This window comes from Dasypus novemcinctus, chromosome 19 (genome assembly GCF_030445035.2).
Source record: "Dasypus novemcinctus isolate mDasNov1 chromosome 19, mDasNov1.1.hap2, whole genome shotgun sequence".
NCBI classification, from domain to species: domain Eukaryota; kingdom Metazoa; phylum Chordata; class Mammalia; order Cingulata; family Dasypodidae; genus Dasypus; species Dasypus novemcinctus.
This window is the reverse complement of record NC_080691.1, coordinates 66048932-66121020: the sequence shown is the minus strand read 5'-3', so window position 1 is coordinate 66121020 and position 72089 is coordinate 66048932. Positions and strand designations below refer to the sequence as shown.

Sequence of the window (72089 nt, the reverse complement as noted above, 5' to 3'; positions counted from 1 at the left end):
TTTGGGAATTGGTCCTGTCTTGTGAATATGCTTGAAAATGTGAACAAAAGTTACGTTTACCATCCCTGTGAAGTTATTTTCCTCAGTGTATCTCAAATTTCTGAAAATTCCCAGCAAAGTAAACCTCATCCTCCATCATGTTGAATCCCAAGTCCCCAGCTGGAAGGAGAAGGAACTGGAAAGCATGGTGTTCTCTAGGAGAAGCACCTGAGTACTTTACTTTGCTCTTTCCTTCTAATGTGGTTTCAAAGACCAGTTCCCGCTTTCATATTAAGTCCCTTAGAGATTATGATTCTATTTCATAAAATGCCATCTTTGTGTCATTCATATAGCTTTTCAATATATAATAGATATGTAAGATAAAAAGAATAGGTACACAATGCATCATTTTTTAATCCAAATAGCATTTCTGATACCTTTATTTTTAATTTAAAGCCTTTCTTTTTAATATTTTCATGCCTGTACCAATCATTAATTACATATTCTTTGCCTTAACATCATCAAATGTTCTCTATAAATATAATATTAATCTCCCTCTAAAAATTTTCTATGAAGCAGGTAGGGTCATCAGAAAGAACTTGTGACACTCCCATACATCCACAGGCTTTCGAAGGTAGAGTTTAGCTGAGAATCCTGACAGGGAGGCCAGACCTAATCAGTCTTGTACTCACCTTCATGCTCCAGCACATCGTGGGAAGCAGAGCATGCCTGCAAGTGCTCCCCCCACCCCCACTCTACATCTCTTTGTGTGAAACAGTTTTTCATCACTCTGATTTGTGTAAAAGAAAGTTTCTGTGACCAGTTGGGCAGGCATAAGTATGCCTATAGGACCAAGGGCAGGGGCAGGGACAGGCTCTTTCAGAACATGACAATCTCCTGAAGCAAACCTGCTACTTGCCTGTTGTAAACACTGAATACAAGATGCTAGGTGAGAGGCTGGAAGATAAGCAGGATAGACAGTGATGGGAATATCATCAAGGTACCCTTGTCCCTCCTTATGAGGTAACCCTAGGGATGTCTTGTATTACAGCCCCTCCCTGGGATAGAGTGTGCATTTTCACAAATATTTCTGAGTAAGATGTATTGGTCTTAGCTGTCTGTTTGAGAAAACTTCATCTGCAGGTTAAGGCTTTTATTCCACAGTGAAGGGGAGAGGGTTCTGGACACATTTTCCATGATGAACTCTGTCTCCTTCCACATTTTAGTGCACCCCACCTGTGCCCACAGGATATTGATTTCATTTGCTTTTCCAACACAGAATAATTTTTTTTACACTGAAACTAAGGAGGTGATTGGGAAGGCATTTCTACAGTAGTTGCTGTCCCTCTGCCAAAACACCACTGGGGAATAAACTGGTTTTATTTTTATTTTTTGTCTTTGTTTTGTTCTAAGTAGCTTTTTTATATACTTCCCTAATTTTGGAGAAAAAGCCTACAAAACAGTATGGATATGGGCCCTGTGTGATTTACTCTAAAAACTTTATCACACTCAGGCTTTAGAAACTGAACAGTTACTAATTTTATCTTCTTACTAACTTATGTATGATCTGATAATAATGGCCCCAAATAGATTTTAGTTTGAGTCTTCTTTCTTTTTATTAGTACCACTTTGTCTCAAGATTTTAAGACTTTTCTTAGCTCTATGACATCAATTTTTGAACATATTGAGAACATTTTGATAATTTGCAGTTTTCCGACAGAAGACTGTTTTTTTTTTTTTTTCCTCTCCACATTCAGGTTAATCTTTGCTCTGTAGTGAAGCTAGGGAGGTTACTGTGGTTGTATTTCTACCATGGGTACTCTTGGTCTTCCCAAGCACCACTTGGGGAGAGGAATGTTGTGTATTTTGCAAGGTTTTTGTTATTTGTTGGGGGTGTTCTCCCTAATTCTAGAGGAAAAGCATCCAGTACAGTATTAATCTGTCCCCTGGGAGGTTCACTTTAGCAAATTTGAAAATAGTTAAATTTGCCTTTATCAAAATTAATAAGTAGTAATTTAAAGGAATAAACATTAAGAGCATAAAGTTAGAATTGATAGAATGGGAGAAAACATTTATAAATCATACATCTGTTAATGGACTTGTATCTAGTATATATTAATTACTTCTGTTTCAACAAAAAATCACACAAAGGTGTACAAATTGTTAATAAGTAACATAAAATAGTGTTGTATGATTTGACATCATAGAAATATAAATCAAATCTTCAAATACCATTTTACACCTACAAGAAAGAGTAGAATCAAAAATTAGGAGAGCAACAAGTATTTGAGATGATATGGAGAAATAGCATCCTATTACAATGCTGGTGAAAATGTTAAATTATCAAGACTCTTTGAAAAACAGACCTGAAGGTGCTCAAATTATTAAAGAAAAACATGTATGACGTGAACCTACAATTCCACTTGTAGATATCAACTCCAAAATATCAAAAACAGGGATTCAAATACATATTTGTACAGCAAAGTTCATAGCAGTATCATTTCCAAAAGCTAAAAGTTTGAGGCATGAAAGAGGTTGTTGATGTGGGAGGAGTGGGGTGACGGGCCTGAGGGGTATATGGGGACCTCATATCTTTTGAATGTAACATTTAAAAGAAAATAAAGAAGAAAAAACCCATTACTACCAACTATTAAAAAAAAGTCCTTGGCAATCCAAATTTCCAATAATGGATGAGTGGATAAACAAATGGATACACACAATGGAATATCAGTCACTTACACACAAAGGGAAGACACATGCTACAACATGGATGAAAATTGAAATGTACGTTTGAATTAAATAGGTCAAATACAAAGTGAAAAGTATTGTATGATTTCACTTATGTGGAATGGCTAGAAAGTGAAAATTCATAGGTAGAAGCAGTAGATTAGAAATTACCAGATTTAGGATCAAATGGAGAGAGAATTCTTTTTTTTTTTTTTGAATTTTTTGTTACTTTTCTTTATTATCTTTTTTAAAGATACATAAATCACGCAAAACGTTAAATAGAGATGAGATGTGGGGGCACCCTCGGGACCTGGAGCTGTACTAAATGACATTGCAGGGACAGAGGCTGGACATTATACATCCTGCCACAACCCACTGAATGTAATGGGGGAGAGCATAAACGACAAGGTAAACTATAATCCATGCAGTGCAGCAGTGCTCCAAAATGCACTCACCAAATGCAACAAACGTGCCACAATGAAGAGGTTGTGGATGTGGGAGGAGTAGGGGCTGGGGGTTGGGTATGTGCAAACCTCTTGTATTTTTTTTTTTTTTATTTTTATTTTTTTATTGACTTTGTAATAATATTACATTAAAAATATATATGTGAGGTCCCATTCAACCCCATCCCCCCACCCCCCCTCTCCCCCCCCAACAACACTCGTTCCCATCATCATGACACATCCACTGGACCTGGTAAGCACATCTCTGGGCACCTCTGCACCTCATATACATTGGTTCACATCATAGCCCATACTCTCCTCCATTCCATCCAGTGGGCCCTGTGAGGACCTACAATGTCCGGTGATTGCCTCTGAAGCACCATCCAGGGCAGCTCCACGTCCCAAAGACGCCCCCACCTCTCATCTCTTCCTGCCTTTCCCCATACCCTTCGTCCACTATGTCCACTTTTCCCATTCCAATGCCACCTCTTCTATGTGGACATTGGATTGGTTGTGTCCATTGCACCTCTATGTCAAGAGGAGGGTCAGATTCCACCTGGATGCTGGATGCAATCCTCCCATTTTCAGTTGTAATCACTCTAGGCTCCATGGTGTGGTGGTTGTCCTTCTTCAACTCCATCTTAGCTGAGTGTGGTAAGTCCAATAAATCAGATTGTAGGTGCTGGAGTCTGTTGAGGCTCAGGATCTGGCTATCACATTGTCAGTCCAGAGATTCAAATCCCCTAAATATATCTTAAACCCCAACATTAACTGCACCTCCAGCACATTGGCATGAAAGTCTTATGAGGGGAGATCCCATCTGAGTCCAGATTCATCACACATAAACACCATTTCCAAAGAGGGGCCATCTGCCCTGGTAGTTAACCCCATCGGCCATGACCATAACTCCCATGGGTCTCTTTAGCCCTCAAAGGAACCAATATCTGGGGGTTGTATCTGCTTTATCTGTCTCTCTGACTCTGCTCAGTTCTGCATGAGGGCAAACCTTCTGTCAGCCTCCAGACTCTTTTTTAGAAACTCGTAGCCATATAAACTCATTTCTCCTTTCCATTTCCCCCTTACTTTAGGTCAAACAGCATTTTAAAGTCATGGTATTTTATGTAGACCTGGATATTCTGCTGATCCACATTGAACCTTCTGTATAAGGTCATTTTCCAGTTGCATCATCAGTTGGTAGTTGATAGTGGTCCCTCGTTGCCAGGGAGGCTCATCCCCGGGTGTCATGTCCCACGCTGGGGGGAAGGCATTGCATTTACATGCTGAGTTTGGCTTCGAGACTGGCCACATTTGAGTAACATGAAGGCTGACAGGAGGAAATTCCCAGGCACAAAGTTGCTCTAGGCCTTGTTCTTATTTTGGGTTTATCAGCTCACAAGCATAGTCATTAGCATCAGGGGCTCACTGTTGAACCCTCACTCCCTCCCGGTCCCCGCCACTGTACCTGGGAGACTGTCGCTGCTCCCCTAGGGACCACGACAGAGCACCACTGGCCAGGAACCCAGTACCCCCCCTACTGTGGTTTTTAATTGTTGCCACTATGAGTATATCCAAACATTACCATGCACCCTGGACATATGTTCTGTACAGCTCCCTGTCAGCCATATATCACCTGTCATTGGTACCCCATACCAGTATCCCTCCATTGCCATTGTTGAAATACTCTGTGATCCAGAACTCCCCGAAATTTGAAGCCCAATATAATTTCATGGTCCCTTACTAGGGAATGGCATATAGCGATGAGTTTAAAGGATAGATAAAGAACTTGGATAAAGTTAGATAAAGAACTTAGATAAAGAATGTTGACTTGAAAAAATTCCACATCCTATCTTTCCCCCCCCCCCCCCTAATTATTCAGCTTTTCTTCACAGGAGTCCTAGACCACAGCAATGTATATATATAATATACAGCACTCCCACACATCCACCAGAAAATCTTTTCCCTTCCACAGTGATACTCTTACGCACTATTCATATCATATTTACTTAAAGTGATGTACAGAGTCTGAGACATTAGCTTTCTAACAAGGTGACATCTGTGCTTACATTGTGGTGCATACTTTAGGATACACAGTTCTTTACATTTTTAGTTATCCTATGTTTTACATTATGGTTTACATTATCAGTCTGTCATCTCCTATATGTTATAGTGTAATATTACATGTTTTATATCCATCCTTGTGTACTCTCAAGAAACTCCTCTCTTACCCCCCATTTACTTTGGTTCCACACATTTAACGTCCATTTTCCCTTCCACCTTGGTGCCCTCAGTGATAGCCAACCTCCGTTTCCTGAGGAGCCACTTCCAGAGATAGATGGAATAGTGTTCAGGTCCTAACTTACTCAACTGCCCCAATGCCCTGGGAGCCACCCTTTCTCTCGAGGGATACAGTTCCCTCTATTTGATGGCATTAGTCCTCCCCAGGATGTGGGTCCACCCCCACTCTCACTACTTGGGTTTCTACCCCATGGTGTCACCCACTCTGGCAGAATGAGCATTTAGACATTCCCCAGGAGCCCATCCTGCATCAGACCCTCCCCTCAGAGCATTCTAAACAGGTAACCCTCTTTATTATATTTTGATATGATTTTCTTGGCATTTTACTCTCCACCAACACCTGACCCTCTCCTGGTTCGTATGCTACCCCTCCCTCCCCCCACTTTTGGGCAACGTTACCCATCGTCCCTCCCCAGCCACCCTCAAACCCGCAAAGCCCCAAGCAAAGGCAACCCCTTGCCCCCCTTTTATCTCTTCTTTGTGTTCATACTTACCACCATCTCGTCTTAAATTCGACCCCTGCAGACATCGGCTCATATCCTTCCTCCACCCTCCGATTTCCTGTAAGCCTATCGTTCAGTCTCTTGCTATCTAGGGCAGCTTGTTTATTTCATATCATTGAGGTCATGTAGTATTTGTCCTTCAATGTCTGGGTTGCTTCACTCAACATAAGGTTCTCAAGATTCATCCATGTTATCACATGTGTTTGTAGTGTGTTTGTTCTTACAGCCGAGTAGTATTCCATTGTGTGTATATACCACATTTTATTGATCCACTCATCTGTTGATGGGCATTTGGGTTGATTCCAACTTTTGGCAATAGTGAACAATGCTGCTATGAACATTGGTGTACATATATCGGTTTGTGTTCTTGTTTTCAGTTCTGCTGGGTATATACCCAGCAGTGGTATTGCTGGGTCATATGGCAAATCTATGGCTAGTTTTTTGAGAAACCGCCATACTGTCCTCCAGAATGGTTGGATCCTTCTGCATTCCCACCAGCAGTGGATGAGTGTTCCCCTTCCTTCACATCCTCTCCAGCACTTGTATTCTTCTGTTTTTTTCATAGCTGCCAATCTTATGGGTGTAAGATGGTATCTCATTGTAGTTTTGATTTGCATTTCCCTGATAGCTAGAGATTTGGAACATTTTTTCATGTGCTTTCTTGCCATTTGTATTTCTTCTTCGGAGAAGTGTCTGTTTAAGTCTTTTTCCCATTTTTTAAATGGGTTGTTTATCTTTTTATTTTCAAGATATAGGAGTTCTTTATATATGCAAGTTATAAGTTTCTTATCAGATATATGGTTGCCAAATATTTTCTCCCACTGTGTGGGCTCCCTTTTTACTTTCTTGACAAACTTCTTTGAGGTGCAGAAGGCTTTAATTTTGAGGAAGTCCCATTTATCTATTAGTTCTTTTGCTGCTCGTGCTTTTGGTGAGATATTCATAAATCCATTTCCTATTACAAGGTCCTGTAGATGTTTCCCTACACTGCTTTCTAAGGTTTTTATGGTCTTGGCTCTTATATTTAGGTCTTTGATCCATCTTGAGTTGATCTTTGTATAAGGTGTGAGATGGTAATCCTCTTTCATTCTTCTACATATGGCTATCCAGTTCTCCAGACACCATTTGTTGAATAGGCCACTCTCTCCCAGTTGAGAGGGTTTGGTGGCTTTATCGAATATTATGTGGTTGTATATGTGAGGTTCTATATTAGAGCTTTCAATTCGATTCCATTGGTCTATGTGTCTCTCCTTATGCCAATACCATGCTGTTTTCACCACCGTGGCTTTATAGTATGTTTTGAAGTCAGGTAGTGTGATTCCTCCAATTTCGTTTTTCTTTTTCAGTATGTCTTTGGCTATTCGGGGTCTCTTTCCTTTCCAAATAAATTTCATAGTTAGTTTTTCTAGTTCCTTAAAGAAGGCTGCATTGATTTTTATTGGGATTGAATGTGTAGATCAGTTTTGGTAGGATAGACATCTTAATAATATTCAGTCTTCCTATCCATGAACAAGGAATAGTCTTCCATTTATTTAGGTCTTCTTTGATTTCCTTGAACAATCTTGTATAGTTCTCGGTGTATAAGTTCTTTACCTCTTTAGTTAAATTTATTCCTAAGTATTTGATTTTTTTATTTACTATTGTGAATGGTATTTGTTTCTTGATTTCCTCCTGATCTTGCTCATTATTGGTGTACAGAAATGCTACTGATTTTTGCGCATTGATCTTATAACCTGCGACTTTACTAAACTCATTTATGAGTTCTAGAATCTTCGTTGTAGATCTCTCAGGGTTTTCCATGAATAGGATCATGTCATCTGCAAATAATGAAATTTTGACTTCTTCCTTTCCAATTTGAATGCCTTTTATTTCTGGTTCTTGCCTCAGTGCTCGAGCAAGTACTTCTAAGACAATGTTAAATAGGAGCGGAGACAGTGGGCATCCTTGTCTTGTTCCTGAGTTTAGAGGGAAGGAGTCTAGGATTTCTCCATTGTAAACAATATTGGCTTTAGGTTTTTCATATATACTCTTTATCATGTTCAAAAAATTCCCTTGTATTCCAAACTTTTGGAGTGTTTTTATCAAGAAAGGGTGCTGTATTTTGTCAAATGCTTTTTCTGCATCTATAGATACAATCATGTGATTTTTTTCCTTCAATCTGTTTATATGGTGTATTACGTTGATTGATTTTCTTATGTTGAACCATCCTTGCATACCTGGGATGAATCCCACTTGGTCATGGTGTATAATTCGTTTAATGTGTTGTTGAATACGATTAGCAAGTATTTTGTTAAGTATTTTTGCGTCTAGGTTCATTAGAGAAATTGGTCTGTAATTTTCCTTTCTTGTGATGTCTTTGTTTGGCTTTGGTACTAGGGTAATGTTGGCATCATAGAAGGAGTTGGGTAACGTTCTTTCTGTTTCGATGTTTTGGAATAGTTTCAGCAGGATTGGTGTCAGTTCTTTCCGGAATGTTTTGTAGAATTCACCTGTGAAGCCATCTGGCCCTGGGCTCTTCTTAGTTGGGAGATTTTTAATAACTGATTCTATCTCTCTGCTTGTGATTGGTTTGTTAAGATCATCAATTTCTTCTTTGTCAATATGGGCTGTTTATGTGTTTCTAGGAATTTGTCCATTTCCTCTAGATTGTCATTTTTGTTGGAATATAGTTTTTCAAAATATCCTCTTATGATAGTCTTTATTTCTGTGGGGTCAGTGGTGATATCACCTTTCTCATTTCTTATTTTGTGTATTTGCATCTTCTCTCTTTTTTTCTTTGTTAGTGTTGTTAAAGGTTTGTCAATTTTGTTAATCTTCTCAAAAAACCAGCTCTTGGTCTTGTTTATCTGTTCAAGTGCTTTCTTATTTTCTATTTCATTTAGTTCTGCTCTTATCTTTGTTATTTCCTTCCTTCTTCTTCCTGTTGGGTTGCTTTGTTGTTGTTTTTCTAATTCCTTCAAATGTGCAGTTAGTTCTTCAATTTTTGCTCTTTCTTCTTTTTTTTTTTTTTAATTTTTTTATTTTTTATTGACTTTGTAATAATATTACATCAAAAATATATATGTGAGGTCCCATTCAACCCCACCCCCCCACCCCCCCCTCTCCCCCCCCCCCCAACAACACTCGTTCCCATCATCATGACACATCCATTGGATTTGGTAAGTACATCTTTGGGCACCTCTGCACCTCATATACATTGGTTCACATCATGGCCCATACTCTCCTCTATTCCATCATGTAGGCCCTGTGAGGATTTACAATGTCCGGTGATTACCTCTGAAGCACCATCCAGGGCAGCTCCATGTCCCGAAGACGCCTCCACCTCTCATCTCTTCCTGCCTTTCCCCATACCCTTTGTCCATTATGTCCACTTTTCCCAATCCAATGCCACCTCTTCTATGTGGACACTGGAATGGTTGTGTCCATTGCACCTTTATGTCAAGAGGAGGCTCAGATTCCACCTGGATGCTGGATGCAATCCTCCCATTTTCAGTTGTAATCACTCTAGGCTCCATGGTGTGGTGGTTGTCCTTCACCTCCATCTTAGCTGAGTGTGGTAAGTCCAATAAATCAGATTGTAGGTGCTGGAGTCTGTTGAGGCTCAGGATCTGGCTATCACATTGTCAGTCCAGAGATTCAAATCCCCTAAATATATCTTAAACCCCAACATTAACTGCACCTCCAGCACATTAGCATGAAAGTCTTATGAAGGGAGATCCCATCTGAGTCCAGATTCATCACACATAAACACCATTTCCAAAGAGGGGCCATCTGCCCTGGTAGTTAACCCCATCGGCCATGACCATAACTCCCATGGGTCTCTTTAGCCCTCAAAGGAACCAATATCTGGGGGTTGTATCTGCTTTATCTGTCTCTCTGACTCTGCTCAGTTGTGCATGAGGGCAAACCTTCTGCCAGCCTCCAGACTCTTTTTTAGAAACTCGTAGCCATATAAACTCATTTCTCCTTTCCATTTCCCCCTTACTTTAGGTCAAACAGCATTTTAAAGTCATGGTATTTTATGTAGACATGGATATTCTGCTGATCCGCATTGAACCTTCCGTATAAGGTCATTTTCCAGTTGCATCATCAGTTGGTAGTTGATAGTGGTCCCTCGTTGCCAGGGAGGCTCATCCCCGGGTGTCATGTCCCACGCTGGGGGGAAGGCATTGCATTTACATGCTGAGTTTGGCTTCGAGACTGGCCACATTTGAGTAACATGAAGGCTGACAGAAGGAAATTCCCAGGCACAAAGTTGCTCTAGGCCTTGTTATTATTTTGGGTTTATCAGCTCACAAGCATAGTCATTAGTATCAGGGGCTCACTGTTGAACCCTCACTCCCTCCCGGTCCCCACCACTGTACCTGGGAGACTGTCGCTGCTCCCCTAGGGACCACGACAGAGCACCACTGGCCGGGAACCCAGTACCCCCCCTACTGTGGTTTTTAATTGTTGCCACTATGAGTATATCCAAACATTACCATGCACCCTGGACATATGTTCTGTACAGCTCCCTGTCAGTCATATATCATCTGTCATTGGTATCCCATACCAGTATCCCTCCATTGCCATTGTTGAAACACTCTGTGATCCAGAACTCCCCGAAATTTGAAGCCCAATATAATGTCATGGTCCCTTACTAGGGAATGGCATATAGCGATGAGTTTAAAGGATAGATAAAGAACTTGGATAAAGTTAGATAAAGAACTTAGATAAAGAATGTTGACTTGAAAAAATTCCACATCCTATTTTTTTTTTTCCCCCCCCCCCCCTCTAATTATTCAACTTTTCTTCACAGGAGTCCTAGACCACAGCAATGTATATATATAATATACAGCACTCCCACACATCCACCAGAAAACCTTTTCCCTTCCACAGTGATACTCTTACGCCCTATTCATATCATATTTACTTAAAGTGATGTACAGAGTCTGAGACATTAGCTTTCTAACAAGGTGACATCTGTATTTACATTATGGTGCATACTTTAGGATACACAGTTCTTTACATTTTTAGTTATCCTATGTTTTACATTATGGTTTACATTATCAGTCTGTCATCTCCTATATGTTATGGTGTAATATTACATGTTTTATATCCATCCTTGTGTACTCTCAAGAAACTCCTCTCTTACCCCCCATTTACTTTGGTTCCACACATTTAACGTCCATTTTCCCTTCCACCTTAGTGCCCTCAGTGATAGCCAACCTCCGTTTCCTGAGGAGCCACTTCCAGAGATAGATGGAATAGTGTTCAGGGCCTAACTTGCTCAACTGCCCCAATGCCCTGGGAGCCACCCTTTCTCTCGAGGGATACAGTTCCCTCTATTGGATGGCATTAGTCCTCCCCAGGATGTGGGTCCACCCCCACTCTCACTACTTGGGTTTCTACCCCATGGTGTCACCCACTCTGGCAGAATGAGCATTTAGACATTCCCCAGGAGCCCGTCCTGCATCAGACCCTCCCCTCCGAGCATTCTAAACAGGTAACCCTCTTTATTATATTTTGATATGATTTGCTCGGCATTTTACTCTCCACCAACACCTGACCCTCTCCTGGTTCGTATGCTACCCCTCCCTCCCCCCACTTTTGGGCAACGTTACCCACCCGTCCCTCCCCAGCCACCCTCAAACCCGCAAAGCCCCAAGCAAAGGCAACCCCTTGCCCCCCTTTTATCTCTTCTTTGTGTTCATACTTACCACCATCTCGTCTTAAATTCCACCCCTGCAGACATCGGCTCATATCCTTCCTCCACCCTCTGATTTCCTGCAAGCCTATCGTTCAGTCTCTTGCTATCTAGGGCAGCTTGTTTATTTCATATCATTGAGGTCATGTAGTATTTGTCCTTCAATGTCTGGGTTGCTTCACTCAACATAAGGTTCTCAAGATTCATCCATGTTATCACATGTGTTTGTAGTGTGTTTGTTCTTACAGCCGAGTAGTATTCCATTGTGTGTATATACCACATTTTATTGATCCACTCGTCTGTTGATGGGCATTTGGGTTGATTCCAACTTTTGGCAATAGTGAACAATGCTGCTATGAACATTGGTGTACATATATTGGTTTGTGTTCTTGTTTTCAGTTCTGCTGGGTATATTCCCAGCAGTGGTATTGCTGGGTCATATGGCAAATCTATGGCTAGTTTTTTGAGAAACCGCCATACTGTTCTCCAGAATGGTTGGATCCTTCTGCATTCCCACCAGCAGTGGATGAGTGTTCCCCTTCCTTCACATCCTCTCCAGCACTTGTATTCTTCTGTTTTTTTCATAGCTGCCAATCTTATGGGTGTAAGATGGTATCTCATTGTGGTTTTGATTTGCATTTCCCTGATAGCTAGAGATTTGGAACATTTTTTCATGTGCTTTCTTGCCATTTGTATTTCTTCTTCGGAGAAGTGTCTGTTTAAGTCTTTTTCCCATTTTTTAAATGGATTGTTTATCTTTTTATTTTCAAGATGTAGGAGTTCTTTATATATGCAAGTTATAAGTTTCTTATCAGATATATGATTGCCAAATATTTTCTCCCACTGTGTGGGCTCCCTTTTTACTTTCTTGACAAACTCCTTTGAGGTGCAGAAGGCTTTAATTTTGAGGAAGTCCCATTTATCTATTAGTTCTTTTGCTGCTCGTGCTTTTGGTGAGATATTCATAAATCCATTACCCATTACAAGGTCCTGTAGATGTTTCCCTACACTGCTTTCTAAGGTTTTTATGGTCTTGGCTTTTATATTTAGGTCTTTGATCCATCTTGAGTTGATCTTTGTATAAGGTGTGAGATGGTAATCCTCTTTCATTCTTCTACATATGGCTATCCAGTTCTCCAGACACCATTTGTTGAATAGGCCACTCTCTCCCAGTTGAGAGGGTTTGGTGGCTTTATCGAATATTATGTGGTTGTATATGTGAGGTTCTATATCAGAGCTTTCAATTCGATTCCATTGGTCTATATGTCTCTCCTTATGCCAATACCATGCTGTTTTCACCACCGTAGCTTTATAGTATGTTTTTAAGTCAGGTAGTGTGATTCCTCCAATTTCGTTTTTCTTTTTCAGTATGTCTTTGGCTATTCGGGGTCTCTTTCCTTTCCAAATAAATTTCATAGTTAGTTTTTCTAATTCCTTAAAGAAGGCTGCATTGATTTTTATTGGGATTGCATTGAATGTGTAGATCAATTTTGGTAGGATAGACATCTTAATAATGTTCAGTCTTCCTATCCATGAACAAGGAATAGTCTTCCATTTATTTAGGTCTTCTTTGATTTCCTTGAACAATCTTGTATAGTTCTCAGTGTATAAGTTCTTTACCTCTTTAGTTAAATTTATTCCTAAGTATTTGATTTTTTTATTTACTATTGTGAATGGTATTTGTTTCTTGATTTCCTCCTGATCTTGCTCATTATTGGTGTACAGAAATGCTACTGATTTTTGCGCATTGATCTTATAACCTGCGACTTTACTAAACTCATTTATGAGTTCTAGAATCTTCGTTGTAGATCTCTCAGGGTTTTCTATGTATAGGATCATGTCATCTGCAAATAATGAAATTTTGACTTCTTCCTTTCCAATTTGAATGCCTTTTATTTCTGGTTCTTGCCTCAGTGCTCGAGCAAGTACTTCTAAGACAATGTTAAATAGGAGCGGCGACAGTGGGCATCCTTGTCTTGTTCCTGAGTTTAGAGGGAAGGAGTCTAGGATTTCTCCATTGTAAACAATATTGGCTTTAGGTTTTTCATATATACTCTTTATCATGTTCAAAAAATTTCCTTGTATTCCAATCATTTGGAGTGTTTTTATCAAGAAAGGGTGCTGTATTTTGTCAAATGCTTTTTCTGCATCTATAGATATAATCATGTGATTTTTTTCCTTCAATCTGTTTATATGGTGTATTACGTTGATTGATTTTCTTATGTTGAACCATCCTTGCATACCTGGGATGAATCCCACTTGGTCGTGGTGTATAATTCGTTTAATGTGTTGTTGAATACGATTAGCAAGTATTTTGTTAAGTATTTTTGCGTCTAGGTTCATTAGAGAAATTGGTCTGTAATTTTCCTTTCTTGTGATGTCTTTGTTTGGCTTTGGTACTAGGGTAATGTTGGCATCATAGAAGGAGTTGGGTAACGTTCTTTCTGTTTCGATGTTTTGGAATAGTTTCAGCAGGATTGGTGTCAGTTCTTTCCGGAATGTTTTGTAGAATTCACCTGTGAAGCCATCTGGCCCTGGGCTCTTCTTAGTTGGGAGATTTTTAATAACTGATTCTATCTCTCTGCTTGTGATTGGTTTGTTAAGATCATCAATTTCTTCTTTTGTCAATATGGGCTGTTTATGTGTTTCTAGGAATTTGTCCATTTCCTCTAGATTGTCATTTTTGTTGGAATATAGTTTTTCAAAATATCCTCTTATGATAGTCTTTATTTCTGTGGGGTCAGTGGTGATATCACCTTTCTCATTTCTTATTTTGTGTATTTGCATCTTCTCTCTTTTTTTCTTTGTTAGTGTTGTTAAAGGTTTGTCAATTTTGTTAATCTTCTCAAAAAACCAGCTCTTGGTCTTGTTTATCTGTTCAAGTGCTTTCTTATTTTCTATTTCATTTAGTTTTGCTCTTATCTTTGTTATTTCCTTCCTTCTTCTTCCTGTTGGGTTGCTTTGTTGTTGTTTTTCTAATTCCTTCAAATGTGCAGTTAGTTCTTCAATTTTTGCTCTTTCTTCTTTTTTGATATATGAATTTATGGCTATAAACTTCCCTCTCAGTACTGCTTTTGCTGCATCCCATAAATTTTGGTATGTTGTGTTATCATTATCATTTGTTTCAAGGTAGTCATTGATTTCTTTTGAGATTTCCTCTTTGACCCACTGTTTTTCTAAGAGTGTGCTGTTTAATTTCCAAATCATGGTGTGAAATCTGGGCTTCTGTCCCTTGCAAATCTCCAGCTTGACTCCACTGTGGTCAGAGATAATGTTTTGTATGATTTCAATCTTTCTGAATTCGTTCAGCCTTTCTTTGTGGCCTAGGATATGATCTATCTTGGAGAATGATCCATGTGCGCTTGAGAAAAATGTATATCCTGCTGTGTTTGGGTGTAGCGATCTATATATGTCTATTAGATCGAGCTCCTCTAATATACTATTCAGATGTTTTGTTTCTTTGGTGATTCTCTTTTGAGATGTTCTGTCCAGAGTTGATAGTGGTGTATTAAAATCCCCCACTATAATTGTAGATGTATCTATTCTTTCACTTAGTTTTTCCAGCGTTTGCCTGACGTATTTAGAGGCACCCTTGTTAGGGGCATAGATATTTAAGATTGTTCGATCTTCTTGACAGATTTTCCCTTGGACTAAAATGTAGTATCCTTCTTTGTCTCTCACAATTGTTTCACATTTAAAGTCTATTTTGTCTGATATTAATATAGCTACTCCTGCCTTTTTTTGGTTATTGTTAGCTTGTATGATTGTTTTCCAACCTTTCACTTTCAATCTCCATGCGTCTCTGGGTCTAAGATGTGTCTCTTGTAGACAGCATATGGATGGGTCATATTTCCTTATCCAATGTCCCAGTCTGAATCTTTTGATAGGTGAGTTTAATCCGTTGACACTCAGTGTTATTACTATCAAGGAATTATTTGTGTTAGCCATACTTTGATTGGATTTGTGTTTGTCATATTTTGTTTGTATATTTTTTTTGTCTTTGTTGTTGTTGTTGTTGGTCTTATACTCTCCTCCAACTTTGCCTTTCCTGTTTTTTCCTTTCTTCCTGCAGCACTCCCTTTAGAATTTCTTGAAGGGGAGGTTTCTTGTTGGTATACTCTTTCAGTTTCTGTTTGTCTGCGAATATTTTGAACTCTCCATCATATTTGAATGCTAGTTTAGCTGGATAAAGTATTCTTGGTTGGAAATTTCTTTCCTTTAGTGCCTTGACTATATCATACCACTGTCTTCTTGCCTCCATGGTTTCAGAAGAGAAATCAGCACTTAATCTAATTGAGCTTCCCTTGTATGTGATGGTTTTCTTTTCTCTTGCTGCTTTTAGGATTTTCTCTTTGTCTTGAGCATTGGATAATTTGACAAGTATATGTCTTGGGATGGGCCTGTTGGGGTTTATGACTTGTGGAGTGCGCTGTGCTTCTTGGATATGTACTTCTGTCTCTTTCAGTATATTTGGGAAGTTTTCAGCCATTATTTCCTGCAACACTCTTTCTGACCCCTTTCCCTTCTCTTCACCTTCTGGAATGCCTATAATACGTATGTTTGAGCGTTTTGCATTGTCATTCAGGTCCCTAAATCCTAATTGGATTTTTTCTATCTTCTTATTGACCCCTTCTACTATCTGTTTGATTTCTGATGTACTGTCTTCCACATCACTAATTCTCTGCTCTGTCTCTTCTAGTCTGCTGATATTTGCTGCAAGTGTATTTTTGATTTCTTGAACTGTGGTGTTCATTCCCATCATATCTGTTATGTTTTTGCGTATGTCTGCAATTTCCCCTCCAAGTGATGTCTTCATGTTGTTAACCTCTTTCATTACTGCATCAAATTTGTCGGTGATAAATGTTCTGAGATCTTTCATTGCTTGTGCCAAGTTTTGCTCCCCTTCGCGATTATTGGTTTGTTGATTGGATTCAGCCATGTTTTCCTGATTATTGGTTTGGTTTGTAGATTTTTGTTGCTTTCTGGTCATCTCTTTATTTTGACGAATTTAATCAGTTCCTTAGCTTCTTTGTCTGCTCTTGGAGGTTAATTAGTTGTTATTTTTGCATAGGTGTTATATCTTCTCTTTGTCAGATTTTTCTTCTTATTCTAGTTACTTGTTGTTGGTTAAGTTCACTTTAGAGGAAAGTATTAGTGTTGGGGAAAGGCAATTGTGTAAGCAAGGGAAAAGTGTAAAGTTGTATTGGTGATGTATGTTAACAAAGCAAGAATATGAGATCTGGAAGGATGGAGGTTAGATTCATGTAGATTGTATAGAGTTATAGCTGTAGGTAGAGGACCTTTTATGAAGTAGATGACTGAATTTGGGAGGAATATGGTATGAACTATAAAGCTATTGTTTTCATGAGAGAGGGAGAAAGAAAGGAGAGGTAATAGTTTCAAGAGTGGATAATAGACAGAAAACAGAACAAAGGTATTAGAAATTAAGAGTTAGACACTTTGTGGATCAAAGAACGGGAGGTGGGGGGTGGAATATAGGAGAGACAGCAGATGATAGTGGATATCAAGATGCAGGGGAAGGGGGATAGTGTAGGTAGCCTAAATCAGTTCACACAGAAATGAAGCAGTGGAGGATCAGAAAACCCAGCAAATGTGAGGTGTTCCCTGTAGCACCTATTGTATACTTGAATTAAAATAAAAATAAGCGGAAGATGAGGGACAAGAGGGAAAGAGAAAACCAAAAAAAAAAAACTAATTATAATAAAGAAAAAAGAAAGACAAGAAGAAAGGAAGAAAGAAAAAGAGGATGGGCAAACGGTGGGGAACGGATAGGGAGAAGAGAGATACAGGTATACACGTGTCACAATTGCAACACTATCTAAAACAACAACTTCCCCCCGCTTTGCCCTAAAACCCCCCGTCTGTCTGCCCAAATGGGTCTGCAAGCACCTCCCTTCCCACAAACCCCCAATTGGCCGCCCAGGGCCCACGAACTCCCCAGTACTGCAGATGCTCCAAAAAAATAAAATAAAATAAAATAAAGTAAAATAAATTAAAAAAAAAAAAAAAAAAAAAAGAACAGAAACCCCTCCGCAGGCCCGGCTCCGCCCGCCGTGGAGGCTTGGGCCGGCTCTGCCCGGCTCCTTACGCCGCCTCGGCCTGGCCTGGCTCCGCCCGGCTCCGCTCGCTACAGCGGCCCAGCCGGCTCCCGCGTCCACCTCCCACCACCGCGGCCTGGACCGGCCCCGCCCGGCTCCGTACCCGCCGCGGCCTGACCCGGCTTCGCCTGGCTCCGCTCGCTACAGCGGCCCGGCCCAGCTCCGGCGTCCGCCTCTCGCCACCGCGGCCTGCACCGGCCCCGCCCGGCTCCGTATGCCGCCGCGGCCTGGCCTGCACACCACCGCGGCCCGGCTCGGCCCTGCTCGGCCCCGCCCGGCCCCGCCCGGTCCTGCTCGCCGCCGGCGCAGCCCGGCCTGGCTCCGGCGTCCGCCGCTGCGGCCCGACCTGGCTCAGCCCCACCGAGCGGGGCTAGATGCCTCGATTCCGCCTACCCAAGGAGGGAATCCTCTACAGGTAGCTGGGATCTCCGTGTATCTTTCACAGACGAATCCTCTCTGTTACCTTCCCACCAAATCGATGTCCAGACACCTCCGGACCAGCAAAAATCCCGAAACAATCCGGTCCCAAAGAGTCTCCAACGCCGCCCAGCCGATTCCCTGCAGAAGACCCAAACACCGCGAGCTCTTCAAGTTGCCTTGGCCTCCACGAGGACTGGGAGGGACTTGAGAGAGAATTCTTAATGGGTACAGATACTCTTTTTGATGCATTGAAAAATTTGGTAATGTTTTTCGGTGATTCTAGCATAAAATTGTGAATTCAATGAACAGCCTTCAATTGTACACATGGAAGTGGTTAGAATGTTATATTGTATGAATATCACATGAGTAATTAATTTTGTTATAAAATAGAAATGAGGTATTGATGCTTCCTTACCACATGGATGAAAGTTGAAAATGATATGATACCTGAAAGAAGCCCATCATGAATGATAATATTATTTATTTCCTTTCAATTATAAGAATAAATATAGAGATATAAAGTAGATCTATTGCTTTTTGGAGCTAAATGGGAGGTAGAAGTATAAAAGGATGGTAAGTAGCTTGTATGATTTTTCTTTATGAGTTAATGAAAATATTCTTATATAGACCCTGGTGTTGGTAACACATATTTCTGCATAAAAATAACAATTCATTTGTATGTTTTAAATAGATGAAATTTAAGGTATATGGTTTACATTTTAATAAAACTTTCTTTATCAAAAAAAAAGAAGACAAATTGTTCCTTTGAAATAAGGAAATTGGTGGGAGGCAGAAATTATAGAATAATGAGTGAAAACTTTTGGGCGTTCACTAGCAATGTGATGATGATGGATACACATATGTGAATATATGTGATGACTTACTAAATATTATACTTAAATATGTGATGATTATCATATATCCATTATCCTTCAATAGTGCTGATACAAATATACAAATGAAGAGATGAATAGGATTGAGAAATAGACAAAACATGACTTGTGAAATGCCAAACAGACCTTTAAATGTATCTCATTCTCCCTACATTTTTAATGTAGAGTCAAAGTATGCAACAACATCATGCAAGATTCTGATAACATAAAGAGGGATTTACATATCTATCTAGGCATGCCACACTTTGACCTCTAGTAGGTTCAGAGGAGCCACCAAGTCTAGTGGTGGGGAACACAGGCCTGACACTGGGGCTCACTATCAATACACATAGACTTTGTACATTGATCAACCATCCTAACACTCTGTTTGAACTTTTACATATGCACATATATAAATGAAGATCATGGTTTCAAAGTGTTTATTACAGAACTATCAAATAATAATATTGCCCAAATGCTGTCATTGCCACTGAACTACTCTAGGATACTCATACCTGCTCTGGGGTAATTCCCTTTTCCAAGGCTCTACCCCGAGAGCAAGCAGTATAGTAGGAGGACCTGTGAACAGTTTCCCTCCAGTTGCTGATATAAACCAGCCCATCTCTGATCCTGCAGCTCTGGGAGATGAGCCTCAGCCCAGGGATACCCAGGAGTGACAATTGTTGAGCAAGAATGAATACAGATGATATAAGGGGAGCAAGAGACATTGAGTATGTGAATTGATATGTGTGGTCATTTTCCTGACCAGAATGTCTGCACTTGTAGGTATTCTGCTGGTGGACTATGGGTGAGAATTTATACAGCACTGGGTGTGTCTGTCAATCTCCTTGGTAGCTTCTAGATGAAACTCCAGTAGCTACAACAGAAACTGAGTCCTGCAGGCTTCATGGGTGGCCTCCAGTGTGTCTTAGACATTAGTAATTCTGACATTTACGCACACATTCAGAACTCTGAGGGCCAATTCAACATCCCCAGATGGTTTGCTGTGAACACTCTGTGTCTGCAGATGGACAGTCAAAGCTGAGGATAAAGCCATGTATTACTGAGGCAGACACTGTAAGGGGAGGCAGAGGAGCCCAGACTCAATCTTACCTTGCAGGGTCTCTGGAGGTTATCAGGATTCAGGAGTAGTCAGCACCCACTGAGTACAGTTCCCTATCTCAAGAACATGGAAAGAGGAAGATTAAATCTGGTTTGTTGTTAGGTCTGGGGCTTCCACTATACCTAACTTTTCCTCTTGGCAACCTCTCTAGATTTAAGACTGTGTGCTTTCACTGAGGAGTCAGAAACAGAAAAGTTTCATTGCATTCTCAGGAAACATTCCCACACACTGGTTCATCTTAAGAAATCAGAAATGACTCTGGTAGTTGTCTCCAGGATCAGATACCTGAGGTGGTTCAGGACAGACAGGTGAGTCTTTTCCAGTCAGACGCAGGAAGAGACCACAGTGGTATTCTGTAAGCAGGGCAATTTTTATAACTCAGACTGGATCTCGTAGGAAGACTATGCCAGAGCCAGTATCTATAAACCATAAAGGATTTCACATCTAATTCTCACACAGAAATGTCCATGTCAGACTTACCCCTGGTCTGGTTGTCTCTTTTTTCCATAATCCATTTTAATTTTCCCTGTTATAGTAAGGTGATTTAGGTTTACCCAAGCCAAAATTGCACATGAAATGAATATTTTGTCTCCTAGTACCTGTTCTGCTTTAGTATGGCTTCCAAGCTTAGTTCTTGGCTAGGAGTAGCCCTGGGGTCTCCTGTCTTTCATACAACCGTAGTGACGGACTCCTGTAAGAACAGCTGGGCCCTGGGTGCTTTATTTCCCTATATGTGGAGGAATGGGAGGGGCATTCTCATGACCAGCACACTATGTACTGTTTTTAATAGTAGAAAACATGTTTTAATTTTACTTATTTTGATGACATAGAATCACACCTGTTGCTTGCAAACAACTTTAATTGACCACATCCAATGCAATTGTACTATTCCTGTATGCTGTGTAGTTGATCATATTCAACTTAATTGCATTATTCCTGGAAATTATGTTTTATGCTGTTGCTTACATATGTCTTTCTTATAGAGAATTGTTGAACGTGAAGAATTGGTATGTTTTCCCAATTTCATTGATTTCTCTCCATATACAGACATCATGAAATAGAGTAGGATTGTCCCTTTCCGCACACTGCCCATGCTTTCCCATTATAATATCAGAGATTTACCTAATGGCTCAGCATGGAAGAGACTTGGTCCTGCAACCCTCAGTGTCTGCAGAGAACCCCTGCTGAGGATAAATAGATTCAGGGCATTCCTCATGTTGGGAGACCTTGAGCTGCCCCCTGCCTTTGAGTGTTGCTTATGTCTACATAATGAAGGGTTCAGAATTCAGAAACTCTTAAGTCTGACACATCTTAGCTCTCTCTGCAACTCATAAGCCCAAGAAATAGAAGTTGTAATATAATCTCCATCTTCATGTTCCTCTTTCTTGCATGTTGTAACTTTGATTAAAGACAAGTGCTAACATTTGGCAGCCTCTATCCTCAGAATCTGCTGAAATTTTATAACAAACTCAATAAAACAGTGATTTTTCAATATTCTATTATGTCTGCATTTGAGAAGTCAATGGTTGTCTAGAACACCATTTATGTCAGCATAACCAGTAATCATCTTGGTTACCTTCTTTTATGCTGAAACAAGGAAAAATTATTCCAGCACTGGCAGATAGGTGAGAATTTTCTTTTAAAAATTATTTTAGTGTCTTCAATTTTATTTATATCCCTTAACTCATTGCAAATAAATTCATGAGAAATAGACAAACTCTTTTAACTTACTCAGTTAATGCACAAATTAACTAAATGTTGTGGGTGAAACTCCCGAGTGTTCTGTGCACTGGATTCAGCTCCCACTGTAGGATGAGGATGGGAATCTCCAAGCTACTGTGTGGGGGAGGACAGAGAGAAACTGAGGTAAGAAAGGGTTACTGACTGGATCAAGGCCTTCCTCTCCTAGAGCACCCTATGTCTCTTTTCTCATTCTAGGATACTATTTGTTTGGGAAGAACCTCTCCATTTATCTTTGATGTGTTGATGGATGCCCAGGAATGAGGTTGTGAGACCTCACTTCTTAGCCTGTACCTACAGAATGACCTCTAGAGAGTCCAGCCTTTTATATCTGCTCTGAGTCTGTAGCCCTGTGCTACCCTCCCCACTGTGCCTCTGCCCCATGCCCCCATAACAGCTATTTCTGCTTTGGCTCCTGGACACTTGATGATGTTGTGGATCCCCTGCCTCTGGTCACCTGCTGCTCCCCCCATAAGCATTTCATCCTCTCCACTGTCTCAGGAAGCACCCTATTGGTCTATCCTTGGTCACCTGTCCCTTTCCCCACAGTCAGGAAGGCTATTTCATCAGTCCTATCTCCATCATATTGCGATCTGCTTTATAAATGGACTCCATATCTCTAACTTCTCTTTTGATTCCATCTCCCCCTGTTTGCTGGGTGCCTGTACCTGATTCCTCACAATATCACTGACATGCCCTAACGTCCAGCCTCCCTCATTCCTGTTGGATTTGTAACCTGCCACTTTTATGCAAAGCTTTCAAAACATTGGCCAAAATTAGTGCATTTTAATACCTCAGTGTCAAAGGAAACATTCCTGCAAGGTCTTTTTCACTCAAAATGCATTTGAAGATGATACAGAAAATGGAAGGGCAACCCTTGGCTCCCACAGAGTAAGTTGGCAGAAGACCCTGAGACTTTGCTACGGTTCTCTGCCTCAGCTGTTGCTTAAGGTGAAGGACTTAGGATCTATCTCCAGAAACAGCTACTCCAGAGCCACTTTCTTCAGCTACAGTCTCTAAGGGGACAGAGTTAACCTCCCAGTGGCTCCAAGAAAAAAAATTAACACTTTGCTAAAGGCCATGGGTGCCGTGGGAGTCAATTCCATCATAAAAACAAAGAAGTGGGCTGTAGGCTAACCTAAACCATCTAGGTAGGGACTCATCGACCTCATTAAAATGTTTCTTAAAGCTGTGGACTCAGAAGAGTTGTTTATTTATGTGAATTAGTCCTTTACCCTTTCTCCAGAACAGGAAGTTGAAATGCTCCATGAGTGCTTTGGCAGTGATGGTAAACTGGCCCTTCAATTACTGGAAATCTCAGTCATGGGGATAAACCACAGAGAAAAACAACTTGCGACTTACAATTATTTTCACAAAGAAAAGAGTAGTTCTGATTTATTTTGATGCTTGTGGCAAGAGATTTAAGAATATGATCTACTCAGCAATTAATCTACTATGTATATGTTTATGTATAAGAAATTCATTGGTATAGATTGAACTCACAAAAATATAATTTGTTTTAACACAGAAATCATTATAAAAGATAGAGTATTTTGCTGTTACTGTTCATAATCCAGATCTGCCTCCAAGATATTGAAAATGAGACTGAATAAAGCTTCATTACCTTGTTCTCAAAATGTATGAAATTGTTTACTTGTAGAATTAGCACACAATTGATATTTTTTCAGTGTAAAATTTCACTTATTAAGCATTCTTTTTTGTCTTATTCAGGGAAGTTCAATTTGTCAGGGGTGTGTGGTTTGACGTTTTTTAAAACATTTATGTCTGCAGTTACCTTACAGTATCAAACTGCTGGCTGTATTTCTTACATTAACCAGAAGAGGGCAGCATTCCTGGCAGAAGGGTTAGCGATTTGGTTTAAATTCTTTGCCAGGTGATAATGCGATAAAACCTGCTCCTGCCGGAAAGCAAGCACACTGACAAACTGGAAGACAGTGTTAGAGAATATGCATAGTTTCAAATGAATTACTTCATTGGAAACAGAATTTTACCAATTTTAGAAAATTAAACAGTAGTGTCTGTTCATTACTATTATTTAATGAGTTCTGTATCCCAGTGATATAACAGCAGTGTTAATCTCTTATTTATGTAATTTCAGGTAGTTTAATGGGTATCGCTGGCAATATCTTTGTGTGTTTCATATATATTTTCCAACTTTTCTAAAAAAAATTATTTAAAAATCATTGAAAATATACTTAGATAGTATGTGTATTTCATGCCATGACTAAAATCATACCATTTTTCTTATGCTATTGAATAAGTAATTGCTTAAAGTTAGACCTCACTTTTTATTCATTACATATTGCGTTTATAAGGCATCATGTAAAAAGAAAGCATTCCAGCTAAGCAATCCCCGCACTCCTCATGAACAGAAAATGAAATAATAAATGGATGCTGTTTTAAGATTCTAATTTTGAGATAGTTTCACAGACATACCCAAAAAGCATATTTTGTGGAAATTTCATTGCACATATGCTTTAAAAATATGTTCCCTCTGCTATGGTTCCTATTTGAACAAATTTCTCCGATCATCCATCTGCTCAGGATACAGATCTTATTCAACCATGAAGCTCTTATTCTGCTCAGCCTTATTTGGAGAGGAGCTAAAGTGACTTCATATTGGACTAAGTGGCCTAAGGCATCATGAGAAATCATTTGAGGAATGCAACCCCAAGGATATGAGCCAGTTCCTGCAGGATTGTCATCAGAGACTTTCTGGGCTCACTGAGACCTCGGTGATGAGCAGGAGGAAACATAAGGCTGGCACCTCAATGGAACATCAGGGATGGCTTCCGCCATGGGTGTGTCCCCCCACTAACAGACTCCTGGGATGGAGACAAAGTTTCTGGGGATGGCCACAAACTGAATCACAGCAGTGGGTTGAGGGGGGATTTTGGGTGCTGTGGAAGAGTTTCTAATTTCACCACAGAGAACCCCTTCTTGTCCCCATCAGGCCCTAACCAGCCCACTCATCAGCGATCTCTGGTCTTCCCTGGGAAATTCTCACAGTTATAGCAGATGTCCATTTCAGAACACAGCATGAGGTTTTACTGTCAAGGATGGAATTCTACAGGTAGCCTGAGAACCTGAACCAGAAGCAGCAGGAGAGCAGGAAGCTGAACTGGAGGGAGAGGAGGATCTCTTGTCTGTGTGATATGCAGCAAGAATGGGAGAAACCTGGTTGCTGCCCCAAGCCTCCACGTCTTGCAGGTAGCACCTACCCGATAATCCATTCATCTCCCTTGAATGGTTGAACCTCCAAGCAATGGACATATTCTGGGAATCCTGTGGGAGCTCATAAGGTCAGGCCAAGCTGCTCATCCATCCTAGCTTCTGGTTTATTACTCTGTGGAATCAAAGGAAACAATGTGTGATTCCCCATTTATGGGGCAGCTGTCATTGGCCCTGACACACAGTTTTTCAGAGACTCAATCTCCAGTAGCCTGCAACCAGCAGGTGGGAGGAAGAAAACATGCTGGCTGTCATATGCTGTAATGCCATGTGGGAATTACAAGGAGAGAAACTTGGAGAATAAGGACAGTTCTTCAGGAGGAGGTGGAAGGAGAAAGCACTGCACTGTTTCTAGTACTGAAGTGCTTTTCCAAACACACAACATCACAGAAATTCTCACTGCCTGTTTTCACAGAGACCTCTGGATGCAGAAACTGCAGGACCAGGGGAAAGCCTCAGGTGCAGGGAGAAGCTGATGTGCCCTGTGGGGAAAGGATATGCAAATAGGACCCCTTCCTGTTGGCCTGAAATCCAGCCTAGGCCCAGACTTTGTAGCTTTGAGAAAGGAGCCCCCTCCCGTGTCTGAGCTCTCCCTATTGTGTGCCCAGGACTGAGGAAGAGGAGGCATCATGAAATGTCTGCTGATCTGGACTTTCCTTTGGTCAATTTTCCATGGTAATATTAGATTGAAATTGGTTTTGCTGCACTGAGAATGTGTTTGTGTGCATTCGTACTTGTGTGTGAGTGAATGTGTGACTCAACTTCTAATGTCTGTTTGCAGGTATCCTGTGTGAAGTTCAGCTGGTGGAGTCTGGAGGGGATTTGAGACAGCCAGGAGGGTCTCTGCACCTTACTTGCTCAGTCTCAGGATTCACCTTTAATGACCATGTCATGAGCTGGGTCTGCCAGGTTCCAGGGAAGGGGCTGGAGTGGGTCTCAGATATTAATAGTAGCGGTGGTAGCACTTGGTATGCTGACTCTGTGAAAGGCCGATTCACCACCTCCAGGGACAACAACAAGAACGAGCTGTATCTACAAATGAACAACCTGAAACCTGAGGATACAGCCCATTATTACTGTTTGAGAGACATAGTGAGGGGAAGACAAGGCTAACCCAGACAAAAACCTCTTCTGTGGTGGCCATAATGGGTGCTCAGGACCCATTGAGCACAAGGAGCAGCTGCAGGAGTAGGTGCAGGGAGGTGGTTAAGGACTGGTTTCTTGTAAAGATCTAGGGCTTCCTCTCCAGCTGTTTCCTCAGGGAACATTTCTAAATTTATCATCCTGTGCCTATCACTCATATTGTAGTGGAGAAATTCGGGTATGCGCGGTATCGAAGGCCAGGACACGAGAATACCGAGAAGGAAGTTGGTTTATTTCGACCGGCCGGGCTCGGCGGACTCTTGTCCTAATAAAAACCGAGCCCCGAACAGCCTTTTCCAGACCCTTTTATACAGAGGATATAGGATTAGGAAGACTAACAGTGATGGTAAACAGACCTTTGGTTAGGTTCTTCAGATCTTAGTATCAGATAGGTTATTTCCTCCAGGTGAGTTACATATTCTCCACATCCAAGCCAGTTTGGATTAGCATATCTTCCACATCGTCTGGAGGCAGCCCTGAATACACACTCAGTCTCACATCCCTTCTGAACATTCAAAGACTGTAGGGCCTATATTACTTATTTGGCCATCTTGGAGACTAGGTACTCTTGGAAATAATTTTGATTTAATGCACAGGCTATATCAATATAGTAAGTGAGACTAGTTCTGGTGCAAAAGGAGGAAACATAATCACATGCAAAATCAGGCAACTCTCTTTATGAAAGCAGAAATGGCTCTGCCAATATTTCATGATTCATAATTCTGAGTAGTTCTTAATAACCTGGTTAAGCTTTCACAATGAGACAGAAGGCTGGTGAGTAAGTAATATTTCTCATTAGGAAAATCACTGTGATTTACATGAGAACAAAGAGTGTGGCTGTTCCAGTGTCTAGATTGTATTGGATTTTCAAATTGCATTCCTACTTCACATTAGACTCAGCATTGATCTGATTGTCTATTTGTCTGATGATCCATTTTATTTTCCCTGAATATTTTTTCTTACATTTCACTCTGCTCTTTATATTCCTTTTCAATGAATTATGTGTTTCTTGTGGTCTAAATCCCAAGGCTTAGGCATATTAACTAGAGCTTCTGTGGCTACTGCAAGCTCCTGGGAAAGGCTGAGGGGCCTTTCTCATGCACCACTGACTGGAACACTCTGTTCTGTACTCTATGTGTGGAATCATGTAGGAAATACAAATGGTCATTTCTATCCATGCAGATAATGGTTCTTTGATCAAAATTGGATTTAAATATCAAGCTGATCTCTTATACTGTTTAAATTGTCATGCTTTCACCTCCATTTCCTGTGGCATTATGGAGAGCTGCAAATTAAAGCAGCATGAAGTGATAGCTTCCAGGTAGCCACCTGTCTAAGAACTCTGGATTTCCTTCCCTACCCTTTCTATGACTATCCTCATTCATTTATTTCCCCTCCATTCTCTAATGTGAAAATAACACCATTTTTCCTCATTCACAGAACTGTGAGGAAGAAGTTACTTTCATATCTTCTACAATGCTTCAGCTTTAAAGAAAACCCAGTGCTTTACAAAATATTCTTTCCTAAATGAGAGGGCTTAATCATGTGGATTCTGGTAGAAAATTTGGAAATTGAGCTGCCTCACTGGGAGGTTTCCATTCTTGCCTAACTGCTGCATTTATCTGGAGGCAATTGTGTCCTCGTTTCATGTAGGAAATATCAGATTAACTGCTGTCTTCTATGGGGAGGCAGATGTGATGTTTTCAGAATTGATTTGTTGAGGGCAATGGGAAAATGTTCTGAATTGCTGCTCCCAAGAATACCTTTTCTTTTATAAAATAAAAACTTTATACTGTTTGAAGTACACATGAGGTTTCCTTTTTTTTCATTGTTCCTGACTTTCCATTGGGAAAAGTTATATCTGAGGAAGGAAACCCTGAAAGATATCCATAAGGAAAACACATTCAATGCTTTTTTGAAAATGATGACTCAAAGGAAGACTTGAGGAGATGTCATATTTAGAAGACAGATGAAGGCCAGTGGAGTCTTCTAAATATGACATATCCTCAAGCCTTCCTTTGAATATTTTTAATGTAACATTTTTTGTGATCTATGTATCTTCAGAAAAAAACATTTTTATTTTAAAAGTAAAGTTGCAGAATCACATTCAAGGGCATAAGATAAAGCACTACATTAAAATCAGAATGACTGAACAATTAGGTGATATAGGAAAAGGATATGGATTTAAGAATAATTTGAATTAGGGCAATGATCTGTCAGTGCTAAATGCTTCTGTAACATGAATATTTTGAATCAAATAGCTTCTATTTTTTCCTCTACAGTGTCTTCATTGAAATCACAAAGAAGACTTCTTAAAGAACTAAGTAATAGTTACCGTTTTGTTAGGACTCAAAATTTCAATCCAATAGCCATGAGTATCTTAATAAAATGCTAGGCCTTTCATTTTACCATCATCTGGTTTCTTCACACATTTGACTCCCAGTTCTTCAAATCTTTTGCAAGCACCCTGTATATCTGGAACAGCAATTCCAATATGACCAAATCCCTGAGGGTCTGAATTGTGTGTCAGCTCAAGAGTAGGTTTCCTAATAATGCCCATGCTACTTTCTCATTTTCATATTTGGGGATGACATTTTATTCCTTTCTTTTTTTTTAAATGTTAATTACATTAAAAAAAAATAAGGGGTCCCACATCAACAACCTTTTTCATCATGGTGGCACAGTCATTGCATTGGTGAATACCTTTTGGAGTACTGCTGCACCACATGGATAATGGTTTACATTGAAGTTTACGCTCTCCCCCAGTCCACCCATGGGCCATGGCAGGACATACAATGTCCAGCATCTGTCCCTGCAGTACCACCCAGGACAACTCCAAGTCTTGAAAATGCCCCCACATCGTATCTCTTCTTCCCTCTCCCTACCATCAACAGCTACCATGGCCACTTTCTCCACATGAATGCTACGATTTCTTCCATTACTAATCACAATTGTTCCATAGTAGAATATCATAAGTCCACTCAAATCCATACTCTATTCCTCCAGCATGAGGACCCTAGGATGGTTATGTCATCCACCTCTATATCTAGAGGGGGCTTAGATCCCACATGGATGCTGGATGCAATTGTCCTAATTGAAGTTGTAGGTACTCTTGTCTTCCTGGTGTGGTGGTTGACCTTTTTCACCTCCCTGTTAACTGGCTGGGGGAAACCCCATAAACCACAGGGTAGGAATTGCAAGTCTGCTGAGGCTCAGGGCAAAATTGTATAAAAGTATATAGCGGATGATATTTTTAACCTCATAAGCCAAGAGATAGAGTGAAAATTTCATAGTAGGTAAATCTAATTTTCCAATTAGTGTCATTCCAAGATTCTAGCATAAAAATCCAATGACTTCTTAGGATGTTTAATTTGTAACATGGTCTGCTACAACAGGAAATCCTCGATCCTCAGGTCCTCATTGGAGCAGCAGCTGAGGACAGCCTGGTCAATAAGGTTTTGGTTCTGGTTCTGGCCATGGGTTTTGGTTCTGCCATAGCCTCACTCCTGGATCTCATGCATTCATTGTGGGAAGTGAGAAGCCACCAATAGCTCTCCCAACCCCTGGATCATCAGACTTTTAAACAGGCATTTGGAAATGTGGTACATCTGTTTAATTATTTCACACACAGTAAAAATTTAGAAGCATCACAATGGTAGGTTTAAATATAAATAAAAGTATAATAAATATAAATACTTACATAAAAAATTTTGCTCATAAATTAAATCTATTTGGTCTCCGGTGTAGTACTCTTCATCAAGCAAATGATCTTCTAAGAACATGACTACCGATTGCTTAGAAATTCCAATATATTTTTATTATCTCTAAAAAAATCTAGATATGGTTTCTATGTTAAAAACATACTTCTATAAAACCACTGTGCAATTTTAATCATTCTTGCCTGTATTCAATAAGCATGTTTTTACTTTAACCACCTTCAGAATAAAAAGCAGAATTAAGTGAACTAATATTTTAAGTTTGTGTCCCAAATTTTTGATAGCTTTTCTCAAGTCATATCTTTGATTTCAGTTACCTTTCAGCCATATCCAAGTTATCTATAATCTCTCCTATACTAGGCATTAAGCTTAGTCTTCTCTTAAATAATCACCTATCATTGATTTCAACCAAACATTTACCATTAATCTCACAGTTCCTTTAACATTATTGATCTGTCATCTCCAAGTCAACTCTGAACTGTCTCTCAACCAACACTATTTGTTACATTCCCTAAAGAGAAGCCTCATTAGACCACATTTGAAAGTACCTCTCAAAGCAACCTCACCTTTCAATCCTGCTCTTCTCTTCCTCATTCTTCCTTCTCCTTTCACTGAATTCATTCTAGGGCTGACTCTATCTTTACTCTATCCCCTTTCCTGTCTCCATATAACTGCCCAAAACATTCTCAAATCGGCCAATCCCTTTAATTCTCCCAATATATCTCCATCCTAATTCTGTTATCTCTCAATATTCTCTATACTTTTTAAAAAACGATTTATTATTTATTTAGTTCTCCCCCCTTCCCCTCCCCCTAGTTGTCTGCTCTCTGTGTCCATTTGTTCTTCTGTGACTGCTTCTATCCTTATCAGCGGCACCGGGAATCTGTGTTTCTTTTTGTTGTGTCATCTTGTTGTGTCAGCTCCCTCTGTGTGTGGCACAATTCTTGGGCAGGCTGCACTTTCTCTCATGCTGGGTGCCTCTCCTTACGGGGTGCACTCCTTGTGCATGGGTCTCCTTTATGCAGGGGACACCACTGCGTGGCACGGCACTCCTTGTGCACATTGGCACTGCACCTGGGCCGGTTTCATATGGGTCAAGAAGGCCCGGGGTTTGAACCACAAACCTCCCATCTGGTAGGCAGATGCCCTATCCATTGGGCCAAGTCGGCTTCCCATCTCTATTCTTTCTTAAGTATTTGTCTGTTAGTTTAATTATGTTCAAAATTTTTGCACTCTCACTATCATAGCCCCACCCCACTAATAACAGTCATCTTTCTATAATCAATAAGGTCTCACTCGTCCATCTTCTCCAAACCCTCCCAGTTTTTCTACTACTTCTCTCTTGTCCCACTTCCTCTCTGTCATTGCTCTATTATAAATTTATTTTCTTTCCCAATCTCAGTATCATTCATATCTCCCAACTGTCTCTCAATATTTTCCTTTCCCATCTATCACCATCATATCTTAAAATCTGGCAGGCATACTTTGATAACAATAATCCCCATTACCTCTCATTTAGCAACTTCTCTACATTGCCAATAACATCTGTAATCTCTAAATCAAGATCATATTTTATCAATTATTTCAGACTAGTTCTTGGATCTGTGTCAGGTCAATCAAATCCTTAACCATCCCTTCTGGTCTCTCCTTTCCCTCTCAGCCCTTTTACCTACATCACATTAAATTGAATCTTCTCTATGAACCGAAACCTTCAGCTGACTATGTCTTTTGTGTACATGTTGAATAATCCTGGGTCTCCTCTATCACTCCACAATCTTTTCCCAACTCATATTCAACACCATCTATTGTCTTTCAAAGTGTTATTCCAAAACAAGCAATCTCTATTTAACCACTCTCCAGCACTTCTCAACCTTCTTTATATCGCCTTTCCATCATATCCCTCAACCAACTTTCCAGTCCATCTCTTATTATTCACTCTCTTTCATCACTTCTTAACTCCAATACTTTTCATCCAACACTTGATATCACAGTAACATCTGGAAAAATAAGAAAATATCCATGACGCTTTATGCGAAATATAATAATATGTCCCTTTGGGGGTGGTATGTTGAGATGCAAAGGGTTTTATATTTTCAGAGTGGGAAGGGATAGTTCTATTTGGCTGGGCAGTGATTTCCTCAATGGAAATTAGATTTTTAAGGGAAACCTGATGGAAATGAGGAAGCCAGGTATGCAAATGTAAGGGAGAACTTTCCTGCCATCAGAGGAACAGGTGCAAAACACATGAAGGCAAAAGGGCCACAAAAGTGCACAATTAGCAAAATAGAGGTTGTGTGGTAGGACTGTGGGGACAATCTCCAAAAGTTAACATGGATAAAACACAAGATTCAGAGGCCACAGGATTACATGCCTTTGAGGAAAAATGAAAAACTCTTCAGGGTTTTCAGCATAGGTAAAAAGAGGATATATATGAAATGAATTGTTCTGTTTGCTCTGTTGAAAGGTATAAAAATTGATGCAAGGACAGAACATAAACAAGCTATTTAAACAATTTTATTAACACAAATCTGTCCAAGTATACAGTCAGTGGTATCTGGTATAATGACATAGTTGTGAATTCATCACTTTAATCACTATTACAGCATTTTCATTATTCCAATAGTAATAATAAAAAAAACAAAAAACAAAAACCCTCATCACCTCTTAATCTCATAGAAAGACTGAACATATTTTTAAAAGTTCATCACAGTGATAAAAGTGAAGGAAAATGGTGTCTTGCAACATAATAATAATGAGTATGAAAATGTTATGTTGTCAAGCTGGGATATATTTTATAAATAAGTGTGATACAACTGGGGATTTGATTTGCTTCTGGGACAGGTAAAGTTGCAACAATTGAGACAGCAAGTCTTAAGTAGTTGTAGGTGTTTAAGTAATATTATATAAAATTAACCAGAATATATTATGTAAATATATTATATAACCCTAATGTTATTAAACATATAGAGACTGTTAATTTTTCATGTCAGCTTGGCTGGATTATAGTGTTCAGTTGTTTGACAAATCAATGGCCAGGTTGTTGTTATGAGGTATTTTGTATATATCAATAGCATAAACAATCAATTGTCTTAAAAGAAAACAGATGACCATACCTTATATCAAGGGCTTGAAGGGAGGGTGATTCCCATCACATGCCCATTAATTTAACTTATTTTATCTTTTCAGTAAACAAATATCCCTTTCAGGATGACAGTGGATGTCAGTAATCTTAACCATGTGTTGACAACTATTGTAGCTACTGTTCTCGCAGTTATATCATTGCCTGAACAAATGAAGACACCCCTGGTACCAGATATGCAGCTATTGCTATTTTCTACAATACCTGTGAGCAAAGACAACCAGAAAGAGTTTGCTTTCAGCTGACAAGTTCAGCAATGCTCCATCACATTCCATCACAATGGTTTATCCACTCTCTAGCTCTCTGTCATAATTTATTCCACAGGGAACTTGATCAACTTTCCCTTCCATAAGATAGTCCAGTGACCCAGTATGTCAAGTGCATTAGCTAATTAGATCTAGGAAGAAAAGAAAAAGAATCTTCTTTGACTAATTGGTAAGGCATTTGTGAATCAAAAGGTAGGAAATGAATATGTCAAAATACAGGTGCCTTCCGCCTTTGTGAAATTTCTAGACATCCAGTGAAATGAAGCTTAGAAAAACATCCCTTCTAAGATAAAGACTTAGCTGAAGCATTTGGTTGGTCCTACAATCAAAATAGAAACCAAAAGCAAAGTAGACCACTTTGGATTTGAGAGACAACATATTCCATATTTAAATTTGTTCCTCTGACATTTTGCTGAGTTCCCCAAAGTTCTGCTCCTTTCAGGTGGGGACCTAAACAAAGGATAGCTCTGCCTACGACACAGACTGCCCTGCAAGGTGCTGTGCCACTTAGACCATAGGATCCAGGATTTCCAATAGAGTGTGTCAGTGGCAACTACAGATGCCACGCAGACACTTTGGCACTCCTCCATTTGTGAAGTACAGCACAAAAACCTTAAAATTAGTGAGAAAATTTCTGCTTTCTCTTTTTTTTTTTTTGTAAACTATCACACCTGAAGCCTTTTATTTCTCATAGAGGACCCTGTGAAATACAAGGAAGCAAATCAGAATTCTGTGTGGTTTAGAGGTAATATAACCACAGAATCCAGCCAATAGAGAAAAGATCAATTATCCCATTCTTTAAAGGCCTGGGTTTGTGCTTCGAAAGCCCTGTGTCACTGAAATGTGAGTCACTGTCGTGGCCACAGCAGAGGACCTCAACCTGCAAAGTTGCATTCTGCAAACCCAATACCCATTCGGGGGTTGGGACTGGAGCACTAGGTCTGATAATGATCTGCCCAAAGGTCATGATGTGTAGGCATAGCTGAATGCTTCCATTCCACTTCCTGGCACGGAGCTGTCCTGCAAGCTGCCTGAATCCAGCTCCCCAGAAATCAGTACTGGGTCCAGACTTCCTGTCTCAGTGCACGTGAGCAAAGAACAATCAAGGACTAGCTCAAAGATGGAGAGATGCTCCCCTTTCCCTCATGCGATCTATTACTATCTCCACAAAACACTGAGCCTCCATCCCCTTGCAGATGTGCCACTCCCAAGAAGTCCCTGAAGGCAGGAACCACTGCATCTCTGAAGAGTCTAGCAGAATTTATCTGTTTTCTACCCTCTAGTAATCACACATCTGCCTGTTCTTCCACTTGACTTAGAAATGCCCCATCAAGGACTTTGGTGGTTCCATGTCCCATCACTTCAGGCTCTGCCTGGCACCTAGGAAGAGCCCAGTGCTGCCTGTTGAGGGAAGAGGCCCCGGTACATTTACTAGCCCAAGAGCTCAGTAATGCTTACCCAGTGAAGAGCCCTGGCACATTTAGTACCCCACATGCACCGCCCACATACACCTTATTTTATGGTCACAGGAAGTGTCCCTATATATGCCAGGAGGCTTCTGTCCTGGAGAGAAAAGACTGAGTTTGGAATTGGTAACATTTTAGAGCCTACACTACAGTTAAGTCTTGTAAGAGTCATTCAGGATTCCCTCTGGAATCACCAGGTGCTGGGTTGACAGTTAAGCGAAGAGGCATTACAGCATCATTGTGAACAAGGGACTGGTCTGGGCTGAGGAATGGGGAAGGGAGAGTGAATGGAACAAGCTTCACAGGCAGGAATAAGGGGAACCCCAGGAGGTGACATCACCTGGAATTGATGGTTACAAATTTTGTGTCACTACCTCTCTGTCTGTCCTTCTGGGTTCTTCTTCTTCCACCTTTTCAGAAGGCACCCATCTTTCCTCCCTCCCTTCCAGACACATTCTTCTGTCTTAGGCACTATGCTAAGAACTGGGGAGGCTGGCAAGAGTGACCAGAGCCTGCCCCATGAGGCACTCTCAGGTAGGTGGGAAAGCACTTTTAAAAGGGTAAGAATCTATAGATAGCAGGTCTCCTCATAATCACTATCATGCTTTTTTTGTCTATTTTAAGTCAAACACTTTATGTGTGTCTGTTTGTATGAGAGAGAGACAGAAAGAGAGACTGACCAACTGCACATGCACATGTGTGCTTACAGTTAGCAAAAGAACTTTGACCAGACATTGCAAAGACAGATACAGGTCATTATATATCCTGCCATAACCTACCAAATGGAGAGGGAGAGAATGTAAACTACAATGTAAACTATAATCCATACTGTGTGGCAATGCTCCAAGATGTGTCCATCAATTGCAACAAAAGTACCACACTGATGAAAGAAATTGTTAATGTGGGGGAAGTGGGGGGTGTGAGAAGTGGGGCATATGGGAATCCTTACACTTTTCATGTAACATTTATGTAATCTAAGTATATTTTAAAAATAAAAGAAAAATATACTTTACAAAAGAACGTTGACCAGGGAGGGAAGGAGTGCCACAGATTCCAGGAATATTCAGAGAGGTCAAATTGGAGCAAGGAATCCATTACTTAACCTTCCAAGTTTTCTAAAAGAAGCTGATTATGAAGTAAGCTCACAGACAACTTCCTCACATTTTCTCAATCCTAGGCTTCTTTTTGCTTCTTCATTTCCTCCTAAATCATACACTGGTGATATATGATGACCTCATTAATTTCTTCCTTATTTTTGAGAAAATGACCTTTTTTTGTTGTTACTGTGTCTTAGTAGATTGAATGCTTAGATGTGGACTATACCATGATACAATGACAATGAGCTACCCAACATGAAATGGATATGATTAATGAACAGAAGTCTGATCCTGGATTTCACACATTTTTGTGTAAATGCAGGCACCACCTTAATGTAGAGAGACACAGAACTACAGCTCCATTCATACACATCCTGGTAGTGCAGTCTGAACAAGAATCCTCCCCATGGGCAGAACTTCAATTATTTCCTTAGGTTGGTGATATCATTGGGAAGGATTACTGATCACAGGTGCAATTGTTTATGCATGCATGGGGTGTGGGCAATTGTTTGGCTGCATCATGAGATCCTTGAAAAGAACAATGTTAGAAAATTGATAATGATTAAGTCTATGAAATAATTATTAAGATACACATTTCTGGTTCATCCAAGTGGTAGTATGTTCATGACTTCATTTTTCCTACAGTTGCATAATATTCCATCATGTGTATAACCACAATTTGTTTATCCATTCATCAGCTAATGGATACTTGGGCTGGTTCAAACTTTTGACAATCATGAATAATATCATTATGGACATTGATGAGCAGACTGCTTGTGACACAATACTTAGTTTTCCTGGGTATATACCTAGTAACAGTACAGTCAGATTGTTTCTTCTGGAATAAAGAAAATGCTCTAAACTTATTGAATTAATGAATGTACAACTATATTATAACAAATACAATTGATTGTATTCTTAAGATATATACACTACTGAAAGGGCAAAATGTATATTAGTGTACCAAGTGAAGGATCACCTTAAAAATTTTCTCATCAGAAGATATTAAATATCAAATGGCTGCACCCATATCCACTGCCAAACCTTTCCATTCCACCCTTTCATAGATTGTACCCAGATTGAGTATTGGCTCAGCACGCTAACTGCAGCAATAAACAAAGCCTCAAACAGGGATGACGCCAAGGGCGTGGAGACAGCTGGACACTGTAGGCAAGGCACACAACCAAATGAAATCAGCACCACATTGGTGGAGCTTACCTAGGAATTTATCATAAACTATTTCCCTACTGTTGCAGAGCTAGTCTCATTTATAATTTCCCTACAAAAGATCCATCAACCTCTTTTATTTGAACTAATAATCAGCACAATACCTGTAAATATATGTCCCAGACACTTGTCTTTGGTCTCTTCATATGCTGGTTCGGCCTTGAATCTCAGTGGAGTAGCAATGAATATCTACTCTCCAGTTCATTGAACTCACCCAGGATAACTACTTAATGATGATGATGGACAACCCTGGTCTCAAAAACCAAAGAGTATCTACTACTGTAAATAAAACAGTTCCTTCCGTGTGCCCCAGAAGATCTAAGCCCCATCTCAATCTCTGGCAGAGCAAGAATCATCATTCCAAATCCACCAGATTGAAGAATAAACAAACATAAGAGGGAGGATGCAAACATGGGCCAAAGTAGATATTATTATTATTGTAGCAAAAGAGGAATTTGTAATATTAATTTAATGCTAGTGGTTGCCAGAGGTTCTGACAGGAGGGAGAGGGAAGAATACATGCAGCATAGGGCGCTTTAGGGCAATGGAATTGTTCTGCATGATTTTAATGATAGATACAGGTAATTACGTATCAAGCTGTATGCAAAAAATTGTAAACCATTGTGTAAATTATAAATCATGATTAGTAGGAATTGCTTCAATATTTGTTCATTAAGTTTAACAAATATAACACATACATAAGATGTTAATAGGGCAACATGTGAGAGAAGGAGGGATATGGGTATATGGGAATCCTCTCTACTTTTATGTAAATTTTCTCTACCTAAACTTCTTTAAAAATGAAGTTGAAAAAATAAAATAGATAAGATGGGATATTCTGTCAACCTTATTTAGGCTCTTTCCAAAAGTATTCCTTTCATTCCACAATGGTCTAAAGATAAAAGTGGTCAAGACGTCAGTGATGAAAGTTTTGCATGAGATCAGCAACATGGAATTCCACTAACATTCTCTGTGGCTGACCTTGTTGCAGCCACTTTTGGAGTGTTCAATCTGCAAGAATCAGAGATCAGCACTCTTTCCTGAGGTGATGAAATTTGTCACTAGTTGATTAAAATGGACCACTCCCATCATGAAGGGGGAAGGATTTTCTTACTGGAATATTATACTCTTCTGGTTAAGGATTGTCAATCCCTGCATGGCATGCTTCTGCCAGCTACCATCTGTGGACTTACAGTATGCTATATTCACCAACATGGAATTCCACACGCCATTGCTTCTGGTTACATAAACATGTTCACATGGGTAAGGTGCCCATACTCCTGGAATTCACTTTCCCTCACAACTTCTCCATTATTTTGAAGCAGCTAGATTGTTACATCAATGGAATGGCATTTTGAAGAATCAATTATGATACTAGATGGATTAAAATACATTTCAGGGTTTGGACAACATTTTCTTCTCATATATATATATATATTCTAAATCATCATCTCTATTGACCTGTTTCTCCCAGATCCAGAACTCACAAGTCCATGAAATCTAAGGGTGAAAATAGGAGAGAGGCGGCTAACATTTGCCACTAGAAATCTACTAGTGAAATGTTTGTTCCCTGTCCCTGTGACCTTACGCTTTGCTGGTCCAGACATCTTAGTCCCAAAGGAAGGGATATTTTCCCCCCAAAAATATAGCAATGATTTCATTGAACTGGAAATTAAGACTGTTACCTGGCACCCTTTGGATCCTCATTCTTCCAAATCAATGTCAAAAAGGGAATTACTGTACTGCCTTGAGTGATTGATTCTGATTACCAAGGGGGCATTGGGCAGATATTTTATATTAGAGATAAGAAGGAGGATGTACTGAATGCATGCAGATAGTGTGTCTATTAGTGTTACCACGTCCTGTGACTAAAATTAATGAAAAACTACAACAATCCAATTAAAGAAAGCTATTAATGTCTCACTCCATTAAGGAATGGGGTAACTACAACAACCTAATGATCTTGTTGAGGGCAAAGTGAATATAGAATGGGTAATGAGAGAAGTTAGTAATAAATGCCAATGGAAACCATGTGTGAAGTCAAATAAATGGGCAATAAAATTGTTTTTAGTGTATCTTCTTTAATATGTTATGGATATGTTTGTTTTTTTGTGTGTTGTTACATCTCTTTTCATTTCTTTCTTTCCTTATCATACAGGATATGCTGTATTAACTTTATTTCACAGTACTTAAGTTAAAAGTAATCAAAGATAAGAGGGAATATCACTCAAGAACTTGAATCTTCTTCTTGGGCAAGGGTTATTGAATTATTGGTTGTATATATAAAAGTTGTATCATGGTTAGAATAAATTTGACACTACTTTGGTCTTAACCGGTGGTTATGTTTTATGAAGATGCATTTGTAATCAGATTTGAAAAGAGATAGCCTGTGATTCTTAATTTTAGGTGCCAACGTTGATAGGTTATGGTATTTCATAGGTTCTGGTTATTTCATCTTCTTTTTCATTTGCATTTTAATCCAGACAAATCTGTGACTTCATCCACAGTGTAAGGACCATAATCACAACTAGTAACTGCAAAAAACAACAATAACAACAACAAAATTTTAAGATAATAAACAGGAATTAGATGTGCTTATCTATTTTCCTGATTATTCATAAGACAGTATTTCTTGAACATTGAGGCAAAAGATATTAGCTAGTTTCCACTTCTCATTAATTTCACTCAGGAATAAACCTAGATTAATTGTGAAATTTACCCAAATTAAATGAGAAACACACACATACACACACTCATGTATACTGACTAAGGACTATGTAATCTCCTGGAATAAGCTAAAATTACTGATAGAGACATATATACAGCCAATTAAAATGATTAAATTTACTTTAGGGAAAGACTTTAGAATAACCTAGCAAATTGAAAACACTTTATGATTCAATCTTAACATAATTTCTGATTACATTGCCTTTGAAATACATTTACATTGGCTCAGTGTTACATCTTTTTTATTTGGAGACTGGAGCTCTTGCATTTAGATAACTTACTCTACAATTAGTACCTATATCCAATTTCCAGAGACACCCAATTCTCTTGAAGAAAAACAAATTAAGGTGCTGCAATATATTTTTACTGAAGACAGTCCCTCAATATTTTACAAATGAGTAATTCAACTTTACAGATAGTATTTTTCAGTCTCCAGCTGAAACCATCTGATAAAAAAGAAAGTAGCCCACAGTAGTAATGTCATATTTGAAAGGAAAGGTACAAAGTTTTGTAACTTTTATTAAATGGGTTGGCTAGATACCAACTTTTCTGTTACATGGCATTAATATGTAAATGTGCCAGGCTTATAACTATAACAACTGATTCTTATAAAAAATTCAAATTGACAAACATTAAAATATTACCTAAAAACTATCCTAAACTTTGTTGCTTGGGTTTTGAATGGGACACTTCCACAGACAAGGTATAAATTTGGAGGTGAATATTTATGGAGTGATATTCATGGAATGAACAATTATATCCTTGAGTTAAAGCCACATTTTTTTTTTCAGAGAATGGTAGGGAGTTCTGTACAGAAAAAGAAAAATGTATGTTAAATTTGTGAAAACTTATGTAGAGTCTATAGACTTAGACCAGTGATTCAAGAAGCCCACAACCCAAATTCAGTATAGACATTGTTTTTAAATCAAATGTATTATCCATGTGTCCTCTGAATTTTATCTAACTTCAGTCTGTCAATTTAGTTTGCTATGTTAATCTAGGTAGTTTTTTGTGAATTTGTATATATGCTTATTAACAAACTTATTTATATCTCTAAAGATGTGTTGAAGGAAATATTTGCACTTAATACAAAATTTCAATTAATGTTTGTACTAAAAGGCCAGAAAAAATTACAATTCAAGGGCTGAGTTCATCCTGTTGGGGTTGGCAGAATCCATGGAGCAAAAGATTATTCTCCTTTTGCTATTTTTTTCTGATTTACACACTTGCAGTTCTGGGAAATTTGGGGACGATTCGCCTAATCAGAATTGATTGCAGATTTCACACACCCGTGTAGTTCTTCTCGGAAAATGTGTCCTTTGTGGTTATTTGTTACTCATCCAACATCACCCCAAAACGGCAGTAGATTTATTATCTGAGAAGAAAACCATCTCCTTTGACAGCTGCTTCCTGCAGTTGTACTTCTTCATTACCTTGGCAACAACTGAATGTATCCTCTTTGGGTTAATGGCCTATGACGGTTATGTAACTTACAATTTTACTCCTTAGTCATGTCCAGGAGGTATACCTTAAGATGGCAGCTGGGGCATCTGTAGCAGAATTACTGAACTCCATGGTTAACTCCAGTTATGTAAGCATTTTCCCATTCTGTGGTTCCAATGCTATCCATCACTTCTTCTGTGATAGCCCCCCAATATTTAAGCTCTCTTGTTCTGACACCACCATGAGTGAAAGCATTGTTTCCACTTTTGCTTGTGTGAATACAATCGGGTCTGTCCTGTTGATTCTTCCATCCAACTCCTACATTCTCTTCAATAGCTTTCATATACATTCAGGGGAAGGGAGGCAAAAAGCATTGTAAACATGTGACTAGCACCTAATGGTTATAACTGTATTCTATTCCATCTGCATCTATACATATCTGAGACTAGTTCCAGCTATTCCCTGAATCAGGACGAAGTGGCTTCTGTGTTCTACACAGTGAGTAATCCCATCTTGAATCGTCTCATCTATAGCCTAAGGAATAAAGGAGTAAGGAAATCTTTATGGAATGAAATTATCAGGAAAAGAATCCCTTCATTTCTGTGATTTTTTTGGCTAATTTTCTTTAATTAACTTTCAAAGTCTAGTTTAAGTATGCAGGTTTTTATTAAAATATTTCAAAGTAAACACATTCTATTAATATTCAAGTGTCTGTATCCAATTATTGCTAAATTAGATTACCAGGCTAATGCATGACCAAGGGTAATTCTCTTACAATTATTCTATATCTTCTCTGGACCTTCAAAAATTAGGGCATTTTTGTAAACAAAACCTTGCCTGCAAAAATTAGAGGAATAAGTATTTAGAGACAAAAGTTGGAATGTCACATGAAATTAATCATATAGAAGATTTTAGATAAATCACTTAGTTTTTTTCCTTATGTATTTCTTTTCACCTTTTATAAGATTATCATATATGTAAAATATATCAGAAATGCTTTATAGTAGTATGTGGCTTTCCTTTTTAATTTATTGATATATCTCATGGAGAGGATTGTTTAAATAAAATGTCAGGACTATAGTTTAATTGCAACTTTAAGTTTCTCAGCTTTTATTTCTCTTTCCCCAGCAATGTGCACATAGATTCATTAAAGTATAAATGTGAGTTTGTGGAAAAATATGCTACCAGGAAAATTGTTGCCTATTTAGAATGTACCACTTAAGACTCCCCATTCATTCCCTTTTCTTCCCCTCAAAAATTTCCAGTCTCTCTTCTCCCTTTTCCTAACAGACTGCCACATACACACTCACAAATCTACTTCCAGACATGCACAGATCCATGTGAACACACACATATCCATGCAAACAGACACTCAGCTGATTCAGAGAATTCAGTTGGTGTATGCTTCCAAAGAAGCTGATCAATAGTCAATAAATGACTTTGACCCATCTTTTCTGGCTCATGGTCTTCCCTCTTTGTAGAAGACTTGAGCACTTGATAGTAAAGAGTAATTGAAATCCATCTCAATATTAAATCAAAATATTATTAATATTGAGGTACACTTATTTGTGTGTTTTAAAGGAAAGACAAAGTAGTGTACCATTATATATTAATATTATAGCCATCGCCTTGAAAACTTAGGGAGGGAGAGAAAGAACTTTGTAAAGGAGATCAGTTATTTTGACATTTGGCATTGTAGACATTTCTTACTCAAAGACATATTTTCTGCTCTTTAATTTAGCTCTCTTAGGTTTAATATCATTTAAAAAGTCTACAAATATTGACAACTTTGAAAGCTGTTATCACTTAGTGACATTGATTCCTTTCTAAGTTATCAAACATATGTGTTTTTAAGGAAATTTTTAATGATTTGCCTAACTCATCATCCCTTTTAAAATAGTATTTTTAATCTTCACATTTCCTTGCTTATTGTTCAAAGCATTTATATGAAAAAAGTTCTGAATGCTTTTAATTATTTTTTAATGCAAAAGAAATTTACTCTTAAAAGTAAAAAGAACCTGATAATTATTATGGAGCATATGTTTTCTTCATCTCCTTCTTTCCTTAATACTTCACAATATTTATTAACTCTCTTTTTGAAATGAAATATTATTTTTGTCTATGTTTATACTTTATCTTTTTCTAGTTTCCCAGTGTTTTCTTTCACTTGGGTGTTTGAATTACTCTATTTCCAGAATATATACAGGTATCAGTCAACATTTTGCATTTGGTCATTTATTCTTTATTTTTTATTTTTCTTGAGGTACCAGGGACCTGGGATTGAACTCAAGACCTCACATGTGGGAAGCTGGCACTCAACCACTGAGCCACATTGGCTTCCCTGAGTTTTTTAAATTTTATTTTATTATTTGTTTTGCTTGTTGTTTGCTTTGTTTTTTTTCAGGAGCCACCAAGAACCAAGCCTGAGCCCTCCCAGGTGGGAGGCAGACACTCAACCTATTGAGCCACATCTGCTGCTCTGCTCAATGACTTTTTAAGCAATTATCTCATCAAAATTAATGATATGACTTTGAACTCTGTACACCTAGGCTCTGTTATGGTCATTAACTTCAATAGAAACTTGCTTAAAAACTTGTGAACATCACAAACCTGGAAAATAAGCTAACAAGTTGGAAGGAATCAAGATTGGAGAATCACTTGGGTCCCAGAAATAAACTAAATGCAATAAGATAATATTATTTAAAAATGAAGTGTTGCATTTAGGCTGAAAATAAAAGTTTACAAATGGTTCAATATTAATATATAAAAATAATTTTGGATTTATTTTGCTAAATGTCAACTAAAATGTACAAAATTATTACCATGTTATGATAAGTCATGTGTTCTTTATACAGTAACAATATAAGACTAGGTCTTAGGTTAAAACTGAAACAATAATCCCACTTACTTCAAACTGATCAAATAAAATCAAAGATAGCATGATAATTCATAGTCAATGTGGTTGGGAGAACAAAGATGAACTCTATTATGTCAAGAAAATAGTATCCAAAATAGTTGCATTTCTTTAAAAACATGAAATGCAAAGTAGCTAAGTTGATATAAGAATATTTAATCTGTAGAGTAGGAATACAGGAAGAATGTCATAGCTGTACTGAAAACATAGACTGGATACCAAATGAAATGTGTGCCATCAGAATGCAGAAATACAGTCAATTGTTCCTGAATTTTGTATAATTTATTGCTTTTAGATACATTGATGACTCACTGTAATGACAGCTTCATTCCTCAATTGTAGCTGAATAGAGCTACCTAACATGGATTTACAGCAGCAAAAATAGCCATCTGATGCAGAGCAGCATGCAAAATGTTTTACTTTTAAATATACAATTGTCAGTCATTTTTTCCCAATGTGTAAACAAATCTGCAAAATTGTATCTGCAATTTTGCAGATTTTCTTATTTTTATTTTTTCCCCTTAAAATTTGCATATGTTATCTTTTGCCAGGGGGATAAGGCTGATATTTTCGTATGAGACTGATATGAGTTAGATATTTAATATTGATGAGCTTGGACCAAGATAACTCCTACTCTTTGATTGACTGGACTTACCTAGGTGAGGTAACAGAGAAGTGAAGATGGTCAACCACCACACCAGGAAAATGAGGGTGCCTACAACTGCAAGCAGGAGAATTGCATCCATCATCCATGTGGGATCTAAACTGCCTCTCAATATAGAGGGTAGATATATCACTATCCAGGGTCCACAGAATGGAGGAATAAAATATGGATTAGAGTGGACTTACTGATATTCTACTATAGAACTAGTGTGACTATTAATGGAAGAAATTGTAGCATTGATGTAGAAAAACCCATGGGATTTTAAAATCTGGTAGACTACTGTGAGCTTAGATACCAAATCTGACTCACTGAAAGTAAACTGTCCAAAAGGTTATTTTTGGTACACATTTAACAAGTACCTATATAGCATATTGTCCCTAATTTCAATTTATCATATACAAGGTGCAGAATATGGTTCCATTTACATATAAATGGCATTGTTCAAGTATTGACCTTTATAGCATGACCTAGCCAACTCTTAACTTAATTAAAATTTATATCTCATTTTGTATCCTTGTATTTGAAATAAGGGATAAAATAACAATTCTAGTAATGATGCATTTGTATATTAATGTTTATTTTGAGAATTGTAATTGGTGAGAGTTTTTTAAAAAACTGCATTATTAGCATCCAACTATATTTGGATTAATTAGAAGAAGCAATATAAATTATAAGTACCATTCCATTCATTTGTATTTGCATTCTTAAATATTCAAATTATATGAAGGGTTTGATTGCTTATGGAAAAATTGCTATATTTATGCCTCCTCTCTTTTTATTCCTTGATTAATTAAAAAAATATGTGTTTGGGACTATCCTTTACTTACAACATCATTAACTTCTGAATTTTCATTGCATAGATTCTTAACAGGAAAAGTTTAAAAGAGGAATGATATTCCTTAACAGTGCCACAAAGAAGCTAATTGTGCTCATATAACATTTATTCAATATTTCTCTTCAATTGCCACCATTGGTCTACTAAGTGCTTCAACCACATCAACAATCTTCATCCTGGAAAACAACCCTGCTGAATGAATTTCATAGAGAATTGAAGTATGCATGGAAGGAATTCAGAAACCTTTTTATCATAGGTCAGTATATGTTAGATTCAATTAGAAGGCCTTATTAAAATGCAGATGTTTAACTATTAATGTCAGGAAAACAGAATTAGTAAGTCTAGAATGTACTGTAGCAAACTTCTTTAACTCTCACAGAACAGTTTCCAAAATACTGGCATGGATATCAGTGGTGTAGTAGTTTGATATTATTGGTGAATTCCAAAAAGAAAAATTGGGTTATGTTTGTAAATTCGTCTTATCCTCTGGGCATAAGAGATTATATTGGATTCAGAGGTTTATTTGCTTACTTAATTAAGTAGCCTCTTGAGTCAGTAGGGCATTAAGTACCCACCCCTTGGTGAGTGGGGACTCACAGAAAAAAGACATGGCAAAGGAGAGAGTTGAGGGTTTTTGATGTTGGAGTTTGATGCTAAAGCCTCAAGCTGGAGCCCCAGGAAGTAAGCTCACAGAGGAAACAGAAGCAAGCTCCAGGAAGAGAGAAAGAGAAACCCTGAACCCAGGAAAAAAGAAGCTTGAGGAAGGGAGGAACCCAGGAAGCCTGAACCCCCACGGATGTCAGCGACCATCTTGCTCCAACATGTGAAAATAGACTTTGGTGAAGGAAGTAGCTTATGCTTTATCGCCTGGTATCTGTAAGCTCCTATTGCAAATAAATACCCTTTATAAAAACCAACCAATTTCTGGTATTTCGCATCAGCACTCCTTTGGCTAACTAATACAGAATTTGGTACCAAGGAGTGGGGAAGTGCTTTTGCTATTGCCATAATGCTGGAGCAGTTTTATAAACGGGTAAGGGGTATTTTTTTGAGAAATTTTGAGATAATTGCAAGAAATGACCTACAGTGCTTTGAAGAGACTGTTGATAGCAAGATGGATGCTAAAGAGACTTGTTGTGATGCCTTAGGAGTAAACGATGCAACTATTATGCAAAACTGGAGGAAAGGTGATCCATGTTTTAAAGTTGCAGAGATCTTAGGAAGATTAACTCATGGTGTTTTATGGGAGGCAGAATTTGAAAATGGTGAGTCTGGGCATTTCACTGAAGAAATTTCCAAAATAAATCCAGAAAATATGGCTTGGCTTCTACTTGTTGCTTAATCCAAAATGTTAGATGAGAGAGAAATGCTGAGGACTTAACTGTTTGGCACAAGGTAAACAGAAATTGATTCTGGAAATTCCAGGTCTTTGGAAATCAAGTTCGCAGATGAAAGATGCAGTTATCTAGGAAAGACTTGTGGTAAGTCTTACAGTCTGATGGCTTGGACCCCTGCTTCTTGCATGCTAAACCAACATGGTTTGTGAGGATGCTTTTTGAACAAAATTACTGTCAGCCTGGAATAAAAAGGACATGGAAAGTAGATATTAAAGGAGAAATAGTTTTAAGAGGAAAACTATGGAAGCTGAGGTCTGGGATTAGGACATCACCTTGGGTCAAGAGAGGAACCCCACCCATGTGTACAGAGAGGGCGAGTTTGCCCCAGTAGTTGAAGAGGGTGGATGTGACTGTCCAATGTTCTGGGAGAGTTTTACTGCCCCAGGGTACAGAGAGGACAGAGCACTTTCCCCAAGGATTAGGGCAGTTAAGGTCAGCAGCCCACAGGTCTTTGAGTGGTAACCCTCTCCCCTAAAGGTTAGGGGGGCCAAGTGGTCAACTCGTTGCTCTGAGAGGGTTAAGCCTGTGTGCCAAAGGTTAGGGGAATGTTGCCTTTACATCACTGTACTAGGTGAGTTAAGTCTCTAACCCAAAAATTTGGTAAGCTGTGGCAATAACCCCAACACTCTTGGAGGGGGAGCTCTGGAGCTTGGTCAACACCCAGATGCTTCATGAGGGTGAAACAAAGAAAATGGTCATTGGGCAAGTTGGTGGAAAATGTGGGTCCCCATATGGCCCCAAGGAGAAGACACCATCTTCTTAAGAATAACTCTCAAACTTTGAAATTGAACAGAGGATTTCCTGCACGTCTACTGAACTGTAGAGAAACTGTGAGCCTTATTTCCCTCCCAATTTCTCCTTATTGTACTGAAAATGTTTATCCTTTGTCCATTTGTGTATTGGAAACAGATAAATTGTTTTTGAAGTTTCAGAGGTCTATAGCAGACAGATCTTTGCCCCAAGACAAACTTTATTTATTTAAATTGATTGTGATGATTTAGTACTTGCATTGTAACTGATTTAAGTGTTTTTTTTTAAATATTGCAATGTGTTTTTAGAATTCAGAGGATGGAGTGTAGCAGTTTGATATTATTTTTGAATTCCAAAAAGAAATATTGAATGATGTTTGTAAACTCGTCGTATCCTCTGAACATATGTGATTTATTGATTCAGAGGTTTATTTGATTACTTAATCAAGTAAACCTCTTGTCCAGTAGGGCTTTGAGTACTTGTCCCTTGGTGGGTGGGGTCTCACAGTTAAAAGGCATGGCAAAGGACAGAGTTGAGGGTTTTTGATGTTGGAGTTTTGATGTTGGAGTTTGATGCTAAAGCCTTAAGCTGAAGCCCCAGGAAGTAAGCTCACAGAGGAAATAGAAGCAAGCTCCAGGAAGAGAGAAATCCTGAGCCCAGGAAAAAGAAGCCTGAAGAAGGTAGGAACCCAGGAATTGTGAACTTTTGCAGACATCAGTAGTCATCTTTCTCCAACACATGAAAATAGACTTTGCTGAGGGAAGTAACTTATGCTTTATGGCCAGGTATCTGTAAGCTCCTACCCCAAATAAATACCCTTTATAAAAATCAACCAATTTCTGGTATTTTGCATTAGCACCCCTTTGGCTGACTAATACAAATGATGACCCATAGATGAGGGGTCATGTTCACTTTATCTCATATGCAATGGCAAAATTTTCACATCCTTCTATGAATAAAGGCAAAATGTCTCCCTAAAATTTCACAACCCCATAAACTTGTAATAAATCATTCATGATAATAATATAAATATTAAGACATTTCTAATAATGATTACTCATGTGTCCTATTACCCATAGGATTAAAATACATAGGTCTGTGTTATATTTCTTAATCAGTAATCCCTACTTTTTCATGAAGGAAAATAGAAATATGAGGAACTTTTGTTATGTTGTGAATACATATGTGATTCCATCCCTTTGATAAAGCAAAGCAAACCCTGATGAAAATTGTCAAAATCAACTTGTACAGAATTCTTTAAAACAATAAAATATTTGAAAAAACCTGAGGAGAATTTTTCCAATAAAAAGTTCCTGAAATTTCTTAAGAAGAACTCATGTATGGTGTTATAACTTGACCCATTCCCTTCTCTACAGTTATGCATTATCCTTGAAAATCAGCCACTTGGGCATAATGGAAGCTGTTTAACACAACCAAGCAAATATTCGAGGGTTGTAACTGTGTTTGGGGTGCCAAAGTATGTCCAGTCCACACTTCTACCACCACATTGATATTATTTGACCTGTCCCCATGAAAAATTCCATTCACAGGGTACTGTCTTTACTTTAACTCTCAGAGCTCAGTTTGCATAAACAATCCTCTTCACAGGGTAATTGTATAAAAAATACAGCAGCAGTTTTTAACATCACAACTGCCTGCTTCTGCAATACCCAATGGAGAAAGCAAAAGCCTAGCCTAAAATTTCAATGAAAGATTTTAAGTATTAGATGTCCATAGGGATTTTGAAAAGTCATAGACTATCTCTTGAGATCTTCAAGGCTTGTCAATGTACAGGGATGTGAAATTGCCCAGGAAAACCTGAGAAGGACCCAATATCTCTTCCTTGACTAATCTAAAGCTCTAAGCATGCAGAGGGAGAACATTTAAGTAGAACTGTGAACTGCCTGAGCATAGAAAACATTTTCAAACACACACACTGTCCAAGCCCAGCTTCTGGAAGGCATGGGTCAGGGCAGGTGCAAGACCAAAGAATGCATTTGGCACAGAGTCAGACATGAACTTCCTTGGGATTTATGGACAGGAGAGGATTTATGGCTATAGCAGACAAAAAAGGTGACAGTAGTGCTCCACCCAGAAAGAGGAAAATAAGGGGCAATATAAAGGGTCACAGAACAAAGGCATATCATAAGAGAGTTTCTGCTAGGGTCACATAAAGTACATAAATGGGGTATCATGATATTACTGTAAGAAGGATACAGCCTGGAGGAAATAACAGTCTATGATACCATATGTATGTTGCTTTTCAATTCTGGAAAGCAGTTACTGGTTAACATAATGTTATCAATATAATGAAATAAAGTTACAGCCTCAGGTTTCTTCCACACAACCAGGTCCTTTGCCATGAGGCCATGATAGATAGTCGGGCTGTACACATAGCCTTAGGGAAGCACTGTAAAAGCCCATTGCTAGCCTTCCCATATGAAGGCAAAAGCAGGCTGGCTTGACTTGTCTAAGAAGATAGTAAATAAAGCAAGATCCAAATAAATTGATGGTGACATAACCGAGTACTAATTTCTTATAATAAGCCAGCAATATCTGAGACCACTGCATGCAGTGGAGGTGTTTCTTTATTTAATTCACAGTGATATACTGTCATGTGCCATGTTCCATCAGGCTTTCATACTGGCCATACAGGACTATTAAAAGGGCTTTGGGTAGTTATTATTATTCACACCTTTACCAATTCTTTGATTTTCGCCTTAATTTCCTGGTGCCCTCCCAGGAGTATGTGCTGTTTAGTTGCTTCAATTCTTCAGGGTATAGGCACCTTCACTAGGGACCACTTAGATTTTACTTTTAATATCTCCTTTATTCTCTTTCTTCAAAGTCAAAATTCTCTTGTGGCATTTTTTTAATGTGATATTTTGGAGAATGTCAATTCCTAAACTAAAATCAGGTATAGGGGAAATATACAACATAGGTTTTTTTGGGGAGATAACCTTCTAATTTATAAAACTAAATTTTGTTTTGTAGCACAAACAGTTTCTGGCCCATGGAATCACAATACTTTGCCATAAATAAAGTATATGTAGCTCCTGTGCCTACCAAGGCTAGCACTTTTTGTTCGTAGGTATGGGACCAATAATTGGTTAATTTTATATGTGAACTCTGATCCCCTGGGTCCCTGGTTATTTTTCTCACCTGGGGAGCTTGACCCTTCTCCTAGGGTAAGGGGAATGGTACCTGCCAATTTTCTAAAAGGTTCCTGGATTTGGAGTGGCAGTTGTCTACTTACTTTTCCTTTCCCCCAGCACTCTAAGGGAGAAATTTGTTAATTTTTTAGAAAGCTTCCTTCACAGCTTCACTGGAACAGCATTGGGCTGTCATTTTATTGCTTCTTCTCAGTGTCTGGGGGATAAGAACTACATACATTGGCTTGCATGACACACAGTTAGGGCCATCATGCCCTTGGGGTATCTTTCCTACCACCTGTACTCTTGCCCATTTTTTGGTAGCCTTTATGATTCACATAAATCTGTTGTAGCCTGTGAAGCTTATAGGACAGACTGCTCTTCTAGGGGACTTAAAATTGACACCAAACACCCATAATGAAGATTGGAGAAGAGTGCAAAATGGTATCTTTCATTCTTATAGTAAAATCTTTGGCATCAGGCACTACAAAGTTGGCAGCATAAATGACATGTTTTATCCCCAGCCCCCACCCCCCCCAAACATCCTGTAATTCTTGCATAGATTGACAATGGTGGGTGGCATGGAGTATATCTTCTTCAATAGGCCAGGCAGCTTTGAATTCAGCAATTAACCATACTAATAGTGATGCTGACCTTGTTTCACCAGAGGTGGGATATAAACACTGGTGTAAAGAAGAGTGGGTGTTGAATGATGCTAACTTACTTATTTTTACCCCCAACAGTACAATTCCTTCTGCTTCAGTGTCCCAAATCTTAGAAGCCAGTTAGGCAGGGTCTCTCTACATTTCTGCCTATATCTTTGCCCCAAATCTCCCAACTCAGCAACAGTATAGTCTTCATGTTTACATGTAACACTTTTTTGAAGGATTTTAGATACAGGGCCACAGGGGGCTGATTATCTGAAGACTTCCACTTTTGTTGTATTAAGGAGCCCACCCATGAGTGTTCTTCCTTCTCTTCTACTTTCAATTATTCTTCTTTCTCTACAACTGAGGAGGAGGCCATAGTGTCAAATGTTTTAGGGTCTCACCCTGGAGTGGCCAATATTCTTCAGACATGAACTCAGGTAGCCTGCTGCCCCTAGTCTCAATGGATCTACAGGCCAGGGTTTATAACTTGTTGGCAACTTTGCAAAGTAGATTTGTTAGTCTTTCATTTCTGCCTGTAAAAGGTACATATCTCTTTCTAGCTTTAATTCCTCTTCTAGGCAGTGTATAGAGATGTTTAGTACTTGTTCTGTCTCAGTAGCCATTTGCAAGGCCCCTAACAAGTGTCAAGTTATAGCTGCTGCTGTTTGGTGGTCTCCTTTCTTTTTATTTAACTGCAACTGCTCTGTGACTTGCTGTAGCACAGCCAGTATAACTACTGGATTTTTGAAGGCATCCCCATAAATTCAATCCCCACTAGTCCAGAAGGGCAGCCACCCTCCCTACCTGGCATTTCCCTGGGATTTCCTCCACAGATTTTCCTTTCCTGGAGCTCATGCTTGTCACTTACAGTGGACCTAAAGCCTCCTGGCTGCCTCAACATTTGTTCCAACCCAGTTCCTGGAAGCTCAGGTAGGGGCAGCTGCAAAGACCAAAGGATGCACTTGGCACTGAATCAGACATGAACTTTATTTGGACTTACAAACACAAGTTGGTCTCTGAAGGTGGCAGTTCAGAGAATGAAAGTAGAAGTCTGCAAAAAGGTAGGAAAATGAGGGGCAATATAAGGATTTCAAGACAAAGACCTTCCACAGAGTATGAGAGCAGAGGTTCCGTTAGGGTCACATGAAACCACAGAAGGGTTCTAACAGTCTTATCACAGAAAGGAAGTATATAATTTACAATAACTTCTGCAGATTGCTTCCCTATGGGGAGGTTTGTTACAGTTTAATTTGTATGCTGGGACACACAGGTGGCTATGTGCTGCTAGTGGGCTGAGTTTCCCTTAAGGAGGGGGAGCCAGGGCTTGGGACCCACTGGACCCTCTCCCCCCCACACACACACACATACTCAGTAAGTAATGGAAGATTTACTGGCTCAAAGCATTTAGGAAAATCTCTGATCAATCATTAGCTGACTACTGAGTAAACTGCATCCAAATTCCGATTGACAATGCATTAGAGGAAAAAGACTTGATAATCCAGTAAAGACACTATGTTAGGTCAAATTATTTATCCCAGAAAAATAACCACCATCAAAATAGAGTCACTACCAAGTACCAACTGATGATGTAACTAGAAAATGACCTTGAATTAAAGGTTCAATGCGGACCAGCAGAATATCCCTGTCTACATATAATAACAGGAGTTAAAAATGCTGTTTGACCTAAATTAAGGGGGAAATGGAAAAGACAAATGAGTTTATATGGGTATGAGTCTCTAAAAAAGAGTCTGGAGGATGTCAGAAGGATTGCCCTTATGCATACCTGAGCAGAGTCTCAGAGACAGATAAAGTAAATACAACCCCAGGTATTGGTTCTTTTGAGGGCTAAAGAGACCCACAGGTTCTATGGTCATGGCAGATGGGGTTCACTGCCATGTCAGTTGGCCCTTCTTTGGAGCTAGTGTTTCTGTGTGATGGAGCTGGACACAGATGGGATCTCTTTTCACAAGGCTTTCATGCTACTTTACTGTAATTGTAGTTGGTGCTGGGGTTTAAGATATATCTAGGGGATTTGAATCTCTGGACTGACAATATGATAGCCAGGCCCTGAGTCTCAACAGACTTCAACTCCTACACTCTGATTTATTGGACTTACCCCACTCAGCTAACATGGAGTTGAAGAATGTCAACCACCACACCATGGAGCCTAGAGTGCCTACAACTGAAAGCAGGAGGATTGCATCCAGTATCCATGTGGAATCTAAGCCTCTTCTCGACATAGATGTGCAATGGACACAATCAATCCAAGGTCCACAGAGAAAATGTGGCATTGGTGTGGGAAAAGTGGCCATGGTGGCTGCTGGGTGCAGGGAATGGAAGGGAGAGATGAGATGTGGAGGCGTTTTTGGGACTTGGAGTTGTCCTGGGTGGTGCTTCAGGGACAATTACCAGACATTGTAGATCCTCCCAGGGCCCACTGCATGGAACATGGGAGAGTATGGGCTATGATGTGGACCATTGACCATGAGGTGCAGCGATGCCGAGAGATATACTTACCAAATGCAATGGATATGTCATGATGATGGGAGAGAGTGTTGCTGGGGGGAATAGTGGGGTGGGGTAGTGGGGTTGAATGGGACCTCATATTTTTTGAATGTAATATTTTTACAAAATGAATAAAAAAATTAAAAAAAAATGTATAGTCTTAATCTTAATTCATTCCTGGACCAAGAACCAATAGTGTAAAGGAGCTTTTAAACATGTTATTTTTTTGGGGGGTGTGACCCAGCAGAATCCTTAGGTTAGGCCTTAAGCTTATTGCCGCAGTTTTATGTATTTGAAGTCACTTGGAGGAGAAGAACCTCAAAGTCAACAGAACATAGAAGAAAGAATAGGACATTTCTATGAGACAGAAAAGCCAAGGAAAACAAGGATTAACAGCCAGCCATAATGCTACCAACCCTGGGAGGAAGCATGCCTTCTAATATCTGAAACCAAGAGCCTATAAATCCAGTTGGTAAGCCAACCGATTGTGTAGAATTTGTTATCACAGCTGGGAACTAAGATGGGCACTAAACAAACAACAGGGAAACATTCAAAAAATTGGGAATTGAGGGAAACTTCCTGTACATGATCAAGGCCATATTTTAAAAATCCACATCTGTCATGCTCAATTGTGAAAAAACTGAAAGCTTTTAACCTAAAAATAAGAGCAAGAAAAAAATGCCTGATTTTACCGTTTCTATACAACATTGTATTGCAAGTTCTGTACAGAAAAATTAGGCCAGAGAAATTAATAGAATGCATCCATATTGGAAAGGACAAAAAATATTTCTGTTTATTTATGAAATGATCCTGTATATGAAAGAGAGTAGTATACAAGCCTTTACAGTAGTTTTACTTATATTGTGCTAAAGTGGAACAATTCAAATGTCTATCAACTGAACATTAATTGTGATATGTTCATATAATGGAATACTATTATAAACTAAAATGGCATAAAATACTAATTCATACAACACCACAAATGATTTTAGAAAGGATGACAAATGGTGTTCCTAGTTGTGTGAATTGCAATTTGCAGTAATGTATCATGTAATTTATTGTGCATATTCCAACATGATCTAGACTGATGGCTCTTTAAAAACTACTGAGACTGCTATGTCTCTCAATATTTATAGGGTTTGTCCTCTTCTCACTAAAACATATTATATGAAATAGTTGCGACTTCTTTTCTACATGTACAATTAACATGATTTCATCAATATAGTGGGTCTATGTGCTGTTCTCTTGATATTCTGACTGTCTAAATCTATTTGGACTGCATTTTGGTTAATGGCAGAAGGGTTATTACAGTCCTGGGACTAAATTGGAAAAGTGCATTGCTACCTATCCCACCCAAGTTATTGCAAACTTGTTTTTAACTCTCCATCTTTATAGGAATGAAAAAGAATTCATTCTGTAGATCAATGATCCCATACCATATTATTGAGACCAAGTTAAATTCCTCTAGCAAAGATAACACATCTGTCAGAGCAGCTACAATAGATACTACTAATTAGTTAAGTTTGTATCACTCTGTAATTCACCATTATATTCTAAGATTTGTATTTTGTAGGTACCAGACTAGAGAATTAAAAGGGGATAAAGTAGATTCCACACTACTGACTACTGTTCCCTTTTGTCCTTTAAGGGTGCTCTTCATTGATGTTATTTTCCCCAAGAAGAGATATTATTTTTATTATCTTAGGTGGTGTGGTAGGGGCAGTTACAAAACCTGCCACTTGGTACTCCTCCCATCCCATAGACCAAGGGAAAATTCTGCAATATATCAACTACATATTATGTTAATTTCGATTACTTGTTCAGAAACAGGGGAAATAAAATAGTTCTATGACCAATGATCCACAATAAGCCATGGAACTAGGCAGAATTCCATGAATTTCTTGGCTGGATGGCTATAAGGATACTTATATTTCTGAGATAAGTGTCAAAATAGACACTGTGCCTTCCAGTCAGTCCTTGACATTTTTGAGGGTTCCTCTTTACCCAGTTTATAGTTTCTTGGGTAAATGGGGTAAATGGCCTGAGGTGCCTTGGGTGGAGAGTGGGAGAGTCCTTGCAACAACCAGTAATATATAGTGCTGCTTGGAACTTCCTCTTTTTTTTTTTTTTTTTGTCTTTATTTTTTTAAATATTAAAAAAATATGAGGTCCCCATATACTCCCCACCCCCATCACCCCACTCCTCTCCCCATAACAACAATCTCCTCCATCATCATGAGACATTCATTGCATTTGGTGAATACATCTTTGAGCTCCGCTGCACCTCATGGTCAATAGTCCACATCATAGCCCACACTCTCCCACATTCCACCCAGTGGGCCATGGGAGGACATACAATGTCCGGTAACTTCCTCTTGAGTACTTGACCTCTCCTTTCTTCACTGGGCCCAGGTTTGTAAAATGACTGATCTCAAAAAACTGAAATTTTTATTTGGGATGATTTTTCTGTGGAAAGGGTGGCTCTCCTAGGCTTCTTTAGTCTACATCCTTGATTTCTTTTGATTTTATTGATTAGGCAACTCCTATATTGGTTTCTATCTTGTCCCTTGAGATTCCATTTCCCATTTTACATTTCCATAGATTTCTACAAGACCAAACCCTGCTCCCATTTGCCTATTCCAATTGGACACATATTATAATTATGCCCTTTAGTTTCTGATTGACTAGGTACTGTCACCTTGTGTTTGTTATATCATGACCATGTCATCTTCATTGCTATCAAGAAACACAGGTCTAAAAATTAAAAATGAACAGTTCCTAGAATAAGCCCTGGCATAAAACAAGTTGTAATACAGCCAGAGGGGTTTCAGTCCTACTTTGGTACTCATCTGCTTTGAAATTCATCAAATTCAGTACTTGATCTATTTCAGTGTGAAAATTTTGTTCCTGTATTCATAAATTTTGGTACTTGATGTGCAAAGTAAAACTTGGTGTCTTATGTTCAGAGATAGTTTGGCGGTTTCAAGAAAGGCTAAACATACATGTGCCATATAATCCAGCCATTCCACTTCTTGTTATTTACCCAAGAGACAGGAAAGTATACATTCTTACAAAGACTTTATGTTTAATAGCCCCCAAGTTGGAAACAGCTTTAATGTCAATCAATAAGTAAATGAAGAATATATTGTGGTGCGTCCAAACAATGGAATGCTATTTAGCAATACAAAGGAGTGGACTGTTAACACATGCATCAAAATAAGACTTAATCTCAAACTAATTTGCTAAGTAAGAAATCTCAGCAAAAGTACTACATGCTGATTCCATTCATAGAAATTCTAGGTAATGAAACTTAATCTGTAGATAGAAAGCAGATCAGTGACTGAATGGAGAGAGAAAGTTCATGCAGGTGTTGGAGGGAGAAATTACAAAGAAGCATGAACAATCTTTTGTGTGTGATTGGTATATTTAGCATCTTGATTGTGGTCAGGGTTTCACTACTGTTTACATCTGTCTAAATGTATAAAATGACACATTTTAAATATGTACACCTAATTTTGTCAATTATATATTGGTGTTGCAATTTTGAAAATAAAAGTACCTATAACAATGAAAGTTCATAAAAATAAATAATCCAGTTGACAAAATGATCCATTCTGTAGATAGCAGTTAACTTTTTTCTTCACCACCCCAGTGTTTGCTCAGTGGGTCCACATACAAAATGGTGATGTTGGCAGGATGGAAAAATGAATAGGTTCAACCTAATCAATATCCCTTCACCAAGGCAAAATCAGCTTCTTGCTGAATGCCTCCCACAATAAGTGCCAACCTGAGCCCTTTATATAACAGTATTGCCTATCTGGTGGCAGTGAATACAGCAATTCTTTACTATCATAAAATGAGTGACATGTTTTCCTCACGGGAATAGATCTGTAGTCCATATTTGAACTTACCCTCTATGACAGCAATATATCGCCAGTAATACTCAAGAATACCTTGTATATTGGCATGGTATTGCATGTAACATCTTCACTGAACAAGACATTTATTTGACTGAAAATAAAGTAAGGTAATGTTCTGATATTTATGGAATTCCTTGGTGTTTCCTTGTTATCTATCTACCATAAGCATCTAGCTAGACAGATTAATATTACGGCCTAATGAAACAATAACTAATAAAGCTATTAGCCTTATTGCACTGATAGGGTGTTTCTTCCTAGAATCCTTGGATTTGGCACTTAAAATTGACAATGATCCTTATTACTATTTGCTTCTACTACCTGTGATGCCAGGCTAACTGTATACTGGGATCCTTGTGTTTAAGATAAGAGCATTTCCACTGGCTAAAATGTAATTTCCATTAAAATATAAGTTATGACTCTCCGCCAGCCTTTTAGAGACCTTACTACCAGCTTAGGAATAGGAAGAAATGAGGGTCACTTTACTGGCTAGGATGAATATTCAATATTACCAAAAAAAAAACCAAAAAACGGTGCTGTTATTCTATGGGATCAAAAAGAAGCATGTCAGAACCCAGATTTTACTGGGTCGATAATTAGTAACTCCATGTCTAAAAATGATGAACAATAAAAAGCTAAGAAAACTTAATAAACACAAGTGAATAATACATTCTTTGAAATGAAGGTATGGGAAAAGTCACACAGAACAAATTAAAAACAAAAGAGACAAACAACAAGATAATGAAGAAACCAGACTAGTTTGGGTTCTGGCAAACAGTAATGGGAATTTTGAAATTGTCCTCATGACCAACTGCAGATGCATTCATATTTTTGTCTTTTTTTCTGTTTTCTCCTGTTGTCTTATAGGAAGAGCATTACTGATAGCTGTATTTTCAATTTGGGTTTCAAGTGGAAGTAATGCATAATTTGTATCATCTGATTACAATATAATAGTGATCGGACTTTGAGTTAATCTTATTTCAATGTGCATGAGAGAAGTATTTTTAAATGTAAATGTTGAGGTTCTTTAGGGGTAAAGATTAGTACTTACTTACTGTGGAGGTTTTAAGTGACACAGCTCAGAAAGACACATTGCTAAACTTATTTCTTTCCATAGGTATGAAACCATTGTAATTATGACATTTTGAGGAGGTAAGTTTAATTAAGGTGTGGCCAACCTCAATCAAGATGGAGCTTAATCCTATTATGGGAGTACTTTATAAACATAATGAAACTCAGAGAGAAAACTGTCACAGGAAGAAATCAGAAGTTGAAATCCAGTGGAATCCCAAAAAGAATGGAGAGGTCAGAAGAGGCCTCCATATGCATCACCATGTGACAGGGAAACTAAGAACCATGGGTCACCAGCTGCCAGTCCCAGAATGTCACAAACTTTGGAAGAAAATTTAAATTTGATGATGCCTTGATTTAGACTTTTTCCCATCCTCAAACTGTGTGTCTGTGAGTAAATTCCCATTATTAAGACTAAGCTATTTCATGGTATTTGCCTGAGCAGCAAATAAACTAAAACAGATTTTTGTAAAAGAAGAGTAGTATGCCACTATTGCAAATACCATAACTCTGTAAATGGCTTTGAAATTGAGTAATTAATAGAAGATTTGTGAGTGCTTTGCAAATACAGATACAGGAAATTATATATCCTTCTATAACCTACAGAATGGAGAGGGAGAGAGCGTAAACTACAATATAAACTATAATCCATTCTGTGTGATGATGCTCCAAAATGTGTTCATCAATTGCAATGAATATACCACACTAATAAAAGAAGTTGTTAACATGGGAAAAGAGGGAAGTGTGGGGAGTGGGACATATGGTAATCCCCTATATTTTCTAACGTACCATTTTAGGTAATCTATGTATCTTTTAAAAAGAAATAAAATATATATTTTTAAAAATGAATGAGAACTATAAAGAAAGTTTGTATTATCTTACAAAATACATAATTTGTCATGAACAGAATGACGGTAAGATGCTGAAATAAACAGAATTAATAAACAAATGTAAATTATTTAAATTTACATACTAATTTTGTCTTTTATTTTCCTACAAGGGAAATGATGGAACTCAATGCTTTGTGTTAATAAAAATCAATTTGTTTACTCTGAAACTTGAAAATCCCTAATATATATATATAATTTGTTCTTCTTTGAAGTGGAAGGCTGATTAAACAAATATAATTATAGTCAGACCCCAAGGGAACAATTACAAATTTTAAATAAGCAGTTCAGGAATTAATGAGTGTTTGTAATTTTGACCCTTCCATTCTAAACTATCTAAGATAATTATCAATAGACTGTTGCTAAAAGCATCCTGCGCATATTGTCAGAGATTCTTTAAAGATTCAAGTAGAAAATTACAGAGGAGATGCGGAGCTGAGGAGAAGCTAATTTTGAACCTGAGGTCTTAAAATAATTATGAAGAATACTATACACTGAGGATGCTGTCACTATATTCCATGCCTTGACATTCATATATGCATAATTAGATGACTTATGATTTACAGATGGTAAATATTAGCATACAAGTAAAAACTTCTTTTGAAAAGCCTATTGCAGAAAACATTAAAAAATAAAATAATTGACTGCCTTCTAGAAAGTTCCTTATATTGCAGGAAGATAACCGAAAAGAAAGGCTTGGCTCTAAGATGGCTTGGGGGGTGTGGCACCATCTTCCACTCATGACAAGTACCAGCCACTCCTAAATGAAATGAGAATAAATCACCCCAAAGTACTAGTGGCGTCTCATCAAAAGTAAAACTTTATGTCTATATCCTCACCTACTACAATTGGTCTGGAAAGTTCTTTACGAGCAATTCCTTAATATTTTCATCAAAAACAGATGAGATGTTCTTTCTAAAATCTAATGTCTAATTATTAATAATAATGAATATAATAATGCATTCAAAAATCACCAAAACAAAAATTATGCAAAAAGTCATATTCCCCAATGGAAGAATTTCAGCTAAATGTAAAGGTATTTTTCAATCTTTATTCATCCAAAACAATACTATTGGGAGTACCAGTCCTTGAATAGCAAGGGCAATTTCAAATCTAAATAAAACTACAAAATTGATTTACAAAACCCTAAAAATAGCTTAAGTTTTTTCAAGATAAGAACACTTCTTCATTTTTTTCTGCCTAATTCCATTTCACATGAAGTGTATACTTCATCTCCTGGCCTCCTCCTCCTTCTGGCTGTTCTGATGGACTGTTTGGCACTCCATGGTTACTGTTGTTTTCTCAGGCATATGAGAACCAGGCATATGATTTCTGTCAATTCTTTGTTCAAAAGCATCTCTGTACTTCTGGCCAGTAGAATGCACTGCATCTACTAGAATTCAGTGCCCTCAGCAATATCCACATATTCAGGGTTGTATTCTACTAATGCCAGCCATCAGTTTGGACTTATATAGTTTATTTCCTTCAGGTTCTTAATACCTTTTGTTGTCCATTGAGGGGTCCAATGTGGCACCAGGAAGGGCTCTGAGGAGGCAGAGTCTATGGCTTTAACCTTACATCATAAATTTGCACTTTCAGCTGGATTATTCATAGCACTTTAAGTACAAACAAGCATATTTTTTATCTTTTCCACCTTCCCATCCAGCTGCTAGTTTCTCCTTTATATTCTCTATCCAATAACCACAGTAACCTGGAAACAATAAATCTAAGCTACTTAAGGTAAACCACAAAAATTTACTGTTTATTTGAATATTTAGAGAATAATCTTACAAAAGTCTGTGGTGTTCAATTCCAATGATGATGCTCTTACTAACTTCAGTTTGAGTAGATAAAAATGATCATTAATTTGGTCTGAAAAACTAGGAATGAAGGCAAAGACAAGAGAATATGTTTTAAAATGTCACCAGGAGTACCATTTGATCATTTGCTCTAAGAGAAATTGAAGCAAGTTAAAATATATTAAAACTATGTTTTGTATTATGATAAACAGAAAATAAGAACTCCTTGGGGAAACATAAAGATTATTCAATTCCCAATGTTTATGCACTTCACAAATCATATGATAAAAGAATAATGGAATCTTTCTATATACCTTATACCAAAATTAGTTCCAGGGAGATTAAATGTAAACAAAATTAAACATGAATTTTAAGGAAAATTATAGGTAAATACTATTTAGCATCCTCAGGTGGAACTTCTTTATAATCATGAAAACAAAGTTTGAATTTACTTAGCTGATTTTGATATCCACAGTATGACTACATGCAATATTTATCATCTATAAAAATCTGTTTTCTAATATTTTATTGTATATTAAGTAATATATATGCTACAAAATACTATGTATAAATTTGAGAGGTATATTTTAGCATAATTACCTAAAAACAACAAATTTCTACATCTACAAAGCAAAGTAGTACATTCTAAATATGCAGAAATATGCAAAGCATATTCAGATGATACTAAAAAGAGTGAGGATTTGCTAAAAATTCCATTGAGAAGAACCATGGGTGTTAAAGAAAGAAAAGAAAAGGAAGACAATTGCAATACAAGCAATTAAGTGTTTGTCTTCTTGCAAGACATGTACCTTGAATGTATTTGGGAAATGAAAAGTGCATGAAATTATAATCCATAGAGAGACTGCAGAGAATGGCTGTTGTATTATGAAAGAGTTATTTGGAAAAACATAACAATAGTTGTGAAAAGGAGCATTTAGCTAGCAATTTTGATGTGAGGAGGGAAAATAGATATTCCCCAGGGAAGAAGTGGCTGCTTCCTCTATAAAGAACACTTGTTCATTGAAAAGCAAGTGGGTATTGAAAAGCAAGTGGGTATAGATGTTAAACAATTTAAAATAAAAAATACAAAAACATTATCAGAGAGAAAGAAGCAACTTCATTAATACTGAATAAGGAAAATATATACTACTAATATGTTGATATTCTATTTCAATTCAGAACTATCTTTTAATTTGAGAACAAAATTCATTAATTAAGGTCAAACACCTGAAATCATGAGTATACTTTGACTTGAGAGAGCATTAAGTATTTAATAATTTGGCACTGAGATAATTAAATGGTGCTAATATTATCTATATTATAAACTTGGAAGGACTCTCTGAGAAAGTGACATCTGATCTAAGTCCTAAATAGAAAGATTAGTCATGTGAAGAACATTCTAGACAAAAGAAAAAAGTGAAGATTAGATTGTAGTTTCTTAGAATCCTAAAGAAGAACTGAATGTATAGAGAAAAAAATTAGGAGAGTGTTTTCAGTTTAAGTTACAAAGATAGGTAAGGGCTGAAGGAATTTGAATTTTATTTCAATACATTAGAAACTGATCAAGGTATTTTCAACAGGACAGCAGAGAGATAGGATTTTCATCTTTTAAATGGTCACACTGTGTTTTCCAAGCAGAATCAATTGCAGTGGCATGAGGCTATTACAGTAATCCCGAAAATGAGAATATAGATTGAACTAGGAGTTAGCATTGGAGATGAGAAGTAGCAGCATATTTTGAAGTTTCAGGAAGAGTGAGTGATGTGCCATGGCCAGTTTGGCTTATACTAATTCCCAAGAGCTTGATATTTAGTCATTTAACTTATCAAATCATACAAATCAATCTCCCCCAGCCTAAATCACCCTAATGAGAGAATTATAAGTACACCACAAATCATGAAAGGTTGATAGAAAGGTATTAGGTAGAAGGAAGGGGCAATTCACCCTGAATGTTTGGCTTGAGCAGGGGATACATTGTTTTACAATAAGACTAAAACTAGGTGAGACTCTTTGAGAAATCTTCACTGGAAAACTTCATCCAAATTCAACAGAAATATAAGCAAACTAAAGCTTATTATGGTAAAAGTAGATGAGAAATTGGTTAAATGAGATTACAATTAAATTTGTGCTGCCTTTTCTCAAACAAAATAATGTAATTATTTAATAAGGATAGCAAATATTATGGTATGGGTGGGTTGGGTGGGGAGCAACTTTGAAGAGAGAAGCAGCTATTAACATAATTGTGTTAAAAAGTTGGAGAACAATTAGAGCATATATATTTAGGAAATTTGATAGGATCGTTAAGCAGAATTATTCAATTGCTATTTGTGGTTAGTAATTTAAAACAAAACAAGATGTGTGTTTTTCTTGAACATTACTCAGAGCTCTAGTGCATGGTCAGAAAACTAAACAGTTGTCTTTAACAAAGACTCTACTTTTATCATGGAGACAATGTAGGTAAAGAATGTCAGAGGTAGTTGTAAGGAGTTATTTTACTGTGAAGCTTGGATTCCAGTCCTAGTAAGCCGCACAATATGAATAAATCTGAGTAATATAAAATAAATGTGTCGGGTAAATGTCTTGAGGTTATAGATTAATAAATGTTAAATATAATAGTTACATATTAGGGATGATGATAGGGAAAACCTTAAAAAAGAGTACCTGGCTTCAGTGATTTACAATTCAATTAATGAGATGAGATGCACAAAACAAAAATGGAAGTCTTTTTTTTCTCCCCTAGTAACAATGAATGGAGAAACAGAGTTCTAAATTATATGGCCATAATGATTAAAATTCTATGTGAATTAAGAGCAAAAATTTTAAAATAAGTTTCATGAGTGTATTTGAAATTTAAAGGATGAACAATATTTGATATAGAGAGAATACTTTCTAAGAGGGGAGGTTGAATGAGCAAATCCTGTGGTAAAATAAAAATGGAGAGTGAGAGGGAGTGGATCATGATTCTGTATTTGACTATAAGAAAGTACTCTACTGCATTTTGCCTCTCATACTACAAGCTAAATAAAAAATACATAGCTCTGGATATTGTTAGTATGAATACACTACAAATCTAGTATTACAGATCAATTATGTTCATTTAATTGATTAAATTGACTTTATCTGCAGATGAATTCATTTCTCCTGGTTTCACAACAAATCTCTCAGAATCAAAGAAACCAAGTGTCAGAAAGAAACAGAGAAATTATAAATCCAATGCTAATGTCCTTATCAAATTACAAAAGAGGAAAATGTAACCAAGAAATGTAAATACACAGATAGAAAATTAATTGAAAAATTATAGAATCAGTTCTCACTACCATGAAGGAATTTTTCTCTTGGGCTTTTCTAATATTTCCAAATTCCACTGGTTTCTTTTTGGAATAATCTTGGCCATCTATTGATTATCCTAATGGGCAATGACATCATAATTCTAGTAACAAATGTAAATCCAACACTTCAGACTCCCAGGTATTTTTTTTCTCAACAACTTTTCCTTCCTAGAAATCCGTTATGTGTTTTTCCTCTTCTTAGAATGCTCATGGATCTTTAGACCAGAAAGGAAATATTTCTTTATTTCTTTTTTTTTTTTTTTTTGGCCTGTGCTACATAAATAAGTTTCATTCCTATGTTGGGAACCACAGAGTGCCTTCTTCTGGCAGTGATGGCCTATGACTGTTACATGGTCATTTGTAACCCACTGAGCTATCCTTTAGTCATGAATCACAAGATGTGTACCCAGCTGGTGGCGAGCTCATGAATCAGTGGAGTTCCAGTCAAATTAGGGCAGATGTGTCAGATTCTCAAACTGACCTGTGGAGACATTTTCATAAATGAAAATTTATGTGGTCTATATATTTGCTCTATTGTCACTATTCTCTTTCTGTTAATTCTTGGCTCCTATAACAGAATTAGCTCAACCATCCTGAAATTGTCATTAAACACAGGATGGACTAAAGCCTTTTCCACCTGCTCTTCTCACTTTATACTTGTAATTTTATTCTATGGATCAGGTGCTAGCACATATTTAAAGCCAAAATCAAATCAATCTGAAAGGACAAGCTGCTCTCTCTTCTCTAAAATATTCTGACCCCAATCTTTAATCCTATGATACATAGTTTAATCCTATGATACATATGTTAAAGAGGCATTGAGAAAAATTCCTTCCCAAATCATTACTTGGACTAACAAATTATTCCTTTATGCATTTAATTCACATGTAGATTTAACTGAAATCTACTTTGCCTGCATTTATAAATAATCCTATGATACCGTTTTCTTTAATGGGCTCTTATGTCTTCAGAGTTATGCCAATTTTATTAACTTATTTTAAAAAGCTACTTTTAAAAAGATAAATCTTCTCCTTTACTATAAACTGGTAAACTGAGATAGGTACCTAAACAAGATGACTTCATATGCATTATATCCTATAATTGAAATCATGACATTTTCTTTCCTTTTTTGAAATCTTTCTAAAAACCAACATAATATTCTTTATTTCAAATTTAAGTAAAACATTAAAAAACACTTTAGGCCCTGTAAAGTCATTACTAGTCAATTTTCTTATGTAAGTAAAAGCATAAATGCAGAAGGATAAATGTACAAGAACAAACAATTTTTAAAATCTGTTCAACAATGTTTATTTTAGCACCATTTAGCTAAGCATAAAATGGATAATATGAATGCCCATAATGATAAATACTTAAGTAAATACTATGCATATGCTGCTGTGAATTCTTCTATACTACAAGGGAAAGACTATATAGCTTCCTTAAGGATAAAAGAACAAATGGAGAGTTTCCCTAGCTATTCCAGAAAAGGACCAAACATTTGAATAATACTATAAAACATCACATAGAGCATGGAAGAACTTTTCCAGCTCAGGTTGGGCCAGATTGCTGAATCACAGAATTGTGAACAATTAAATGCTTTTCTGTACAAACCAGCTAGTTAACACATTTACATTTCTGTATTATTTGAAATTATAAGTGTGGGATAATCAGGAAGAATATGTTTTAATGAAATCAAATATAAATAAAACTTGAAAGAAGATACACAGTAACTGTCTAAGTGTGTGGATGTTTGAAGTTATTTTAGGAATCCCAAAAGAAAAAGATTATGTTCTTGCATTAATCCATTCCTGTGGGTGTGGAGCTCTTTTGACTGGACTTCATCAGTTAGACATGACTCAGGTTGAGTCTCTACCCACTCATTGGAGATTTATATATATGGAGACACAGAGAGAGACACAGGAAAAGGAAGCTGTCATTTTTGATCCTACCACGTAGAAGAAAGGAGAAAATACAGAATCACCAACAGCTGCAGAAACGCAGAAAAGCTCTGAGAGGCCCAGTATCTGGAATCAGGAGAGCTCAGAAGCATGGAAAGAGACCACAAAAGACTGGGCCCACAGAGCAGCCCAAGGCTGAAGAGAGGAGCCATGTGCCAGAGAGCTTGCAGGTAAACTGACTAATAAAGTGTTGCAGCTGAGACTAAGGGGGCCCAAAAGACAGCTGAGCTCCTGGAGATTTTAGATCCTGGAGGGGAAGGCAGGGACCATGGCAGAGATCAGACACCATCTTCACCATATGGCAGGAAAACATGATCACCAGTAGCTGACTTTGGTGAGAAAGCCTCTGATGGTACTTTGATTTGGACATCATGGCCTCAGATATGTAAGCTTTTAGTATAAATAAAATTCACATTATATAAAGGCAACCCATTTCTGATACTTTGCATTGGAAGCCTTGGCAAACTAAGAGTGTATACACTTTTCTTCCTTCATATTATCATTAATGGCTTTTATATTTTTATCTACTATGCTCAGAAGAGAGACTTAATTCTAGCCAAGGTATATTGTTTAGTAAAAGAAAGAGAAAGACATTTTAGATATGCATGAAATTAGAAAATCTACCACCTATAAGCATTCCTAAAAATGTAACTAAGATATACTTTACAGTGTAAAAAGACATTAACAGATTTTAAAAGTCTAAGAATGAGATATGGTTTACAAGAATCCATAGTGAATGTTAAATAATAGTTTAAAAATGCAAAATAGCATAATGTAAGTCCATTTAAAATTTGAGAGTAAGGGTCTTACTGGGCTGTGATGCAGCAATATGGCAGAATGAGAGTCTGCAAGTTTTTATCTTCCCACAGAAACACTAAAAGATCAGAAGAACTCTGGAATATAGTTGCAGTAACTAGGTGAACACCAAATCAAAGAAAAAGGCATTTTAAAATCAATAAGAAACCTGTGCTGTGCCTTTATTGCTCTTTTCCCATTCCCTTCTCAGCTTGGAGCATCCTGAGCCCATGCTCCCAGTATGGGCCCCAGGTTCTTGAGGTGTCAGGGTGACCTTTGAGTGCATATTGGTGTGTATGCATATTTGCACCAATAGCACCAGAGACAGACTGAAAAACAGATCCAGGATGCTGATCCAAGCTTACCAGTTTCAGAATATTCTCTGAACAGTGGAAGCATCATGCTTTCTTGGTAAAAGCACTTAGAAAACTAGGAATAGAGTGGAACTCCTTTAACATGATCAAGGGCATATATGTACACACACATGCAATAAACACACACACACCATGCTTTCCTCCTTAGCTCAGAAACAAGACAAAGATACTTACTTATTTCATTACTGGCTAAAATGTTTTAGCCAGAGAAATTAGTCAAGAAAATAAATAATACCATGAATACTTGAAAGGAAAAATTGAAACTGTCTTATTCACAGATCATATGGTCCTATATTTAGAAAACTCCGGAGATTCCACAAGAAAACTATTGGTGCTAATCAATGAATCTGGCAATGTGGCAAAGTATAATATCAGCAACAACAAAAAACCCTCACTTCTGTCTTTATACACAACCAATGAATAATCTAAAAAGGAAATCGAGTAAATGATTAAATTTAAAATCACATTTAAAATGATAAATATCTAAGAATGAATTTAAAGGAGCATGTAAAGGACTTACCCACTAAAAACAAAAACAAAACAAAACAAAAAAACACTGCTGAAAGAAATTAAAGACCTAAAAATTGGAAAGGCATCTCATGGTCATGAGGTGGAAAACTTAACATTATTAAAATATCAATACTACCCAAAGATATTTACAGATTTAATGAAACTGAATAAAAAACCCAGCAGCCTGTTTTATTCAGAAATGAAACAGTCAATCATTAAATGTAATGAAATGGCAAGTGGTCCCAGATAACTAATACCAGCTTGGGAAAAAAGAACAAAGAAAGCCTTCACTTCCAAATTTCAAAACCTACATAGCTATCGTAAACAAAACAGTATGCTACTGGAATAAACACAAATAGACCAATGGGATATAAATGAGAAATTTAATAATAACCTCTCACACCTATGGTCAATTGATTTTCAACAAGGGGGCCAAGTCTACACAACTAAGAGAGAATAATCTCTTCAACAAGTAATGCTGTAAAAACTGAATATTCCCAAGAAAAATAGTGAAATTGGACTCTTATCTCATACCATATACAAAAACTTAACTCAAACTGGATCAATATACTAAATATAAAAGCTAAAAGCATAAGAAGAATACACATGTGAAAAGTCATCAGGACCTTATATTAAGCAATTGATTCATGGATATGACACCAAGGACATAAGCAAATAAAAAATAGATTAACTTTATCAAAATTAAAAGCATCTATCAAGACATTATTAAGTAAGCAAAAAGACAATCTCAAGACTTGAAGAAAATATTTGTAAATAATATATCTGATAAATATTTAATATTTAGAATATATAAGGAAATCCTAAAATACAACAAGAAAAAGACAAATGTCTAAATTTTAAAAATGAGTAAAAAGACTTGAATACTTATTTCTTCAAAGAAAATATACAAATGGCCTATATGCATGTAAAAAGATGTTCAATATTATTAGCCAGTATCAAAAATACGAATCAAAACTAAAATGAGAAATGAATTCACAGTCACTAAGATGACTTTTATTACTAAAGTGGAAAACAGCAAGAGTTGGTGAGGATGCAGAGAATTAGGAATCCTCATGAAATGGTGGGATTGTAAACTGGAGCCACTGTGAAACATAGCTTGGCTGTTTCTCAGAAAGTTAAAAATAGCATTACTATATGATCTCACAATTCCCTTCTTGATATTTACCCAATAAAATTTAAATATGGACCAAGTACATATCTATACAAAAATGTTCATAATGAGATTGTTCTCAATGCCAAAAGGAAATAGAGGATAAACAAACAGAGGTCTAAACTAAATAACAACAACAAAGTTTTAAAACATTGTACAACAAAATCCAAATGTATCAGTGAGTACACTGAATAATTACAATTAAGAAGTAGATAATGGATTTAAAATTGTGTCAAATACATGCTATCTTCATGGAAATCACTTTAAGATAAGAGGTACAGATAAATTAAAAGTAAATGAATAGGGAGAAAATTACCATGCAAACAGCAATCATAAGAAACCCAGAATGGCTTTAATTATTTTCATTAAAATATTGACTTTAAGAGAAAACATATCACTAAAAATGAGAGAATTTTTTCATTAGGAAGACATAAATGTCATAGATTAATATGTAATTACAATCAGAGCTTCAAAATAAAGGAAGTAATTGATCATTCAACAAATATAGTAGGAGATGCTAGCACCAATGTTTCAGTCATTGATGGAATCCTAAAATGACAGGGCAAGGATGGATATAAGACATGTAAAATTACACCAAAAATATATAGAGGTAAATAGGCTAAAATGTAAATCATAATGTAAAACATAAGATAACTAAAAATTTAGAAAATTGTAAAGTCTAAAATATAAACCACAATGTAAACCCAAATGTTACCTTGTTTGAAAGCTATTGTCTCAATATCTGTACATCAGTTTCAGTAAATATAGTATGAATATGTAAGAAGATTATTGCTGTGGAAGGGAAAAGGTTTTATGTTGGATATGTGCGAGTACTGTATATTGTATATAGGAATTACTGTGATCTAAAACTTTTGTGAAGATAAGCTTAAAAATTAGAAAAAAGAAAAGAAAAAGGACGTAGACACTGAGGAAAAGATGGAAGTAGTTGCCTTGCCAATTTGCATACAGGGCAACACTGATTGCAGTGATGGAAGGTAAAACATCAAAAACAAAGTCTTTGCATTTTTTAATTTTTTGATACCCCAATTAATTTAACCTCAGTTTTTCTAAATTAATATTATTCTATAGCTAACATTTAAACTCATCACTATATTCCATTTTACTATTAAGGGAACCTGGCAATATACTGGGCTTCACTTTTCCAGAAGTTTTGGATCACAGAGAGTTTCAACAATGGCAGGGGAGGAATACTGGTGTGGGATGTTATTGACAGGGGACATGTGGTTGGCAGGGAGTTCTCCAAGGCATATATCCAGGGTACATAAAAATGTTTGGATATTTTCATAGTGGATACAATTAAAAACAACAACTGAGGGAGTGCTGAGTTCCTAGCCAGGGGAGCTCTATCACAGTCCCTAAAGGAACAGCAACAATATCCCAAGTGCAATGGCAAAGACCAAAAAAAGAATGAAGGTCCAACAATGAGCCCTTGGTACTAATGCTTGTGAGCCTGTGCACCTGAAATAAGAACAAGGCCTAGAGCTGCAGGGTGCCTAAGAGTTACCTCCTGAGAGCCTCTGTGTTACTCAAATGTGGCCAGTCTCAAAGCCAAACTCAGCATGTAAATTTGTGGCCTTCCCCCCAGTGTGGGACATGACTCCTGGGGATGAGCCTCCCTGGCACCGAGGGATTACTACCAAGTACCAGCTGATGATGTAACTAGAAAATGACTTTGAATAAAAGGGTCAACTTGGACCAGCAGAATATCTCAATCTACATATAATACCAGGAGTTAAAAATGCTTTGACCTGAATCAAAGGGAAAAATGGAAAGGACAAATGAGTTTTTATGGCTATGAGTCTCCAAAAAGAGCTGGGAGGTTATCAGAGTGAAATCCACACCTGAGCAGAGTCCCAGAGACAGATAAAGTAGATACATCCTCAGGTATTGGTTCTTTTGAGGGCTACAGAGACCCACAGGTTCTATGGTCTTGGCAGATGGAGTCCAGTGCCATGTCAGTTGGCCCTACTTTGCAGTTTGTGTTTCTGTGTGATGGAGCTGGACTCAG

The 72089-nt window shown here is 37.8% G+C and overlaps 1 pseudogene and 1 gene segment (V, D, J or C); both read left to right on the top strand.

Moving 5' to 3' along the window:
* The first annotated feature begins 20781 nt into the window (after positions 1–20781).
* Positions 20782–26272, top strand: LOC101447557 (immunoglobulin heavy variable 3-23-like). The segment is given in 2 exon segments: positions 20782–20860; positions 25941–26272. Coding segments are annotated over 2 exon segments (411 nt in total).
* Positions 26273–46910: 20638 nt separating this feature from the next.
* Positions 46911–66051, top strand: LOC139436160 (olfactory receptor 10AG1-like; annotated as a pseudogene).
* The last annotated feature ends 6038 nt before the right edge of the window (positions 66052–72089 follow it).